The sequence below is a fragment of the Siniperca chuatsi genome, linkage group LG6 (genome assembly GCF_020085105.1).
Source record: "Siniperca chuatsi isolate FFG_IHB_CAS linkage group LG6, ASM2008510v1, whole genome shotgun sequence".
Lineage (NCBI taxonomy): Eukaryota > Metazoa > Chordata > Actinopteri > Centrarchiformes > Sinipercidae > Siniperca > Siniperca chuatsi.
In genome coordinates, this window is record NC_058047.1 from 30050687 (window position 1) to 30122775 (window position 72089).

The 72089-nt window shown below is 39.5% G+C and overlaps 2 protein-coding genes across 4 annotated transcripts; one reads left to right on the forward strand and one right to left on the reverse strand.

The window, feature by feature from the left end:
* Window positions 1-10139: 10139 nt before the first annotated feature.
* On the reverse strand, window positions 10140-36111 carry lrrc40 (leucine rich repeat containing 40). Of its 3 annotated transcripts, none has more exons than XM_044199020.1 (15): window positions 35862-36110; window positions 30954-31135; window positions 29398-29471; window positions 28021-28150; window positions 27790-27913; window positions 23941-24080; window positions 22353-22525; window positions 21871-21961; window positions 21349-21394; window positions 18663-18765; window positions 17093-17200; window positions 16822-16932; window positions 13315-13392; window positions 11625-11810; window positions 10140-10626 (listed from the first exon to the last, which is right to left on the reverse strand). In XM_044199020.1, the coding sequence occupies exons 1-15, from the start codon at window positions 36004-36006 to the stop codon at window positions 10521-10523; spliced, it is 1797 nt and encodes a 598-aa protein (XP_044054955.1). In that variant the 5' UTR covers window positions 36007-36110; the 3' UTR covers window positions 10140-10520. The 3 variants fall into 3 exon arrangements, 2 of the variants coding, with proteins under 2 accessions (XP_044054955.1, XP_044054956.1); XR_006378258.1 differs by lacking the exon at window positions 10140-10626 and adding an exon at window positions 12054-12139 and having other exon boundaries at window positions 11669-11810; window positions 35862-36111; XM_044199021.1 differs by lacking the exon at window positions 10140-10626 and having other exon boundaries at window positions 11668-12139; window positions 35862-36111.
* A 1993-nt stretch (window positions 36112-38104) lies between these two features.
* On the forward strand, window positions 38105-42960 carry smim24 (small integral membrane protein 24). Its single transcript, XM_044199022.1, has 3 exons — window positions 38105-38237; window positions 40966-41107; window positions 42703-42960. The coding sequence occupies exons 1-3, from the start codon at window positions 38174-38176 to the stop codon at window positions 42779-42781; spliced, it is 285 nt and encodes a 94-aa protein (XP_044054957.1). The 5' UTR covers window positions 38105-38173; the 3' UTR covers window positions 42782-42960.
* Window positions 42961-72089: the final 29129 nt, after the last annotated feature.

Consider the following 72089-nt stretch of genomic DNA (forward strand, 5'->3'; position numbering starts at 1 on the left):
TTGTAGTCTTTGCACTGGTGTGTCTGTAGTTGTCTACCAGGCTCCTCTCTGAATAAACTGTAGCAGTGACAGACGGTGTCAGGGAGGTGGGAGGGACTTAGTAAAAACTGACCAATAGAATGTTTGAGCTTCAATACACCACCTGTCTGTTAAAGGCAACTTGCAGCCTAGCTCCATGAAGGTGAGGAGGGAAACTCTGAGGTGTTTCCCTCCTCTTTCAGTCGGAAACACTTGTGCCTGCTACCAATCAGAAAGCCCAGTTTGATCAACTCTGAGGACTGGAGCTTGTATCTAACCACATCTACTGGAACTGGAGGAAACATTTTCGAGTATTGTCTGTTTGGTTTATAGCTAGGGATGCATGAAAATGAAACTTTCTTGATAACAAGTACCTAATAATTTCCATGGTAATTATAGCCAATAATGATAGAATGTCTTATTTCATTGTAATACTTTGTGCCTATTTTGTGTCACACAGTGTGGCAACTGCTCCATTCAGTCATCACAGAACATTTTTCAAATGCTGCCGAGTTACTTAACACCTATTCAAACAGGTTCATTTGAATAAATGTATATGTAAATAAAAGTGACACATATTCCACTTGTTAATCATCTGCATTTCAAATTAATAAAAAACATTCAAAATAGTTTATTCGGCATATACTGTATTGGGCAGAATATATTGAGACTGAGTCTACTTTATGAAAATGTAATATTCCCTGTTCTACACAGAAGATGAATAGAATGCAGCCACAGTGCCTAGACAGTTTAACAACAGAGCCAAGGAAGTGAGACTGAAAGAAAACACGAAGACAATAAACGTTTAGAAAAACACAGAAGCGTGTAAAACTTTTACATAGTATTTTGATGCAGAGAGCTGAATGTTGACCTTTCACACTCATTAGTAAAGTTCATCTGAAAACAATAAGATTTTGCATGTCATATTTGGTAATTAAGCCATTTATTTTGTCCTTGGGTTATTCACACAACAATACATTCATAAAACTAGACATGTGTGTGTCTAAGAATATGTTTGCTTTCATTATAATGTCTCACCCTAGCAGTATGAGGAGAACGAGGTAGAGGAAGAGGAGGAGGATGGAGAGGGTAGGTGTCTTCATACCATGCTAAACAAAATGGGATAAAGAAACAACAGAATGACAGTAAAGGTCACGATACCCATCCAGTGCACAACTGGAACTATTTTTGTGAGACTCACACTCCTTATTATGGGATGATAATGTTGCCAGAACAAAAAATTACATAAATTGTCGACTTGGCACCCAGAAGAGATGCAGAATACTATTCAAATTGTTGGTTGATTATTTGTAGAGTATGCTAAATTAACTCACTTTTGAGAGAGCAACTGGAATAACAGGAATCCAAATAATACCTTGACACCATAGCAGCTCTTATACACTTATTTCACTGTCACATGGTTCGCAGAATCTGGTAGGTGTTATCTGGAGCTGCAGTACAGAGGCCCAGTCCAGGCCTCACTCTGAGGAGGATAAGAAGTAGCCTGACCATGTTAAACAGTACAGGATATTAATCACAAAGCAGTTGCTCCAGTTAACCAGCTAATGTTGTGGTTGGTGGAAATTATTTTGACTGCAAGTATACATCAGAATGTACTGACATCAGTATACTAGAGTTAAGTTAATTTAAATGTAATTAAATTCAGTAGCCATTTGGGAGGTTAAACATTCTGAGTATTTTGGAAAGATAAACTAAAACATGCAAGTAAGACAAAGCATTGGTCAAACATTGACCCTGATCAGAAATCATCAAACGCAATGCAAGTTCATGTTGCTGCTTTTAAGAATTTAGACTGGGAGAACATTTTCGTTTTTTGGTGAATAATCCCTGTGAAGATTTCATGCATAATCAGCTTCTACTATTAGTTGTAGAATATTCCCACTGTTGTATGTTTCATCCTCAGTGTGTTAGTTTATATCATAGTTCATGTGAAGGATAAGGCTATTGTTAATATATTATTCTTATTGTCAACAAATCCCATGAAAATGTGTTAGTCTGTCTCTCAATACTTCCTGACTTCCCTCCCTGTCTGTCACACTCAATGGGAATTGATTCCTTTTGAAGAGATAAATCTTTAAAAACGGCTCACAGATGCTTAGTTTAATTTTTAAAAAATGGCTTAGTATTAGGCCACTGTAGTTTTTAACAGATGTTACTCAAACATAGTGGTTTTGTTGGGGGCTATTTTCAATGGCAGATTTATATACATTTGGTTCTCTGTTCCAAGCAGTATTGCAGTGTCCTTTACTTCTGTTTAGTAAGCTACAGTGCAGCCCACTAAAATAAACTTCATACACTGTGTTTATTACCCTTCATGGTAACCTATCGCCTTCATAATACTGTCAATGCACTGTTTCCCCTCCTGTACAAACAGTGTCACTGGCATGGCCTGTATATTATTCCTATGGAATAATATACCATAGTTCCTATGGTACTGTCCTACATATATACAATGTGATTTACATCCTTAATTAACTTGTGTATCAGTTTAGATCTTACACACATACCATAAACCCAGATTATACACCTGAGTACCAGACCTGAAAGATAAACCTGAAAGCTGTCTACATCTTTTATCAGTATAGTCAGAGGACTACATGGCCTCTGAGAGAGCTTCTCAGTGCTTCCCCAACAAGATAGATAGTAATGTGATGGGAGCAGTGTTATCCAGGTCAGGTAATACATGCCAACCTGAACCCTGGGTTTATACTGCATCACTGTGTCAGTCTAACAGGCAGTGATTATCTATGTGTATTCAGGTGACGAAGAGGGTGATGAAGAAGATGACCTTGATGGGCCAATGTGGAAGAGGGCAGCCAAGGATGATGATGATGATGATGATGATGATGATGATGATGATGATGATGATGATGATGATGATGATGATGATGATGAGGTAAGGAAGAGTTGCCATGAAACATGCTTTCAGTGCTAGAAAGAGCAGCGACCAAAGAAGAACATGTGTTACCAGTTAAAAGAGTTAAAAGTGACAGCAGATCCCTCACACTACATAAAGGCCTTTACCCTCCAGCTGAGCAGAGTCTCAACCAGAAAAAGTTGGGTCAATAAAGCACAGCCTTAAAACTTAGAATACTTTAAGAACACACCATAATAGTTACTTAATAAGGAAGTAGTTGAGACTCACTGGATGAATATCAGTAACATCAGAAGATACCCACTATGAGTTTCAGTGAGCACAGTGTGTAGCCTCTGTACATAAGAGGATTAGGGCCATGTGGTTCTGAGAATAATTTCAAAATTCTGTCATAAAGCCAGAATTTAGACTTAAATCTCAGAATTCTGACTTTTGGGGTCAGTTCAGCCAAATTACAAAAACATATTTTCTTTTAGTTGCATCTAGCTATGCAGATAGTTTTGGTTTATTTGTCCAGGTTTTGAGACATCTATCTCTGAGATTTCTACCTCCACGACAATACAGTGGAGGTGAATGGACTATAGCTTGAGGATAATCTACAGAATCCAAGGTCAGCACATTTCATAGGGATTTGTTTGGCAGAAAGTAGTTCCAGTGAAAACAGTGTGTTCTGTCGGTCATCCAGTGTAACAGGGGCCATGTCTGAAATCACTCCCTATTTACTACAGTTGTGATCAAAAGTTTTGAGAATGACACAAGTATTGGTTTTCACAAAGTTTACTGCTTCAGTGTTTTTAGATATTTTTGTTTCACTCAACAAGATAGTGACTGATGGCTATAGAGAGCTATAAGATACTTTACAGTTCAGTTATGAAGACATAAATATTCAGATGCATGGTAGCTTTGCAATGCAAATAACTAAATGATTTAGTACTTCTCCCCCAAGACTTTATTCCTGGCAGTGTGGAGAAGGCTTAGAAACAGCATTTGGACCAGCTCGTTGGGAAATAAAACAGAAACACTTTATTTTACAGGGCTAATCATTTCCCACTAACTATAGCAAAAATAGAGACAAAATTATGAGACAGTTATTTAATTAGATTTAAGTAAGTTGAGTTCATAAGAATTTGTCGATTTACAGAGGAAATAACTGCTCCATTTAAATAAAGATTGGCAGAAAATATAAACTGAACTGAACTGACAACCCAGTAAATGAAATATGAAAAGTACAAATGGCCACTTTGACCCATAACCTCAGTATTTCTAAAATGATGGCTACAGCCTACTACCTCTGGCTTTAAAAAAAAATTATATTATTTAAGTAATAAATCATTTTTTCTTTTTTCTTTTACATATTTCTATAGTATTATTTAGTGAAATACAGTTTCTCATCATACTGTTCCACATCTTTAAATTGAATATTCTTGAATTTGCACCAGCACCACACAGCACAGCCCACATCATAAAATCTAGATGAAAGGTGTGGTCACTAGACATTTTTGTATTTACCTGAGATGGCACCTCTCACCTTGTTCTTCCTTATTTCCAGGATGAAGGTGAAACCAAGAAACAGAAGATAAATAAGTAGAGTCTGCAATGCCTGCTCTGTCTGGAGGACAACACCATCAGTCAAATCACATCATAGCACAGAGACAGCACTGGTGAAAATTACAAATGACCTTTTAACTGCATCAGACAATGGATTTGTCTCTGTACTTGTCTTGTTAGATCTTAGTGCTGCGTTCGACACCATTGACCATCACATCCTATTACAGAGACTGGAACATGTAATTGGCATTAAAGGAGCCGCACTAAGCTGGTTTAAATCCTATCTATCAGATCGATCTCAGTTTGTACATGTTAACGGTGAGTCCTCCGTGCACGCCGAAGTTAGTCACGGAGTTCCACAAGGTTCTGTGCTTGGACCGATTCTATTCACCTTCACCTATTCACCTATATGCTTCCTCTAGGCAATATTATTAGGAAACATTCTATAAACTTTCATTATGCCTTAAGGACATAAAGAACTGGATGACCTGCAATTTTCTGATGTTAAACTCTGACAAAACTGAAGTTATTGTACACATTATCTAAAGATATAGTTACTCTAGATGGCATTGCCCTGGCCTCCAGCAGCACCGTAAGGAACCTCGGCGTTATCTTTGATCAGGATTTATCCTTTAACTCCCACATGAAACAAACTTCAAGGACTGCCTTTTTTCACCTACGTAACATTGCAAAAATCAGGCACATCCTGTCTCAAAATTATGCAGAAAAATTAGTGCATGCATTTGTTACTTCAAGGCTGGACTACTGCAATTCCTTATTATCAGGCTGCCCAAATAAGTCCCTTAAGACTTAAGACAGAATGCTGCTTCCTGCTTGACAACTGCTACTACAGTTGTTGTTTTTGGCTCTGTTACTAATACTGACATTATTTTTCCTATAGCTGTCATTCCTATTATTACTAATTTATTAATATTAACACTACAATTACTATTCTACTATTTAAAAAAAATAAAAAATTCTACATGGTCTTTGCCTTGTGCCTCCCCCCCCCCCCCGCCCTCAAAACCTAACACCGCCCACCATTGAGTCTGGTTCTGTCCAAGGTTTCCACCTCTTAAAGGAAGTTAAGTTTTACTGGCTTTACTTTCTTACAAGAGGTTGTATCAACCTGCGCTAAAAAGAAAGAAGAGAATCAGTTGTCAGTGATGTGTTCTCTGTTTGGACAGGAATGAAATCCCATCTCTAAAGCTCCTGGATGCTGTCCTCGTGGATTAAAGCTGGTATCCAGATTGATTCGGTTTTTTAGATAACTGGTTAATATGCCATGTGCTTGAGGATTGTAAATCACAAACTGGTACAGTTTCCTGGTTGACAGTTTCAATAAAGTTTGTTAAAAACAGTCAGTGCACTCGAGGTTATGTATTTCATACCATCTTTGTATCTTCTCACACTGCACTATCCAACACAAGTGTAGCAGCAGCGACTGAAGCTGATGATCCAGATGAATAAATCAAGCTAATAGGATTGTCCTTTAAAGTCTCTTCACTTCTCACTTCTCTTCTGTGTTTAGAATTTCAGTACAAATGAATCATTAAATGTTCATAATGAAGAGCAAAAGCTTCACTTCTGTATGACAGTAATTTCCTGAGGTGGTCTTCATTTAAGAACAAATTAAAATAGAAATCAGATGTATTGATATGTTATTAATCTCCAAATAAAAGTGCTGACCTGGGCAACAATTATGGCTAGTGTGTAGGAAATCAGGTTTCAGGATTAATTTGCCAACTGCTATGTGCCCTTTAAAAGTGTAAGCTATTTTTTAGTTTATTTGTAGAGATATTAACTAGGACTGGAGGAAAAACTGAATAAAATAATTCTCATTTACACTATAGACTAATTTATTTCTAATTTTGTTTTGACACTGCTTCGTAAGTGCTTTCACAACCTTGCTTAATTTCCCATTTCCATCCATCCATCTATGCCTGCTTATTCTGTGTAGGGTTGCGAGTACTACTTGAAGAACCAAATATTTGACCAAATGACCAAAATATTTACAATCGAAATATTTTTTAAGTGTTATGAGCTGAAAGTGTGCTACATCTTTAGAACAAATGTTACACATTTCTAATCCAACTCTATGGATGCCAAACAGCAATTTTAGTGAAAAGCTCCAAGTTAGAATTCTTCTTGCACTTTTTGCAGAAAGAGTGATGGATGAGATAATTTCCACCTGGTGTCACTGTAAGGTTGTCTTCAGCCCACATTTTGGTTGAAATTACGAAGATGTAGCACTCACAGTATGGGTGATTTAATGAACTCTGGACAGTTGATATAGTTATATATAGGTCAATAAAGAAAGACAAGAAATAAAGAGGAGCTGTTGGCACATGAACCATGTTGTGGAACAATGTCAAACCTCCAGTCTGATTCTAACATGGGATATGTGAGTAGTGAAAAGAGGCCAGCAAACCACAAGTCACTTCACCAAACAGGAGAGACAAAGACTACTAAGTAGGAAGGAAATGTTTTATTGTATGCACAAACTGACCTTTTTTAAAGAGTAAACACAAAACAACTAGCAAGAGTTGGCTGACCGTTAACTAATTTAAAAAAATAAAATAAATAATATACTTTATTTATATAGCACCTTTCATAACATAGAATATAGCTCAAAGTGCTTCACAAGGGAAACAAAACAACGTATTACAAACAGGAAACACAAGGATCATATTAGTAATAAAAACAAATTAATAATGATAAAAACAATCAAGATATAAAAAACATAAAACCAGTATGCAAAATCTAAAAATTTCAAGTAACAACACTGGTATAAAATTAAAATAAATAAAAAGTGGAATTAGTTAAAAGCAAGTTCATAAAAGTAAGTTTTGAGCTGGTTCTTAATACTATCAACAGAAGTTGCTTGTCGTATTTATGATGGGAGTTTGTTCCAAACCTTTGGCGCATAACAACAAAAAGCTGTTTCACCATATTTTTTGCAAGTAATTTTTGGTACATTTAGTAAACCAGCGCTAAATGACCTCAATATTACAGGTAGCCAGTGTAATGATACTAGTACTGGTGTAATATGTTCTCTTTTTCTGTTTTTTGTTAAAATTCTTGCTGCTGCATTTTGAACAAGTTGCAGCCTATCAATAGTTTTTTTTTTTTTTGGTAATCCAGTATAGAGTGCAGTAATCTAGACGAGAGAAAACAAAGGCAAAGGGTCCGTTTTTTGGCATCTTCCAAAGAGAGGTAGGGTCTAACTCTAGCAATATTTCTTAAATGATAAAAAGCAACCTTTGTAACATTGTTGATATGAGATTTAAAATTCAGCTCAGTCATGCATATAATTCGAAAACTGAATGGCTAAAGATGGACTTAAAAAACTTCTTTTAATGAGGCGTTCCCTATCGTTTGTTGCTATACCAGTGATATTCATATTAAAAAACAAACAGCAGTGATCTGATATATTAATAACAGTCTTATCAACAACAATATTTAAGCACAATGCAAATACCACCTAGAATTTTAAAATAGTAATAATGTAATGGTAGTATTAATAAATTAATAATAATAGGAATGACAGTCATAGGAATAATAATGACAATAATAGTAAGAGAGCCAATAACAACAACTGTAGTAGCAGTTGTTGTAGCACTGAGGTTTGACTTTACAATATAATAGCCTGGTATTCAAACGATAAAAAAAACTACCAAAACTCAAACTCTTGCAATTAAAAATGTCTGAGAAAATAGCAGCCAGTCCTCCCCCTCTCTTCCCCTCACCTATGGAGTGGATAAAACTGTAATTTGGAGGGGCAGCTTCAATCAAGAGAGAGGCTTCATCTGAACTGAGCCATGTTTCTGTCAGAAAAATAAAATAAAATCTAGCTTATGTTCAGTGATAACATTTACAACAAAAGTGCTCGGATGTTTAACAGAGCCATGTTTACCTTTTGATCATGTCCAAACTTTATGGCTGGGCTGTGATTTTTCAGTGGTACAGTAATTAAACTAGACCCTGTCTTCGATTGTGTTCTCTGCTTTGATTTTTCTATCAGTAATAACAGCTTCAATATTGTAAACATCACAGTGTGTATGGCTATGTACAGAGTTTTCAAGCAGTGATTTTCTTACTGGTCTTTATATAGGTGTACGCTGTTTTGTCGTTGCAAAGTCCTCCTCGCTGTGCTGTGATCTCTGACTAATAATTTGAATTTTAGGCATTGAGAGCACCTGGGCACAAGGGGAAGCTAGTGAGACTATGCCTGAAAGGGATGATGGCAGCGGTGTGGGGAAGAAGTCAGTGACCGGTGTCTAGTGTTGAGCCTTCTTGGATGTCTGGACATGTGGCAGGAGATAGTCAAACTGCAGGAGCGTTAAAAACTGTATAAAATATGTTGTGCATTAGAGTACATGCTCCTAGTCTGCTAGGATGGGTACCATCCCTCTGATAAAAAGATGGACAATTCCAGAAGAGGTTAAAATTGTCAATAAAAATCGTGCTGTGCACTGTGCAGGCAGACTGGAGCCATGTGTGGAGGCTAAGAATCCGGCTAAAACGGCCGACACCTCGGAGGGATGGGACCGGAGATAAAAACACGCTTGCCACAGTCATTCAGCGAGTGAAGGAGCCTGCTAAAATCCTGTTTCAAGATTTCAGTCGTCATTGCAGCCTACATAGATAATAACATTCCTAGCGCAGGGGTGTTTTGCCAAGATACTGGGGATCTCGTCCAGGATGTCAGACACCTTAGCCCCTGGGAAGCAGTGTGTCTCAGCTGATCTTCTCCTGACGTGCCTCACTATTGAATCACCGATAACAAGGGTGGTGAGAAAAGCATCTGGCGGTGGTGAGGGAGCAGATGATTTGGATGGTCAGAGAAGTGGGTCAAGGAAGAGCCCTGTGGAGCTGGAGTGAAGTTTGGCTTTGAGCGGCAGGGCCTGGTGCGAGATCGTCCAGGTCTCTTCAGTGGGGGGGCCGAGGGCAATGGAGATCCACTGGACTAACTCAATATCATGGGAGGTGGAGGAGGCCTTGGATTTCCAGCCAGTGGAGGAAATTCATGTAAGTCGAGGATGTCATAACAATTTTCCAGCTGGATGACATGGGTTTTGGGAGTATGAAAGGAGAGTCACCCTCTCTTTTTGCGGTTGTCGAACACAACCCATGGCTCAGGATGTGATGGAGTAGAGTTGACTTGGGCTTTGGATTTTGCCCCAAGGGCTGTGATCCAGGGGTCCTCAGGGATGGTGACAGGAGCAGGGACAGAGGCGGCGGTTGGAGCAGTAGCAGAAGCTGGAGAAGTAGCAGCATCCATCTCTTCAGCACTAGTGGCAGTGACTTGTGTAGGGCCAAAGAGGATAGTGTCCAAGTGCCTCTCAGCCTCCTGGAGTTTTGTAGAGCATGGAAACTCAGCGATCTTCTTGCCGAGACAGACGCAGCTCTGGCAGCCAGACGGTGAGGTAAGTGGAGCCATGGCTTCTTGAGCGTCTGCTCAGCTTGTTTCTCTAATAACTTCAAATCCAGACGTCTAAAATTAGCTGACAAAATTAATTTAGGTTTTATAGCTGCTTACAGCTGTTGTGTTGTTTTAATGAGCTTGTGTTCTGAGAAGCACTTTGTGACTGAGGTTGTGAAAAGTACTTCTTACAGCGCTTGGACTGGATCATGAACTGTTGCTACTACACGTTTATAAAATTCCCACCACTCCTTATGATTCTTAGCAACAACTTTATTAAGCAAAGTGCCATTGGTTCTTTTCAGTCACACGTTTGAATCTGATTGTCCAGAAATATTCATCACAATCAGACATTCGACACAAACCAGATCACTGGAGCAACATTAAAATTCAGATTTTCATATTTTTTTTTTTTAACAACTTCAGAGGGAAACTTTGGCTACAGGTTTGCTTCACCAAGCAGACAGTCTGGTGACATCCCAACTGTGGAGACTTGTGTAAAATAAAGATAAAGAATAATCAGGTTGTTGTTGATGCATTTAAATGTCAACATTGGGAAAGAAAGGAGAAAATGCAAGCCCAAAAAAGATCTGTTGATCATGGTGGTGAAGCTGCCTCAGCTGAGGTCAGGGGTCATGTAGGTATGCGGCTGCGGAGGTACTCCAACACTGCATCCGTTCCTTTGGCCACGATGGCTGCTCTGGGTGTGCGGAAAGGATTCCCCTCCAGATTGAGACACCTGAGGGACAACAAATGCTTCAATTTATCGGGTGTATGGGACTTTCACTCAGATTTAAAATTATTGATTTTTTAAATCCAATTTTCAAAATAGATAAAAGGAAGTTTTTTCTTGCCACTGTCGCCAAATGCTTGCTCATGGTGAGTTTTGTTGGGTCTCTGTAAATAATATCATAAAGAGTATGGTCTAGACCTGCTCTATAGGAAATGTGCAAAGAGATAACTTCTGTTATGAATTGGCGGCATATAAATAAAATTTAATTGAATTGTGTGTGCGCTGAAACACAGCCCTGGCTCTGTAAATGGGAAATAAAAAAATGGCTTGGACCGGGCCACACAACACTATTCCAGCCATGATTTGTGTGTCAGGTAACGTTATATGACTTGCCCACGGACATTCAGCTTACTTACTAGTTTGCTAAGATATGCTGTTGTTGTGATGTTTGCTATAGTAGCAGGAGAGTTGTGAGTATCACTGTCCGGAGCTGGTTTGCTGGCTGGGTCTCGTCCTCTCTGGCTGTTAGCTTTGCAGCAGCAACTGTAGGGGCAGTTTGCTAATCCACAACCTAGCTAATGTTAGTTATATTACTTGTGTTGTCGTCGCTCTATATCATGGTATTGGATTTCCCCAGAATTGCATTCGTACTGTACATTAATAAGACAGATTGTGCTTTGAGTAGGAACACGGTGCACTTAAAACGGAATGGAACGACTTCATTCTACTTTTTTGTGGGTTTCTGAAAGGAAATTTAAGAAAAAGCAAATGATGCAGATTGAGGAAAAGTGGATAAACACTGGGGTCAGTTACACCTCATGATCATAATATGACTCCTAGAATGCAGTGGACATCACACAGGAAAAATACTCAACAGTGTCATTTTTCTCTATCACATAAACTCTGGAGACAGCAGCTGGTGGTGTGCAGCAGTGAAGGAATTCAGACACAAACACATGTTGGGAGACAGGGCAGTGTCCAGACTTTTGTTTCTTTGCTCATACCTGAGGCTGGTACACAGGCCCAGTTCAGGGGGGATGTTCAGCAGGTCGTTGTTTGACAGATCCAGTGTTGACAGATGAACCAACTTTATCAGACGACAAGGGTCCACCCCGCCCACCTGGTTGTTACCAAGCAACACCGTCTCCAAGGAAACTATCTGATAGAGGACTTCAGGGAAGGACTTGAACCTGTGATCAGTACAAAGACCTTTAATGTACAAACTGTACCTCTGTAATAAAGTATTTCTGATTCTGAGCCACAGGTCACACCGGAGCTCCTCCCACCAACTCATTACCCTGAGCCACATGACCAACAGGTGATGTCAGAGGTGACGCTATACATACATTTTCACATTCATTACAATTATCCCTGTGACACAGTGAGTGCTCTAAACACATGTCTTTAAAATATTTAAAAGGATCTTTTTTTACCTTTGCATGGTAACATTCTGAGCACAGCTTGAATTATTCTGCTTAGCACTGTCGCCTCACAGCAAGGCAAGACAAGGCAAGTTTATCTGTATAGCACATTTCAACAACAAGGTAATTCAAAGTGCTTTACATAAAACATAAAAGCAATATAGGGCAATATAGAAAGACATTTAAAAATACAAAGAGTTAAATAGAAAATAAAAACAAGATAAAACAGAGTAAAATTATACAGTGAAGTGTAAGAAGTTAATAATTATTTGATTTAATAAAAGGCAGCGTCAAACAGAAAAGTCTTCAGCCTTGATTTAAAAGAACTAAGAGTTGCAGCAGACCTGCAGTTTTCTGGGAGTTTGTTCAGATATATGGTGTATAAAAACTAAATGCTGCTTCTTCATGTTTAGTGTTGACTCTGGGGACTGAAAGCAGACCTGTCCCAGACGACCTGAGAGGTCTGGATGGTTCATAATGTAGCAGAAGATCAGAAATGTACTTTGGCTCTCAGTGCTTTATAAACCAACAGTAGTATTTTGAAATCAATTCTTTGACAGCGGGTTCTGGTTTCGAAACCACTGGCTGGTTGGGGCGCTTCTGTGTGGAGTTTGCATGTTCTCCCCTGCCTGCGTGGGTTTTCTCTGGGCACTCCGGCTTCCTCACAGTCCAAAGACATGCGGGTTAAGTTAATTGAAGACTCTAAATTGCATAGGTGTGACTGTGAGCATGAATGGCTGTTCAATTTATTTAATTTATATAGTGCCAATGCATGACAGAAGTTATCTCATTGCACTTGTCCTATAGAGCAGGTCTAGACTGTACTCTCAGAAATACCTGCTGAAAGCAACAGGAGAGAGGAGAGAGCAATGCCATCTAGAGGTATAGATAATGGATGGATAGATGGATGTTCAAGTCTAGTATCTGTAAGTAACTGTAATGAACAGGTGTTCCTTTCTAGAATCAGTAATTTCACCAATGAGAAACTAAGTAAATATTGACACACACACACACACACACACACACACACACACACACACACACACACACACACACACACACACACACACACACACACACACACACACACACAGCCTGATGGGACATCATGAAATATTTGACAAAAATAAATGCTTTTAACTAAAGAAGACACTTTGATTATGTTGCAGGGGACCTGAGACAGCCATTGATGCCCTTTCTGAAACTCTCCGGTTTGTCAGAAAAAAATAAGCAGTAGCTAACGTGTTGAACTGGTCATGAAACAGCGAGTTACCTGTTGTAATTGAGGATAATGGAGCATAGTTTAGTTAAGTTCTTCATTTCAGATGGTAAATCAGTCAGCTGGTTATTCCTGAAAGAAAAAAAGGCAGGACATAAATACAATATTAACCCCTTTAACGGTTCTATATCAAAATTCTATTCTTATCCTGTTCCTAAGCTCTTTTCAGACATGGAATCTGTAACATTGCTGGTTTCATCTATCTGTTAAAGTGATGGCTTTTTGGCATTCAAACATAATTCTCCTTTATGTAAATGTTTTGTAATAGCTCTATAATAACAATATAAAGTGATGGATTTTTCAACTGTGCAGTTGAATTTTTATCTCCGTGGCTTAAAGGTCCAGTGTGTAACATTTATGACAAGCTGTTGGCAGAAATGGAATATAATATTTATAAGTATGTTATAATTAGTGTATAAACACCTGAAAACAAGAATCATGTTTTCATTACCGTAGAATAAGCCGTTTTTATGTACAGAGGGAGCGGGTTGTTGTTCATGGAGGTCGCCATGTTTGCACTGCCATGTTTCTACAGCAGCCCAGAACGGACAAACCAAACACTGGCTCTAGATAGGGCTGTTCGCGTTTTTCGCAAGTTTCGCGGCCACCATAGTTTCTCCTATGCGCTTAGAAGGGGAGGGTGAGGCGAATGGTATTCAAATGGTTGCAAATGGCAATTTCAGAATCTGAATCAGAAATCAGAAATACTTTATTGATCCTCAAGGGGAAACTCTTTTGTTACAGCTGCTCACTATCACGTCAATGCACACTTGAGAATAGAAGGAATAGAAGTACTAAGCAAATCAAAATATAATACACTATAATACAGGTAAGATAAATTAAGCACCAAAGTAGATTTAGAGGTTGATAAGTATGTACGGTATACAATACAATGTAATAATATAAGTAATAAGTAATGGTGCAATAATGAGTACTGTCAATTTAAGTGTAGCTTATTAGAGGATTATGAGTCCAGCTCCACCCCCACAATGTCACTGGCCTTACGGATCAGTTTGTTGAGCCTGTTAGCGTCCGTTACCCTCAACCTGCTGTCCCAGCATGCAACAGCATACAGGATGGCCACCACAGACTCATAAAACATCCTCAGCATTGTCCGGCAGATGTTGAAGGACCTCAGCCTCCTCAGAAAATAGAGCCGGCTCTGGCCCTTCTGTAAAGCGTTTGAGTGTTCTTAGCCCAGTCCAGTTTATTGTCCATATGTACTCCCAGGTACTTGTAATCCTGTAGAATATCCACACTGCCCCCCCTGGATGGAAACTGGTGTCACTGGTGCCTTTGCCCTTTGTAGTAACACCAGCTCCTTAAACTTTGTCGCATTGAGCTGCAGATGGTTCTGCTCACACCATGAGACAAAGTTACCCACCACAGCCCTGTACTCAGTCTCATCACCACCGCTGATACATCCCACCACAGCAGAGTCATCAGAAAAGTTCTGAAGGTGGCAGGACTGTGTGGCAGCTGAAGTCTGTGGTGTAGATGGTGAAGAGGAAAGGGGAGAGGACAGTCCCCTGGGGGGCCCCAGTGTTGCTGACCACGCTGTCTGACATACAGTGCTGCAGACACACGTGCTGTGGTCTGCCAGTCAGGTAGGCAACAATCCAGGACACGAGGGGGGCATCCACCTGCATCGCTGCCAGCTTCTCACCCAGCACGGCTGGCCAGAGGGTGTTGAAAGCACTGGAGAAGTCAAAAAACATGATCCTCACCGTGCTTGCCGGCTTGTCCAGGTGGGTGTAGATGCGGTTCTGCAGGAGATGATAGCGTCCTCAACTCCCAGCCGGGGCTGGTAGGTGAACTGAAGGTCCAGGAGGGGTCTGACCATGGGCCACAGCTGTTCCAGCACCAGTCTTTCCAGGGTCTTCATTATGTGGGAGGTTTGGATAACAATGACATTGCAGTCCACACCGAAGTTAATGTGATGCACTCAGTGAGCCCATCAATGTCCTCTCCATGAGGCTCACAGAGTGCATCCCAGTTAGTCACCTCAAAACATCCCTGAAGTGTCTCATAGGCCTCCCCTGACCATCTCCTCACTGTCCTTGTGGTCGCAGGCTGTCTTTTAACTAGAGGCACATAGCAGGGTTTGAGGTGAACCGAGTTGTGGTCTGACCTACCCGGGGGGGGGGAAGAGCGGTATGCATCCTTAACGTTAGCATACAGCAGGTCCAGTGTTCTCTCCTCTCTAGTAGGACAATTCACATACTGGGTGAAATTAGTCGGTGTTGTTGAAACACTGACATGGTTGAAGTCACCCAAGATTAATATGAGTGCACTCGGGTGTTCAGTCTGGAGTTGTGCTATGGCGGTGTAAATGGCGTTGCACGCCGATGCCGGGTTAGCAGAGTGGGGGATGTAAACAGCCACAACAAAGGCATGTGAGAATTCACATGGCAGATAATATGGCCGGAGTCCCACAGCTAACAGTTCAATGTCCGGGCTACAGATACTCTGCTTGATGGTAATGTGACCAGCGTTACACCATCTGTTGTTGACCAGAACAGCAAGCCTGCTGCCTTTACGCTTACCGCTCCCGGTGTGATCCCTGTCGGCCCGAACAGTCTGAAAGCCATCGATGGAAACGTTATGGTTTGGGATATACTGGATGTCTCTGAGTAGCACCTCAAACTACACTCATGGAACTCCGTCTGACTCCGGGCTAATGCCGTTAGCTCGTCCATTTTGTGATCAGCTGTTCCCTGGTGTAATCAATGCTGCCAAACAGCTGTTCTGCAGCGGTTTTATGTTTTATGGCAAAAAAAAAAAAATACCAAAACACTTTCTACTCTCATTTTTGTAGAGTGTAGTTTAAACTACACTTACACAAAAGTTTGAAGAAAAAGGAAAGCTAATAGTTGGAAAAGACGACGAGACGGAGCAACGGCAACAGGCAGCTTGCACGTTGGCGCATGTGCACATGAAAACCGCTAAATGCCACTAAATCCTACAAACTGCTCCTTTAATTAATGATCATCATAAGCACTAGGGACACTCACGTCACCCCCACTTCTCACTACTCTAATCAACTCAATAAAATCAATGTTTATAGAATTGCTGCCTGTTTTATACAATTTAACAGTGTCCAAGTGGAGTTAAAAATGACAAAACATTAGGTTGCTGTATGCAAAGTATTTTGCTGGATATTCAAACTGCAAACAGCAGTCATGATTTTTTATCATTATTATCATGGGGTTTTGGACTGTTGGACAAAACAAGACATTTGAAGATGTTATCTTGGATTCTGGGAAAGCGGGATAGACATTTTTTCTACCGTTTTCTGATATTTTATAGAAAATTCGATTAATCGAGAAATTAATGGGCAGATTAATTCATAAAATAATCATTAGTTGTAGCCCTACATGTGAATACTGTGTAAGCAGAACTTAGTACAATGCCAATATGCATTACTGAGTTCTATAGAGCAGTCTTAAAATGGAAATGCACTGTAAACCTATGTGTTGATCTGCGCCTGTGTGTGTGTACCTGAGGTCGATGTGTATCAGCTGCAGTAACTTGCAGATGTCAGGAGAACAGCAGGTCAGTCTGTTGAAACCCAGATTGATATCGGACATTGAGGATTGGAACTCCACCAGTCTGCACACACAACACACGTGTGGTTAGTTTGAGAATATTCTGTGTTGAAACAGCCTTCTGTTGTGATACAATATTTGATCTTTGGCACACAGTGATAATGTCATCACCAACCACACTAAGTGGGGTGTGTGAGATTGTGTGTATGGTTGTGTGTGGGTACCTGGGAGGTATGGAGGTCAGCTGGTTCTTACTGAAGTTAACAGTGGTAACACCTTGATCTACTGCAGCATCAAACAGCTCATCTGGAATACTTCCTGCCTGCTTCTCACTAAACACAAACACACACAAAGTTACACTAACAATAATTAGTCTCTTAAGCCTTAAGCAACATTTTGACATAAACACTGATTTAAATGACTGTGATGTGAAAGTGACTGAAACCAATTAACATTAATATCCAACTATGCAGCTCTATATAGCTTTCGAGTATCATTCCAATTTATTACAACTTGGGTCTTATTTCGTTTTGATCAGTCACTGTTCTCACCAAAGTAATTACTAAGATCTGGGAACACAGTGACTGACAATCACTAAAAAGAAGTTTGGGTCAAAAAACACAAGCAGTCAGATGATCAGAAACAAACTTACAGGTTGGAAACAAACTAACAGTTTATGTAGATTGTCTACACCACTTTATCTGGAGGTCAAACTGGAAGTGAGCACACCTGAAATGTCGCTAATAATTCCTCATCGCACAGGAAGACTGTGCACACGACTACAGAAGGTCAAAGTCGAAGCAAGAAGGTCTTCTGAATACTGGATTTTTGAGGCCGACATTGATGTCCGATAACAATAGACTGGCCAATACTTGTTCTTCCACCCCCCCATAAACACATAAACAAACATAGAACTTGGATAAGATAGCCCTCTTTATAAACCGTTATTGTAAACTAAGACATAAATAAATAAGTAAAGCAAAAAAGTAAGTAAGGTTATTTAATTTGGTTATTAAAGAATTGTGACCAAATATGTTGTTATTGGGACATTTTACTGGTGGACAAACTATGTAATGAAGACACTGTTTCTAAATGACCTCAAACATATTTTTGACATTTCAGTACTGACGTTTCTTGTTACTGATAACACATACGCTGATACCAAAATGTCTGTGATAAACTAATATCAGCTGTTAATATCGGACATATCGGGCTCTAGTCGCATCAGACAGTTTGAATAAGTATTTTATCATTCACCTTTGTTATCTCTTCCAAATATGTTTGTCTAATCTGGGAGTTTGTTTCCAATATGTTTGATCCGATTGTAACTCTCTGCACACCAGCTCATAAATCGCTTTTGTGAAACAGGCCCTTGGCGTGTAGTCTTTCTGCCTCCTGGTGGTTAAGTATTTCATGATGCAGCTGCAACTGAAATTCACTGTCCTCCTGACAAGATTAAAGGCAGTAACCTGGAACAATCAGCTGTTTCAACATTGTATGTGACAAGACCGAGATGGCAGCTGTATGAGAAGCATGTGTTAACATAACAATTACATAACAAGAACAAATACTACGATTATATTATGTCCAAGTAAATAACTGACAAGAGTGTTTCACCATGCTCTGATGAAGGTATTGAAACGCTTCAGCAGATTTTTCAGCCTGTTGGTTGCAAATAAATTTACCCAAAAGATTAACACATGAGATGATTCTTTTGCTGTTTTTGACATCTGGAGTGACACATTTTTTCTTGACTGTTTTTGGAAAATACAGACACAAGTGTGTATCACTAACCTGTACACCAATAACTTGAGAGTTTTAATGTTATGTACATTGACCCTGGCCTGGCTGGGTAATGTCATAGCTGTATGTCCTTCATCTGCTCTCTCAGGCTCCTCTGCAAACAACACACACACACACACAATGACAATTTTTCGATTTATAATCCCTAACTTCAATATTTGATTAATTCAAGAAATGAATGAATGAATGAAATGAATCATGAAGATTTCTGTTCAGGTGGATTTGGACACCCTGTGATATGTGATTTGTGGTGTTACATGCGAATGTCTTTCTTCTTGATCTTTCTCTGGCTGTCCATTGACTCCTACTCAACGACCTTTGACCAGTGGATGCTGTGAGCAGTTTTGGTCTGGTGTTCACGGACAGCTGATATTGTCTGTTTCTGCTGTTCATTCAGTCTCTTGTCTAGGCTCCTTGCAGTTTCACTTATGTAATGTTCAAAGGGTTTGTGTTAAGAGATCTGGATGTTGTATTCTAACTTTGTGTTCAGACCGCCGCCGGCGAGAGAGTCAGTGACCGGAAGTCATTCATTTTCTATGTGAGCCAGTGGTGAGCAGCGACCCGGCGCGTCTTGGATGGTGTGGGTTTCAAGGGAAGTTTAAGTCTGGGCAACTTAATGGTAATGAGCTATGACGCGGTTCGGCGGCAACCAATCAGAATTTAGAAGTCCCGCGCTTATATTCTGTTAAGCATTCGAACAAACTTTGCCACCTATTTCATCTATGTCAGAGCGTCCAAGAATCTTTCTACAGTGTTGTTGGCAGGCCAGCAAGAGCGAATTTTGAAGCTCTCGCCGGCGGCGGTCTGAACGCACGGTAAGATGGCGCCCCCATTTCAAAGAAAGCTGCTCACTAGGTGCATACTGCAAAAAAGGCTTTCAGGCTTCTGCTTTTTTGGGCCATGGAGCAGGCACACTAGTCACGAATCCTTCTCTGGGTCTTGTCGGGCCTGTGGACCTCATGTGACCTGCAATTCTGACTGAAGCCACTACGCCAAAATCCCTTCACATTGCAGCTGTCGTCTGTGGTGTCTTACACTACTCCATTCTTCCTCTCAGGGGGTCCTGTCTTTAGCAAATACCAGCAGCGATCTTAAGGTGATGAATGGTTTGTAAGTGCTGACTCTGTGTAACTTTGGTTCGATGTTCTAACAGTCCTGCTGTAAGAATTGAATTGAAGAAGTGATTTTCAAAATGATAAAAAATACTATATACAAAAATGAATGAATGGTAAATACTATAACACTATGTACAAAGCTAACTGTGAAAAGTGAAGTAACTGACTTGAAAAAGCATTGTCAGGTGATCATTAAGGTTGGAGGCAAAGGTAACGTTGAGTTGACAGTAAGTAAACAGACATCACGTGCAGTTTGTAAAATGGATATACGTTATACTACATTGTGCAAGTAGAGAATAATGGATTTACTAAGAGTGAAGAGGAGGCAACTTTAGAATAGGGAACTTGTGTGGGTTAATAAGTGTCAAACTACTAGCGAATTAGTTATGAGCAAGACCTCACTTTAGAATGGGGAACATAGAAAGACTTCATTTAGAGTTATTTGGACACTATTAACACTTGTAGTTTTGTGTTTTGTTACATAAGAATAGACCATATTTATTAAATGTTATTAAGGGAGAATGACTATTCTTGTGGTACTACCACCTTACACGGCCCATATTGATCAAAGCATATTAAGACCGTAATTCATGTACAACAACTTCCTTACTTACTATCAATAAGCAATAATTGGGAGGTTATTGAGGGAAAACTCTTGGTTAATAGCCTAATAGTTGTAGAATATGGTCATGCAGAATAAGGCATTAATAAGTTCTTTATAATGACTAATAGAGCCAACATGCTACTAATATGCATGCTAATAAGCAACTAGTTAATGGTGAATATGTGTACCCTAATAAAAGATAAAAAATAAAAGTGTTACCAATACTTTTTAATGATGCGTTCATTTCAGAAATGTTTCAGAAACACTGAGGAAAGCCTAGGGCTGAAACATGTCTGTTTCTTTCTGCTGCTGTGCATCATTAAAAATGATTATATACTATTTGCAAGTGCTGACGATTTAATTTGCCATTTTATGCTTCTGGCTGTCCCTGTTGATTTAACAGTGTGTATGTCCTGGTCAGAAGTGCCAACCGCTATGCACCTCCCTTGCACTCACTGATGAAGACTTTGAGATGCAGTTAAAAGTTCAGAAAGAAGCTAGTTGGTGGACCTTGATCTGGTATTATTTTGTCAATCATACTGATTACAAGTTCAAGAATTAACTTCCATGCTCAGATAATTAAGATAACTTAAGAAATGCCTGTTTCTGTTGTTGCTGCTGCCACCAGTGATGTTGGCACAAATGTAAGAAAAATAACCTGATGTTGCAGTTATTCTCTGCGAAACAGATAAACACTGATGGGAAATTCGGTGATGATAAGACATCATTCTCATTTTGTGGGTTTGTGAGCTTTGCTGAAACAATTAGAATCAGAATCAGAAAAACTTTACTGTCCATCGCAAGGCAATAGAAATTTGTCTTTGATGTGGCTCACACAGAGTCACTGAGTCAACGGTGGTGAACAGCACTTTACAGGTTTTTGATTGAACCGTTTCAGCCCTTGTAGGTTCAGTCGTCAAAAGTGACGTCATCTGAAGTCAGCACAAGTGAACTGTACCTTTAATTCTTCCTCTTAAATATTTCAGAAGCTCATTGGTTCCTTTCTGTGATAATGACAACAAAAGAGGGGTGTTAGAAGTTAGAATAGTAATATGAATGTTTGTTCTGTGAAGCAGTACGTGAATATTACCAGCTGATTTGAAGGTTTTACATGGAAACAGGTCACTGAAATTCCATAAATACAGAACCATCTCGTATTAACTGTGACAGTTGTAGTGAACAGTTATCAATTCTGGTTTGCAGCCACTAATATTGTGTTATATATTTGTCCTTAATTTGTCAAGATGTGTTTTCAATTTAACATTAACATCTGGATAAGATTTAGATACTTCTTAGTGAAGTAAAACACAACTGTGTTTAGCAGTGTATTATAGGTTGTTAATACTGTGATTTCAGATAGTATTTGTGCAGGCTCGAAGAGAAGGAAGGAAGATAATGCAGTGGTACATTCATCTTCCTTCCTTCTCTCATCTGTTTTACTGTGCATGCTCTGGGTTTGTGTCATTAGTGTGTCACCTACAGTGAGCAGGTCCCTCCTGATTCCTCGCAGAGGGTTTCCCTCCAACAGTAACACCTTCAGATTAGGCAGCAGGCTGAGAGATGCTGGAAGACTGACAGAGATAGCTCCAATTCACATGAAAATACCTGAAACTTAGGTGATGAAAGTGTATTGACAATGTGCACTGGTAAATATTTTCTGAAGTCTTTTGATCTGGAAGCCTGCATGCCTACATGTCCCATCACACTGAAATAATTTAGTGTGATCACATAACACCCAGAAATATTTAGATGAAGATAATTATAAAATACAAAATAGCGTAGGAGAACGTGTGTACATAAATGTGTTCCAATGGCTGATTCTGGAATCCACCTGGTGAAATCCCTGTGAGCAGTGAATGATCAAAGTGTGATTATATAAGTTACTGGCTGGATGTATTTGGCTCATGGGACAAACAGTTAACTGCTATAGGAGGTTATGGTGTCATGATGCCAGTGACCTACGTGGTAATGTCATTGTTGGTAAGGTCGAGGCGTGTGAGCGTGCTCAGTAAGGTGATCTGTTCAGGGAGGGTTTTGATTTTGTTGTCTCGGAGTTCTAGAAGAGACATGGTTGTCAGGCAGGCCAGCTGTTCTGTCTCCAACTGCTCAATCTGGTTGTTCCCAACATACAACTCCTACAGACACAAAAAAATTAATAACAAAACTATATTTCCTGAGGCCATAATATGAACAACATTTCCCTGATCTAAAATAGGGATGCAAATTCCTTAATTGGCCATTGGCAATGTTAATGATCAATAATCAACATACCTGCCAATATTTAGGTTTCAAAATAATGGAGTTTTGTCCGGCGTTGGGGGGGGGCACGCCTTGACGATGGCCCCTCTGCCCCTCTCAGAGAGCAGCTGCACACACGCCCTTTGGATCGGGTTGTGGGTTGCTAGGTTGTGGTTGAAATTGTATGTAGTGTGTGGAGTTGGGTTTCATAGACTATCTGGCAACTTGGGTGACATCAGAAAAATTTGGATCTGTGTATGACGATTATTCCGACATTTGAGGGCCATGCAAATATGGGAGTTTCCCGGGAGAAACAACAAAAGCCGGAGATGGCCTTGAAATACGGGAGCATCAGGGAAAAACGGGAGTGTTGGCAGGTATGAATCATGACAAGCTTTCAAAATACATATATATTTTCAAGTAAATTTGGTATTTTCAGAAGAAAATTATTTTAATCATATTTGCAAGGCAACTTTATTTATTAGACATTACCCATAATGCTCTTGTTCCTGCTCTGCCTGCCCTTATGCAACAAACGGCCAAACTAACATCTATACTTCTTTAACTGTAAGAATCAGTTTTCAGTTTGCTGCTGACTCTGACAGTACACTTCAGATGACAGCACTCCTAGGCTGCTGTAACTGTTTAATTAATAACATACAGTATATGACTCCAAGAGCAGACTGTATCAGAAACAACACACAGAAAACTCAGTAAGGCTGGCTTCAGACCAAATCAGGCGCTGTGGCGAAGACGCCAGCCCTTCTATTCATTTGAGTGGGGTTAGTCGGTTTAGGCTGCGGTGGTGGAAAAGTTGAAACAAAATCAACTTTTGGAGAAACGCAAGCAACGTCACACTGCGGTGGCCAATTAGGTGATCAGACCGGTCAAACTGCTCCACAGTTGCTTGGCTTATTTCAAGTACCCAGCTTCGACGTCTGTGTCTGGCTTGCAGTGTATGCTTAAAAATAGTGATACCAAGAAGCTTTCTTTCGTTTGTGTCCATTTGTTTGAGAGAGAGACAGCGGTGGTCGAGCAACCTAGAGAGTGAATGAGGAGAGGGAGCGCCGGTAGCGAGAAATGAGAGAAATAAAACATTATTTTCTGATTGTTTCACAGCGGTTACATTCTAAAAGAACAAATAAACACGCCCACACCCAAACACACCGCCGCACAACCCTGCGGCTAATCGCAGCAACGTCTGATTTGGTCTGAATTCAGCCTAAATCTGGTCATGAATGTAACGCTATCAGCATATTCACACCTCAAATGAGCTTTAGATCAGGGGAAACTCTCATGTTGCTAGGGTTACCTTGAGCACAGGTGCAGGGAGCTTTGGGAGGAGGCGGAGCTTGTTGTGTCTGAGGTAGAGCTGCTCCAGAGCAAGCATCTCTGATAGGCTGGCAGGAATTTCAGTCAGATGGTTATTGCTGCAGTCCAGCAGCTTAACATCTGTCAAATCAAGTCAGAACTCAGTCAAACAGATACTCTTATAGGGCTGGGCAGCAGGTCAAGGTTTTATGATAGATTGATTTTTTTCATAGAACAAAATACTGCACTTTTCAGCTTCTCGAATGCACAAGTGTTTCAGGGCCTTAGGCCGCAGTTTTTGCAATAAGAGGCGTTTTTTTCCAGTTGTTTTCTATAGGCAATAAGCATTTTGTGCTAGGCCTAAACAATTAATCGACATTTTATTTAAATATGGCCTACTGCAATTTTCACATTGCAGGAGGTGCAATATTTGTTAAAGGCGAAATGTGTGTCAAAATACCATTTTAAATAACATATTGTCGTGCTGCAGAGATGTCCTCGCCTACACATTATATTCTACAGACTTAAGAAAACATCTTTGATTGGTACAGATCCCCACAAAAATCACACCATAAACAGTTTAATATGTTTTTCAATGAAAATAAAAATAATGATGTAAAAATGATCATTCCCTCTAAAATTGCAAATCGTATTGCAATTGCAATATTAATCAAAATAATCACAATTACATATTTTTTCAAAATCCTTCAGCCCTATTTTGCGCACTGCTCATGCACCCTGGGCATCTCGCTTTTTAGACGCCTGGAGCGCCTTGCGCTCCTCGCGCTCCTCTTTTTCAGGAGCGCTCTGAACACCTCAAGTTGAAAAAACTTAGCACCCTACATCATTTGCGTTTTTCCCCTCATTGTTCAATCTACCCCTCCCGTACCTGTTTGTTCTGCTATAGCCAGAAGGGTGTACTGACAATTACACATGCTCTGCAGAGAAACACTGAGAGAGAGTCTCCTGATTAATATAGGCCTTCTTTTGCCATTGTTTTGTAAAAGCTTGTAAGTGTACCTGTTGGTACTGATGTCATTCTGTACTGAGTGTTGCCAACTCTTTTCCAATTAAAGTAGCTAGCACTAGCTCCAAAAGTCGCTAAAAGTCGCCAGATGACGTCATCACACATTAATTTGCATAAATCTTTGTGCAGTGGGGGAGAGATCACCTTAATTTAAGACATATAAAAACGTAGCTAGAGAAATCTTTGGCCAAATAATCACAAACTCACTATGGGGACATTGTGTATTTTAAGTAAAAAAGTAAAAAAAATAAATAAATAAACCATCTACAAGAGACAGAGGGAGAAGATCACACTATTTAAAAACGTAGATAGAGAAATCTTTGGCCAAATAATCACAAACTCACTACGGGAGTAAAAAGAGAGAAAGAGTGAGAGAAAAGCGCAAACAAACTATTTACATATTTACAAGCTTTAACATCCTAATCCAGAGATCCAGAGAGAAACAGAGAAGCTGCCTGCCCCACACGTCACACACTGACTGTCTGCACGAGAGGAGAGAAAGAGAAATACTGTTGGCAGAAGAGCCGCAGCATGCATTGGAATGAATTACAGTATAATATATTTGAATATATTTCTCACCTTCTCCCTGATGGTCTGTATAAGTTGCTAAATATAACGAGAAAGTCGCAAAATTGGCAACACTGTCTGTACCACGTTGGTTTCAACCATTTCAATGGGCTAAGTCATTAACAACACGCCTCCTCCACACGCGGCTCACCTGCTGTGGTGAAAATGGAATTGCAGGTGAAAAAATCCAAAACGCGAGTTGTGTTTTTTGGGCAACTTCACAAAACATACTGCTGACAAAGAAAGTCAATGGAGACAGAAAGAGGCGGAGCGCGACAAGCCAACAGAGGTGTAGGTGTGTGCGCTTGTGTGTGGGGAAAAGAGAACTGAAGGGAAGAGCAAGGTGAGCTGATTAAAGTAGGGAACACAAAAATAAGGTGGAAAATTAAGTAGAATTAAAATGGTGAAACACTGGTATGCTTGATAGACTACCGAACATCGTCGAAATGTTCTTCCCCCACACCTTTCCAAAGTCTGAACTTTATGCAGTGATTGGCCAGGTGTGCACAAGTGTGAAAGTAGGCAAGATTTGAACTTCTCTCTCACACTAAATTCTTCACACAACTATTTCTGTCACTTCCTCTGTTAAGACTACGAAGACACACAAAAGACAGCGTTCTTGGAGAGAGATTGGGGAGGCAGTGAGATGCAGCCAGGAGGAGGCTATGACAGTAGGCTTTTCACCCCGCGTTCCAGTGTGGCCATTTGCTGTGTTCCATTTGTCCATGCCGCTTGTTACGTAGCAAAACCCAGTTAAATGGAATTCAGGCAGCATGTATGACATTGAATCTCTGTCAGCTGACAATCAAACAGCAGCAGGTGATGGAGATAGTGTAATAAACAATAACAATAATTCAATCTTTCAGCTTTTAAGAGTTGTCAGAGACAGAATAGTACCTTTAACATGTATATTCAGACACTACAAGGTGTGCTACTTATGTGTTTACTAGACTGTATTGTTGTCGATGCTGTTGGTATTTTGTTATGTTGGGATCTGGTAGGGCAGGTTGGGTTATTAGCAAATAATGAATATATTTATTAATAATAATAAAATTATTATCATCAAAATTATTATTATGGATTAATAATAATGGGGCACCACCCTGGGATCAGGGACCAATAACTCAATGTCTCAAAAACTGGCCATCCACTTAAAAAGGTTAATATTTAAAAGTACTATTTTACATTAATAAAGTGGATTTGAAAACAGCAATGTCTCTTCCCAGAAATCATGACGCAGTTACTCAAGATAATCCACAGACCTTGTTGTGAGCAGTTTCATGTAGGAACTATTGGTAGAAAGAAAATAGTTACTACATGAAACTGCTCACAACAAGGTCTGTGGATTATCTTGAGTAACCGGGTCATGCTGTTGAGTTTTTCAAATGTATGTATTGTATGTATTTGGCGCTTTGAGCATCACAAGCCGAGTGCCATTTAGTTACATTATATTCAAAAAAGGCAGAAATAGCACTACAGGTAAGAGGAAAAACATGTATTTTTGATTTTGGGGTGAAATGTCCCTTTAAGAGCAAAAGCCCCTGCCTTTAGGATCCCACTTTTTTTTTTCTTTCCTAACCTTCTGTTTCAGAGTTTCAGACCAGAGCTGCGAGACAATGCTGCCAGAAATCATGTGACTCGCAAGCTCGCTAATGTATAGGCAGATCTCTGAAAAGTGAGTGTTTTAAACTCAGCTGTAAAAGAACAGTCTGAAATACGAGTGCAAATGTACATCCGCAAAAAGATTCAAAATAAAGATTCACCCTCAAACTCAAGTTTCAACGTTTCAAAACTTTTCTGCCCCAACATATGCACACCAGTTTTCAGATCACCATTTACAAAGTTTCAAACCTGGAAAACAAACTAATAGGAGAGAGCAGTGACAAATTTGAAACTCTGAAAACGTGTTAGAGAAACACTGACAAAAAAAGAGTGCTACAGTTGTGAAGAAAAACTCAAATACAAAATAATGTTTGCAGAGATTTGAATTTCTTTTTGGCCTATCAAAACATTATGCAAGCCTTCAAAACTTTTTTTATTGATTTCAGAAGCTTTTTCCCCCAGTTTCGAGATATGGCATGATGTTTATTCCATACAGATTATGCTAAAAAAATAAAATACTAGAAAGGCCTTTCTCTAATATAACCCTGTTTCAAATAAGGCCTGGTTCTTTCTGTTGAGGTAAATAAAGGCTACTATCTTCATGGTACATCAAGTGTGAAAAGAAGCCATGACATGCAGTATAGCTGGTCTTACTTGTGAGCTGGGCCAGGCTGTCAGGCAGACAGCTGAGCTTGTTGTGACATAGATTCAGTTTCTGTAGACAGGTGAGACGACCCAGGCTGGAGGGCAGGCCCTTCAGATGGTTGTTGGACAGGTCCTTCAACCAATCACAACCAACAGGACACCTCCGTCAGCCAATCACACAACACAGTAGAAAGAGCCTGGTGGGAGTGTAATACACTACATAAAGTATGTGTTAGTTACCAGCTCCGTCAGGTTCTCCAGTTGTCCCAGTACCTCTGGCAGGCTCTCCAACAGGTTCTGCTGGAGTGTAAGGCTACGGAGGTTCTTCAGAGTACAAACCTCCATTGGCAGTGATCTCAGCTGGTTATGACTGGCCACACAGGAGAACAAACACATGATAAGATTTGATTTCATTTTAAAATCATATATATATTTTTCATTCATTTTGCTCTCAGTGGTTAGTCCCACTCAGTGCTTAGTGCTGCTGACAGAGCTGAATTGGACAACAGTTATGTTTGGGCAATTGGCGGCAGCAGCTCAGTCCGTGGAGACTTGGCTTGGGAACCAGAGGATGGCTGGTTCAAGTCAAGCACAGACCAGTCAGTACGGAGTGTGGACTGGAAGCTGTTGAGGTACCAGTTCACCTCCTGGGCACTGCCAAGGTGACCTTTTGCAAGGCACCGAACCCCTAACTGCTCAGGGCACCTGACTATGTGGCAGCCTCCTTGCTCTGACATCTCTCCATACATTAATGCATGTGTATAGGTCCTGTTTGTGCATGTGTGTATTTCCTGATGCAAACGACAACTTGAATAGTGAGGCAGTCAACAAATTTGGCAAGGATGGGAACAACAACAAATCAAACGCTCCCTTCCAGGCACAACACCATTATCTGGTGCCAGTCACAGCTCATGGAAGTCACGTTGCTTGGTTAGACTGCTGTCCGTGTTTTAATAAAGCAGCATTACTTATTTTGTCTCTCCTTGGGAGATTTGTGCAAGAAATGACTGCCTGCTGAAAACCCACATTGCTCGACATTAGACAGTCTACATACATGTTGACGTTAGCTAGCGTTAGTGTAGTCGATGTGTTTTCTTGCTGAAAACAAATCTCATAGTAGATTATAAAAAACAGGTGAGCGCCACACAGCAACAATGGCTACAGGGAGAAAGAACAAGTGTATGATCATGTCACTGTTTTCAGATTTTTATATTAGTGTGAGTACTGTAGCTGTTTAGCTCAACGCAGCTGGCTACATGACTAGCTAGTACCTTAGCTAGTGTGTGCAGGAAGGGGGCAAACACTTTTTCACACAACTGTACATTCAGTCACTTTACGTATCAGTTCCTTGTTTTACCTCTTGCTTCCTGATTTCAGGTTAATTCCCTCACAAAGCTAATGTGTGCATTATCTCTTGAATGATTAAGAGTAACAGCTTAGTGTAAAACTGACCTAAATTTTAACATGTTAAATGGTGGAGAATTAAATTGCTGCTGCTATGTATTGACTGAAATGACAAAAACATCACTATTACATCATGTTATAATAGTCAATTCAAAAGCTTGGATATATCCTGTGTGTGTGTGTGTGTGTGTGTGTGTGTGTGTGTGTGTGTACCTGAGCCACAGTTGCTGGAGCTCCTGCAGTTCTCCCAAAGCACTAGGTAAACCGTTCAGCTGGTTGTCATGGAGCTGCCAGAGCAAAATTTACATTTTAGTTTGACAAATGATACTGATGTCTCATATTTCATCAATATCTGCAAGTAATAAAAGGCAGCCAAAATAGATGCTATGTATTTACTCAGTGACTTAGTACATAGCAGGTTCTACAGTTAGAAAGTTAATCAGTTAGGCTAGGACCACATTACAGGAGCTCTAGGTCAATTTATCCCAGATTAATGTTATTTTGGATCCACCAATTAAAATTTGTTTCTGTTTTTAGACCATTTCAGATTTTTGTTTTTCAGTTTAGTTTTCATTTAGTTCTGTTAGTTTTAGTTTGATTCTTGAAAGCCATTTTGTTATAATAAAAGCTGTGGTAACCTGACAGAGAAATGTACACTTTGCTGTACTTTTGAACCAGCTTTTACTCAGGTTTGGCAGAAGCAGACATAACAACAACTAGAATACATGAACCAGAAGAGGAAACCCCAAAATGGCGAGAGAAAACAATGAACTATGACCCCACCGGTGGCAGGGAAAACAAAATCAGTAAAATATTTCCAAGTGGTCTCTGCAGACAGTATAACATTTGTTTTGCATCCATTCTAACATCTATAACCAGTAGGCAATTTTGCCATCCTCGCCGGAGGGCCTTTATTTTGCACCTTGAACTGATTTTTAGGGGCATTTATTAAACTCCAACTCCAGCTGAAATAATGTATAATTATTATGTTATATTGTCAAATAAACACTCCATTTGCGGCACTAAGATTTGTTTTATTTGAAAAAATAACAAATGAAAACAGCAACAAAAAAAAAAAAAAAAAAAAAGTTTAAGAGCATTCAAGGGAACTTTAATTCCAAGCTTTGTTCATTTCTGACCCGGCCTCTCTCATGCTGCTGCCTCACTTTTTCTTTCCCCCCATCTATTGTAGAGAATATCGATAAATTGTTGAGAATTATTAAATTTTGACGGAGCATTTTTATTTTAACCAGTGCAGCTTTTCTAGCCTTTACAGCACTGGTTTAGCGGCCTGCGAGTCAGTCAGTGAGTGAGATACACACACACAAAAACACAAAGGGAGATCAATCTTCCCACAGGCAGTTCAAAACCAGTATGTCTCATATGTTCAGAGACCATGCCATTTATTAAAAGCAGCAATGTGAAGCACCACTACAAGACAAAGCACAGAGCATCTTTTGAGCAGGTTAACAAGGGGGACAGATTTTGGTCCTTTTGCTAACAAGGAGGATGGCATCCCCCCTCAAATTGCCTACTGTCTATAACACAAGCGTTGTTTTAGCTCCTTTAGAAATTTAAAGATAAACCACATATGGAATTTTGAATTTCTGCAATGAAGTCAAACTGGTATGGCACAAAACACATCTCAAATTATCAGATTCCACGTGCCTTTTCTGTTTGACATATTCATAACACATTTAGGATTTGTGTATTACTTGGTGAATGAGTTACTGAGTTAGGCTTCTTCTGACTGAGTTGGTGTTACTTACATCCAGTATAGTGAGTCCAGGCAGTAGTCTGATGTCATCAGACAGTTTTGTAAGCTGATTGGATGAGAGCAGCAGTTTGATGAGTTCAGTCTGTTCCCACCAGCGATCTGACTCACCAAAGGACACATTCTGCTGGGCCTCCTCTGGTGTGTCAATGTTTAGACGATACACATTCTGAGGGACTGAGACACGTGTTAATATGGTTATTACACACACACTCATTTAACTGGTTAAAGGGAAACAATGTGATTTTCAGCATTATCTTTATGCAACTGTCACAGGGCTGCTTTAGCTGCTTCATTAGCAGCTACAACACAGACTAGTGTTCTGTGCGTGAAACACTGCAGTGCTGGGTACTCCAGCAGTGATATCATTGTTCGGCAATGTATTTGTAACTGAAAGGGAGAAAATCTAAATTAATTAATTTGTTCATTTATCATTATAATCTCTGCTGCCACTTATCTATCAGGCCATTTTACAGGATCATGAGACCCATGGGTGCAAACCATAGACTGTGGAAAATGCATCCCCACTTCCTCCCACTGTACAAAAATGAAGCCAAAATATCCCAGATACGGGAGGTGCCATCTTTCGTCATTTGGAACCAGAGTCTACGCAATAGTGGGGTTGGAGCTGCAGTATGGAGATCCCGCTAAGCGGCAACCTCCGGGTCTGAAAAGTGAAGCCAGTGCAGAAGTGCTTTAAACCTGCATTCTTTCTGATGGCCAGCAGGGGGCAACTCCACTGGTTGCAAAAATAAGTCAGACTTTATAGAAGTCTGAGAGAAAATGACCCTACTTCTCACTTGATTTATTACCTTAGTAAACACTTTCCTAATGAGTTTATGGTCTCAATCGCTAGTTTCAACTCTTCTTCAATACAGCATGATGTTCTTTTTGTAAATGATGGTCCCATTTAGAGTAAAATAGACGATAAAGCAGGGTATGCTGTTGGTGTTGACCCTTTCATAGTGTGCTTTCAGTTCATGAAAGTTAATTGTAACATTTTGGTCGCCTAAAAATATGTTGTTCAGCGTTTGGTTGTTATAAAAGACACTAAGGAGTCAGCTGTAAATTTTTTCCGGTAAGTACATTCTGTTTTAAGCCAAAATTAGCATCCCAATTAATGTTAACAGTTAATGTGAATTACTGATGCACCTTGCATCCAAATACAGTCACTTCTGGTTCCAAAAAACCAAGATGGTGAAGGCCAAAATGCCAAACTTTAAAACGGTAGTCCACAAACCAATGGGTGACATCACGGTGGCTGTATCCACTTCTTTTATACAGTCTATGGGTCCCGCCCATACACCCAACCGATTCATTCGCGAGCCGGCCTCAGTTGTCAATTATGACGTGAAACCCCCTTTTTATAACATCAAATAACTAATGTTAAAAAAATTATCCGCGTGATAAGAACTACCTACAATGACAGAAACCATCTTTGGGAAAAATTTATTTGACGTGTACTTGGCCCATGTCCCATTAGCTAACATGAAGGGGGCGGGGTTTATGACATATACTTCAGCCAGCCACCAGGGGGCAATCGAGGTGTTTTGGCCTCACTTTTGGGGAGCTGTCATGCCATCCATGTTTATATACAGTCTATGGTGCAAACCAGAGCCAAGCAAAGAGAGAGTCTCCGTCTCTGTTCTCTCCAGTGGAGCCTCATAATAGTTCCCGGAAGTTAGCAGAAAATACTAGCAGCGCAGTAGAGTAGCAGCAGAAAAGACTGTTTGTGAGGCACTTTTAAAGGGATCAAAGAATCAGATTTTATATCATCAGTACATCTGAATCAAATTAACATGTGCATTAAAGCATGTTAGTGGATTATCCCCCACTAAATTTGTAGATTTAGGGAACATTAACAGATAACAGATTAAGATAGGATACTGGATAAAGTTAGCAACACATAACGTTAACCACAAACAGCCTATTAATTGGAAATTCTGTTCTCTTAATGCTTCATCCAATGTTGTGTGTCTGTGTGTGTGTGTGTGTGTAAAAGTAGTTCCTGGGATAAAAGTTCCTGGTACTTTTGGTGGAAAGGCAGCTTTATTGACTTACAGGTCTGTCAACTGATATGCCAAATGCTAGCTAGCTCGCACAGTGTGAGGAAGAAATGGATATTTTATATTGGTAAAAATTAGTTAAAGCTGAAGTAGTTGCACAAACCTCCTCTCATGCTGAGCCAGGAAAGCAAGGTGTATAAATGTCTGTTTGAGTTCCAAGTTACGTGAACATGATATGAGCAGAGCATAAGTTATTTTGTTTTGAATTCAGTAGGCGTATGGCTGTATTTTTCCATTTAATAATGAAAATAAGTGTAAGAATATTTCCTTTCTTGACATTTTGTGAGTTTATTGTGTTTATTTATTAGACTAAAAAAGCTAAGTCCTCCTCCCTGGCCTAAATGAGCAGCTGTGGTCGAGCAAGCCACAGAGTGAATGAAGAGAGGGAGCCTAGTTAGCAAGAAACAGTGAATCAGAGAAATAAAACATTAGTTTCTGATTGTTTAATATTTATTTTTAATATTCCAATAAACTAGTGTTAACAATAAATACATTTAACTGCTTTTCCAATAAATGTTTAATGATAGATGTATTCTGCTTCTACTCAATACTAACACTGGTTACTAACAACTATTAATATTTTTAACATCCCAATTCATAATTCATCTGGAAAGTAAACAACAGTTTTTGATAGGGCTGCACAATTAATCCAAATATTATCGAAATAGCAATATGGCCAAGTTCGCAGAAGCTGAAATTTTTGCTAAAAGGTCAAATGTGTGACAAAACAGCATTATAATGAATGACTGTAGTGCTGCAGAGATGCCCTGGCCTACAAATCTTGTTCTCCAGATGTAAGAAAACATGTTTGTTTGGGATAGACCCCAATAAATGTCACATCATCATGATTTTAATAGTTTATTTGATGAAAATGAAAATTGTGATGCAAAAATGATCATTCCCACAAATCGTGAAACATCACATCAACATCACAATCATAATATCTGTCAAAATAATCGCAATATGATTTTGTTTTTACAATATCTTGCAACCCTAGTTTTTGAGGTACAGTTACAATTTTTCAATGATTAAAACATTTACTTTGAATGTAAATAAGGTGCCAGAGTGCATATAAAAGCATCAAAATTGAGCTTGTTCAGCAAATTTTTTTATGGGGGACCAACCAACCATGTTAACTGGCGACTTTCAGCCGGATGCGTCATAGTTACGACAGCTTTGGGGGAAACTACAAGAGAATATGTAGCTGTCCTCGTGAATGCCTCTTTGTTTAGTTTGTCATCACAATGTCAAAAAAACATACCTGATTCATCTTTGGAGTCTTGTTTGAGGAAACATGTCATGTACTCAGTCATGTTTGGAACGTAGCTTGTTGGTTATGTTGAAAACTGGAAGACAGCAAGTTGCTCTTCCTGTGTTTGTATATCTCTAATAAGTCTTTTGAATACACATATTCGTCTTTCAGGCCTGTTTGAGTAAACATGTATCACGTTGAAGAAGTATTAAGCTCTTTTAAACTTAAAAGGGTGGGGGGGACTACTTTCTTTCTTTCAGGATTCGAACTTGTGCCATGAATTGAAAATAAATGAAAAGTCGGGAGACTACCGAAGTGTGCCATTACTAACGTTATTTTTTTGTGGGAGTACCATAAAAAAAAATGTATATAGCACACTGCCAGCAGTCTCTCAAAAACAGGAGGCAGTTTCCAAAACAAATAAGCCGCTGTAAAACCAGTTCATTCAAAATGTAATTGTAGTGCTACAAAATAATGAAGCAAATGCTTCTGTTGATGTAATCACGTGGAAAAAGTGAAGTTTGGAGATCCCGCACCAGCTGCACTATAAAAAATAATGTTTTTCAGACCAAAAATGCATTGAATTGAAGTCCGTCCACTGCTTACAACCCAGGCAAGAACACAGAGAACTGTTAAGTTAATTTTATTCTGGACAGACCAAAATCCAATTGGTCTCAGATAGTGTCACAATCTGTACAACATATGACACCCTCTGGGGGAAAAAAGCATACCACAAGGCAGAAGAGGCAGAGCAAGTAATTGCAGCTAACACATCCATGCACAAATACAGAGCAAGAACTGGCCAATTCTCCTGGAATATGAATCAGAACTGGAATATGATGGCAGGTCGCAGCCAATCACCTTCTCACAATAGCAGATTATTTGCTGCAGTCACAAATAAGCCACTGTTTAACACAGATTTCTTTGTAAGATAAATCACAATAACAATTTGCACCTACATTACCCTTCACTATATTGTGTGGACACACCAACTCCATGGCCCATGGTTTTTGAACGAGATGGTCAGCAATTTGACTTTCTTTTTGGGTGTTCATATACTTCTGGACATAATAGTGCATGTTTTCTATAACTGATAATCTATAATATTGTGTTTCAAAAGATTTAATATATAGTCTATACATAATGTGTTTGTCATATTTACACATCTCTTCCTTCATCATATCCCGTACCAACAAGCAACGTTCCAAACACGACGTGACACGTTTCCTCAAACAAGACTCCAAAGACGAATCGTGTTTTTTTGGACATTGTGATGATAAACTAAACAAAGGCATTCACGAAGACAGCTACATATTCTCTTCCTGGAAACTACGACAACCATGCATTCGGCTGAAAAGTCGCCAGTTAACATGGTCGCTCGTTAAACCGAAACACCGAACCCCACAGAGGTCCGGGCTGTACTGCTAGCTCCGAATGTCCTCTAATCCAAGAAACGCCCCTGTATATTTCCATAAACATAACTTAAAAATATATAGTTATACTTAACTAAATAAATTTATTTATTTCAAAGGCAAAATTATACTTTCAGTGTTACTGTAACTATGTAAACTGAGGTGAAAATTACCTTCTGTCAGACCTCGGCCGGACAGGTTGAGCTGGCCGCTTTTCCTGGCTGCCTTTAGCAGACCGTTAGGAATGGTCGCTTCTGTTTTTTCCGTCCTGAAGCCTGCCAGAGAGTCCACCTTATCATCTCTTTTGAATCGAGACATTGTAAATATGTTTAGTAAAATGAGTTCTTGTAGCACTGAGCTAGCTGATTGTTTACCTCCACAAGCAAAATTTCACGTTCCGCCCGCCAGCAGCAACAAAAGCAATTTATCCGTCCAGAATCCTTCAGAATAAAAGCTTAATCTCCTCAATCCAAACAGACTAAAGACTTGTCACATAACTGCAAAAATTACATGTCAAAATACTCCTCATGGGCACGGCTTGTATTTTATCTTCACACCACATAATTTGTCGTGGTTTAAGAAAACACATAAATCCTTGAAATCAGTCATCCACCTAAGTTACTGGTAACATATTAGAAAAATATATAATTGCCTGATTTTATTCTGAAGGTCATTTGAGCATATCGGGAGAGGTAAACCAGAGTTTGGTCAAAGATCCAGCTTTAGCAGCTTTTGTTTTTACATTATGTTACAATTACAAATTGTTGTAGGAACAACATTGCATCATTCCTATCAACACTGCAAAAATGGTAATGATTAGGCCCATTCCTTCCATTCTATGTTTAAAGTATATGAAGTCTATTGCATTACCCATGATGCCCATCAGGTCAGTTGGAATACTACCCTCCGCTTGTTTGCGGTGTATCAGCTAATTAAACACAAGGCTATAATAAGGGGTAAAAATGCAGTAGAAACCTTTGCACTCATCATTTCGGTGTTTATTGTACATTAGCATATTACCAAACTTAATTGCAAGGAATCACATTAACAAAAATTGCCACAGTAAATTTGGGACTTTCAGGTGCCCTCTTTAGTCAGTTGATAATGCAACCATGTTCAGTATGCACCACTTAATTGAGAGGGACACAATAGTTGAAAGTAATCGTTAATGAGTTACATATTAGTTTATTGCTGCCCAGCAGCTGACTCTGAGTTAATCTGAGTTAATCAGTTAAACAGTTCATTAAAGTGGTAAATATGTTGATTCACAGATATGTAAGAAATAATCAATACATAATGATTGACAGAGTAACTGGAAGTTTATTCTCATGTACCATCATTATCTACTATAGGCCTATAGACCTCCACCTGCTATCAGTTAGGCCCTACATGCATAAGGCAAGCCCACACTGACTTTATAGCACCACATGAATCCCATGGCTACATAAAAATGATCCCAATGACTTACATGCTGTGAAGTATACAGATTTTAAGTTTGGGGAAAAAACAGAGCTCTGGTATGGGATTGGTATTCTATATCCACAGGAACCCTGAGTCGAGGTATCAGAATTTATGTAAGAGGAGGAAAAGTTGGATCAGTGCATCCCAGGTATTATAAATGTTTCTCTTGTAATTTGTAGCAAATGTGTGTGTTTTTACTAGTGTATGCAAGGCTGAATTACCAACCAGGCAAAATGGGCAACTGCCTCTGGGACCCTCAGGGGTCTGAAGGCTCCAGATTCAAAGGGCAGAAATTAGTTTGTGCTAAAATGATCAACTGCAAATTTGTTTGGTCATACTGTATGCACCACAAAAGCACAATATACACTGAAATGATAGGTGCCTTACGGTAGGCCCACATAATTATATAATCTTGAAGACCAGTCTTATAGAATTGCTCTGAGATAAAAATCTAGTTTTAAGGCCTTTATTATTGCAGTTTATATAGGGCTTACATGGTGCACATTCTGAAATAAAGTGGCTTTCTTTATCACATATAATACATGCCAACTTATTGTAACTGAAACGGAAATAAGCTCAATACGCACTATTAACTCTTTGAGTAGTCGGAAAGACTAGAAAGGTGCTATACAAGTACAGTCCATTTACTATTAGGCTTATAGTGATGGTGTAAATTACCAATGCATTTTTTTTTCTCCAAACATGTCTCGTCTGGGATGTTTGACTGTGTTATTTATAGAAATTCAGTCACTCCTGCTTCTGACAGAAAATGAGGTAATCAGAGCTTGTGAACTCTTGTATTCTTCTTCATGGTTGTGCAGCATGTAGTATACAGGGACTGGCTGATGAGTAACACAGTAGAAAACACACACCCAGATTGCTGTGACTACCTCCTCTTAGATGGTGAACTTTGACCACATTTACAGTTGTGTGTGTGTGTCTTTTTTTTCCTCAGCAGTCCAGTTGAGCTGAAGGTCGAGTCCTGGTGTACTGTGTTGAGTCAACTTGGTCTGTTATATTCAGGATGAATCTGTCTTTTCTTATGTTGTGTGTGCTGCTGTCTGCCACCAGCTGCTCAGCTAACAAAGGTAAAACTTTTCTATTCTGTTCCATCTCTCAATAAATAAATAAATAAATATGGACTTACATGTGTATGTATGTTCCCTGTTCAAGTAAGAAATAATGATGGCAAAATCATTCTGTGAACCCACCCTGAAATAATGTGTGCTAATAACATTTTATGTTTCTCTTTGTTGTTAACCTGCCAAGGTGTATGTAGTGGCATTGTTGGAATAAAAAGTCTTAAAATGTTTTTCTCAAAACATTGTGACATTGTTTGCAAAATTATATCATTTGTGTCATAAAATCACAGTACCTCCTACCTTTTTTCTCTCAATGTTGTGAACTTATCATTATACCATAATAGACTTTTTTCTCTTGCAACTTTATTCAAAATCTCAGCTCATGCTAAAAGTGGCCCAAGGTTTAGTTCAAATTTTGATTCTTAACAGGGGCTCACTGTGCATCACAGTGTGACTAATGTTTGTCTTGTACATTCAAATATGACAATATACAGTGGTGTGAAAAAGTGTTTGCCCCGTTCCTAATTTCTTGTTTTTTTGCATGTTTGTCACACTTAAATGTTTTAGATCATCAAACAAATTGAAATATTAGTCAAAGATAACACAAGTAAACACAAAATGCAGTTTTTAAATGAAGGTTGTTATTATTAATGGAAAACAAAATCCAAACCTACATGGCCCTGTGTGAAAAAGTGATTGCCCCACCTGTAGTGGCTTCCTTAACAAACCTTGCAGCCGCGGTGAGGGTCAGAGGTGGGTCCTGGGTTTGAACATTTGTGACGCGCTTAATTGTCTGTACTTTACAAATGTTCTGAGATCCAACATGCGTTTTGTAGGTTTATTGCACATGAGCCATCAAAGCACGGCAGACAGAGGATGGACATGAAATCCAGATGCATAAAACAGGTAACGTAGATGGACAAAAACAGGAAAATCAGGCGGTCAACAAAAATTACGGCTACCCGTCCCTGACTCTCAACAACCTGGCCTCAGGTAAGTGCTCACCTTTACAGACATACGTGCACGTGCACCTGCTCCCGTGAGCTCCGCCCCCTCAGCACCAGACCAACCCACAAACATGCAGCAAACAGACAGTGCACCCATGTTCTGTCTCCTACACCACCTGTTAAAACATATCTTAACTGTGGTTTTTCACACCTTCATTTTCAAGTTCAATTTCTCTAGCCACACCCAGGCCTGATTACTGTCACTCCTGTTCTCAATCAAGAAATCACTTAAATAGGACCTGCCTGACAAAGTGAAGTAGACCAAAAAATCTTCAAAAGCTGGACATCATGCCAAGATCCAAATAAATTCAGGAACAAATGAGAAAGAAAGTAATTGAGATCTATCAGTCTGGAAAAGGTTATAAAGCCATTTCTAAAGCTTTGGGACTCCAGCGAACCACAGTGAGAGCCATTATCCACAAATGGCGAAAACATGGAACAGTGGTGAACCTTCCCAGGAGTGGCCAGCTGACCAAAATTACCCCAAGAGCGCAGCGACGACTCATCCAAGAGGTTACAAAAGACCCCACAACAAACATCCAAAGAACTGCAGGCCTCACTTACCTCAGTTAAGGTCAGTGTTCAAGACTCCACCATAAGAAAGAGACTGGACAAAAATGGCCTGCATGGCAGAGTTCCAAGACGAAAACCACTGCTGAGCAAAAAGAACATTAAGGCTCGTCTCATTTTTGCCAGAAAACATCTTGATGATCCCCAAGACTTTTGGGAAAATACTCAAAAGTCTGGACTATGAGACAAAAGTTGAACTTTTTGGAAGGTGTGTGTCCCATTACATCTGGCGTAAAAGTAACACCGCATTTCAGAAAAAGAACATCATACCAACAGTAAAATATGGTGGTGGTGGTAGTGTGATGGTCTGGGGCTGTTTTGCTGCTTCAGGACATGGAACACTTGCTGTGATAAATGGAACCATGAATTCTGCTGTCTACCAAAAAATCCTGAAGGAGAATGTCCGGCCATCTGTTTGTGACCTCAAGCTGAAACAAACTCGTGTTCTGCAGCAGGACAATGATCCAAAGCACACCAGCAAGTCCACCTCTGAATGGCTAAAGAAGAACAAAATGAAGACTTTGGAGTGGCCTAGTCAAAGTCCTGACCTGAATCCTATTGAGATGCTGTGGCATGACCTTAAAAAGGCAGTTCATGCTCGAAAACCCTCCAATGTGGCTGAATTACAACAATTCTGCAAAGATGAGTGGGACAAAATTCCTCCACAGCGCTGTAAAAGACTCATTACAAGTTATCGCAAACACTTGATTGCAGTTGTTGCTGCTAAGGGTGGCCCAACCAGTTATTAGGTTTAGGGGGCTATCACTTTTTTACACAGGGCCATGTAGGTTTGAATTTTGTTTTCCCTTAATAATAACAACCTTCATTTACAAACTGCATTTTGTGTTTACTTGTGTTATCTTTGACTAATATTTCAATTTGTTTGATGATCTGAAACATTTAAGTGTGACAAACATGCAAAAAAATAAGAAATTAGGAAGGGGCAAACACTTTTTCACACCACTGTATGTGCAGTTATTATTTGCTGTCAGATAAATATTACACTATCAGTTCCCACTTTATTATACAGTAAATGAGTTTTAAAAGTCATAGCACTCACCAAATTCCAATTCCGAATCTCTTCTGGACTTTAATGATCACAATGGTGTGTGCATGTGTGTGTGTGTGTGTGGGTGTGTGTGTGTGTGTGTGTTCAGGTGTGCAGACTGGCATTCGCTTAGCAACAGGATCTCAGTCAGTGAGTCTTCAGCCCTGGCTGTTGGGTCTGACAGCTGTAGTTGGTTTCCTCTTCATCGTCTTCACCATCCTGATCGTTCGCAGGCTACTCAGGAAGAACAGGTCAGCTACACGCACATGTAGTCTCACACACACAACAGCTCACAATGGTCTGTATAATGCAGTTAGTTCAGTTTCCACATTTCACACAGCAACTAGTTAAACATAAAAATTTTAAAAAAATGTGATTTAAATTGATCTTCTAACACACTGTTTCATTAATTGTGTAGGTAAAAGAAGTGTTTTGCTTTTCAATGACTGCAATAGACTTATGAATCAGCTATCCCCCTGGTTGTAAAAATGACAGAAAAGTTTGTTTTTCTCATTCCAGACAACAAAACCCTTCTTCTTAACTTTAACCTGCAGCAAAACTAATGACAAAGCAACAGTCTGGGAGATTCCTTTATTTACCTGGCTCTGCTCGTAAAGCATTGATGTCACATATTAATAATGACATAAAAATCTATAACTTTCAAGTTATGCCCCGCTCTTGTTCCAACTTTGTAGTTTGGGACATGTGATGCCACAGATCTGATACTGGATTCTTCAGAGATTCTGAATGACACAACAGCTAGAGTCCTGATATCAGTGCAGATACCGATGGCCTAATTTTACAAAGTTTACATGTGTATGTGAAAGTACTGACAGTTGTCAATTACACCTAATATTTTGTCATTTTAGGTGTAACAGCTGAGTCAACTCCTCTCTGACACAGCTGTTGACATCTGATCTAAATTATAGCTTTGCTCACTCTCAAGTGAATTACTTTACTACACCATGGCCAAAGAAACCACTCAATATGATTGGCTGGCAGGTGTCCATTAAAATTGTACATCTGGAGACCTCAAACATCATTCCTGTCAACAGTTTAACCACCGAGAGCATTCTGGTGACAAAAAGTTTAATTACCATTTAAGAGCAATTTATTTACTGTTCTAAGCAGTGGTGGAGTTTTCAGATCCTGTACTTATTAAATGGCAATACTGCACTGAATATCATTACTGAGTAATTAACATTCAAGCTGAATTTTAATGTTATAATTCAGCAATTTTAGTTACTGAAGTACTACACTACAACTGTACTAAGTATAGCTGCCAAATAAAAGTACTACTTAGTTGTAAGTGGAATACAAGAGTAAAGTAGCATCAAATGGAAGTACTCAAGTAAAGTACAAGTACCTTGTAAAATTGCATACGGTCTAGACTTGCTTTATAGGAAAAGTGCAATGAGATAACTTCTGTTATGAATTGGCGCTATATAAATAAAACTGTATTGAAATTGAATTGAATTCTGCTTATAGGTTGCATTACCAGTTAACTCAGTGGTGAAGCTAACATAACCAGTGAATTGAATAATAACTAAAAATGGCTGGCAAACAATTTACAGATACTATAAGTGAGAATTTTGATCCATACACAAAATGTCCGTCTTAATTAGACTGTGGGTTATGGAGCAATACCACTTTTTTGATATTTTTGTTTTATAAGGAGTCATGGTAAAATTCACTCCTAGGTGTCCACATTTAGCGAATAATGGACTCCGCTTCACATTGCGGTGTTCACCTCCACCTCATGCATTATGACTTCCTGATAACTGCAAGTAAAACAGGTGAAAAATAAATAACTAACCTGTCTGCTTGTTGTTGTCTTGTGTTGCAGGGAGGATGAAGAGGAATGGGGTTATGACAACAAGGCTATAGAGATGGATGGAGGTGATACTAAACAAACCAGTCTGTAGAAACCCAACTGAAGAGCACCACTGCCATCAAATTAAAGTCATCTGCTCACTTCTGACATGCCAGTACTTTTTCACTGAAAAAGTGGCTGCATTAAATTCACTTTTGTTATGAAAAGGCTGTCATATCCATTAACAATGTCTGTTGTGTGTGTTGTTGTATTAAATATGAAGTGGCCCGAGTTGTGTTGCTCATCTGTCTTTTCCTCTTTGTTTTTTTTCTTTTGGAGATATAAATAAGAAAAAACTAATGGTTATTTGCTTTTCATTCTAAAATACGGAAATACAATTTTAAAAAGCCTTTCTTTGGTCTCAATTGTTAGATATAGCAGATCTTTTCCTTTCGGCTGTTCCCTTTCAGGGGTCGCCACAGCGAATCATGTGCCTCCATCTAACCCTGTCCTCTGCGTCCTCTTCACTCACACCAATTAACTTCATGTTCTCTCTCACTACATCCATAAATCTCCTCTTTGGTCTTCCTCTAGACCTCCTGCCTGGCAGCTCCAACCTTAGCATCCTTCTACCAATATATTCACAGTCTCTCCTCTGAACACGTCCAAACCACCTCAATCTGTCCTCTCTGACTTTATCTCCGAAACATCTAACATGAGCTGTCCCTGTGATGTACTCATTCATGATCCTGTCCGTCCTCGTCACTCCCAAAGAGAACCTCAACATCTTAAGCTCTGCTACCTCTAGCTCTGCCTCTTGTTTTTTCTTCAGTGCCGCTGTCTCTAAGCTGTACAACATTGCTGGTCTCACCACCGTCTCGAACACCTTTCCTTTCATTCTTGCTGATACTCTTTTATCTCACAACACACCTGACACTTTTCTCCACCCGTTCCAACCTGCTTGCACTCGCCTCTTCACCTCTTTTCCACAGTCTCCATTGCTCTGAACCGTTGACCCTAAGTACTTAAAGTCCTGCACCTTCTTCACCTCTGCTCCCTGTAACCTCACCGTTCCACCTGGGTCCCTCTCATTGACGCACATGTATTCTGTCTTACTGCGGCTAAGCTTCATTCCTCTGTTTTCCAGAGCAGACCTCCATCTCTCTAGATTTTCCTCCACCTGCTCCCTGCTCTCACTACAAATCACAATGGCATCCACAAACATCATAGTCCATGGCGTTTCCTGTCTAACCTCATCTGTCAGCCTGTCCATTATCAGAGCAAACAAGAAGGGGCTCAGAGCCGATCCTTGATGCAGACCCACCTCCACCTTGAACTCCTCTGTCACACCTACAGCACACCTCACCACGGTCTTACAGCTCTCATATATGTCCTGCACCACACTATCATATATTTCTCTGCCACTCCAGACTTCCTCATACAATACCACAGCTCCTCTCTCGGCACCCTGTCATACGCTTTCTCTAAATCTACGAAGACACAATGCAACTCCCTATGACCTTCTCTGTACTTCTCCATCAGCATCCTCAAAGCAAATACTGCATCTGTTGTACTCTTTCTAGGCATGAAACCATATTGCTGCTCACAAATGCTCACCTCTGCCCTTAGCCTAGCTTCCACTACTCTTTCCCACAACTTCATTGTATGGCTCATCAGCTTTATTCCTCTGTAGTTGCCACAGCTCTGCACATCTCCCTTGTTCTTAAAAATTGGCACCAGTACACTTCACTCCATTCCTCGGGCATCCTCTCACTCACCAAGAACTTGTTAAACAAACTAATCAGAAACTCTACTGCCACCTATTCTAGACACTTCCATACCTCCATATGTATGTCATCAGGACCAACTGCCTTTCCACTCTTCATCCTCTTCAACGTCCTCCTTACTTCACTCTTGCTAAACTTTGCTACTTCCTGCTCCACACCAGTCACCTCTTCTACTCTTCGTTCCCTTTCATTTTCCTCATTCATCACCTGTCAATACATTTCCATCTTTATCTTTAATCACCCTAACCTGCTGCACATCCTTCCCATCTCTATCTCTTTGTCTGGTCAACCTGTACAAATCCACCTCATACATCCACAGCATACAAGTCCTCATATGCTCATTGTTTGGCCTTTGCCACCTCTACCTTCACCTTACGCTGCATCTCCCTGTACTCCTGTCTACTCTCTTCAGTCCTCTCAGTGTCCCACTTCTTCTTAGCTAACCTCTTTCTCTTTATACACTCCTGAACTTCCTCGTTCCACCACCAAGTCTTCTTGTCCACTTTCCTCTTTCCAGATGACACACCGAGTACCCTCCTACCTGTCTCCCTGATCATATTAGCTGTAGTCGTCCAGTCATCTGGGAGCACTTCCTGACCACCCAGAGTCTGTCTCAGCTCCACCCTGAAAACTACACGACATTCTTCCTTTTTCAACTTCCACCACTTCGTTCTCTGCTCTGCCTTTGTCCTCTTCATCTTCCTCACCACCAGAGACATTTTACACACTACCATCCTGTGTTGTCTGGCTACACTCTCCCCTACCACTACTTTACAGTCACTGGTCTCTTTCAGATTACAACGTCTACACAAGATGTAGTCCACCTGAGTGCTTCTACCTCCGCTCTTATGTGTCACCCTATGTTCCTGCCTCTTCTGGAAGAAAGTGTTCACTACAGCCATTTCCATCCTCTTTGCAAAGTCTACCACCATCTGTCCTTCTGCGTTCCTTTCCTGAAGACCAAACCTGCCCATCACATTCTCATCACCTCTATTCCCTTCACCTACATGCCCATTGAAATCTGCACCAATCATCACTCTCTCACCTCTGGGGATGCTCTGCATCACTTCATCTAACTCACTCCAGAATTTCTCCTTCTCTTCAAACTCACATCCTACCTGTGGGGCATAACCACTCACAACATTGAACATCACCCCTTCAATTTCCAGCTTCAGACTCATCAACCTGTCTGATACTCTTTTCACCTCTAGAACATTCCTCACAAACTCCTCTTTCAGGATAACTCCTACTCCGTTTCTCTTCTTTTCTGACCCATGGTAGAACAACTTGAACCCTGCTCCTAAGCTTCTAGCCTTGCTACCTTTCCACCTGGTCTCCTGGACACACAATATGTCCACCTTCCTTCTCTTCATCATGTCAATCAACTCTCTAGCCTTCCGTCATAGTCCCAACATTCAAAGTCCCTACTGTCAGTCCTGCATTCTTAGCTTTCCTCTTCTCTCTCTGCCTACGAACACACCTTCCTCCTCTCCTTCTTCGTCTTTGACCAACAGTAGTCCAATTTCCACCAGTACCCTGCAGGTCAACAGCACCGGTGGCGGTCGATGTTAACCTGGGCCCCGACCGATCCGGTATGGAAGTCATTTTCACGATTCGCATTTTTAATTTGGCTTGTGTTTTACGTTGGATGCCCTTCCTGACACAACCCTCTGCATTTATCCTGACTTGGGACTGGCACAAGAAGACACTGGCTTGTGCCCCCTTGTGGTTGCTTTTAGATACAGCAGATATAAAATGGATTTTTGCAACCATCTCAAGGTTTATGTCAGCAGGCAGACACAGAACACGGAGGTAAGTGCAGTGACGAGGGAGTTTATTGCAACAAAATGCTGAACACAGGTAGAGCAAAAACAGTAGACAATGTGGGCAGGAGCTAGGAATGTCTAGAGTAGAGTCTTATCTGTTGGAGTAGTCCGTTCTGTACACTGGATGAGACGGGGAGCAGGACACACACACACACACACACACACACACACACACACACACACACACACACACACACACACACACACACACACACACACACACACACACACACACACACACACACACACACACACACACACACACACACACACACAGTCCAAAGTACGCAGGGACTCTTCAGTAGTGAAGTCAGTCAGGTCGAACCACATGGTAAGTTTGAGACCAGACAGTGAGTGAACCGGGGGAGTGTGACTTTATAGTGCAGAGTGGTGATTGGTGGCAGGTGTGTGTAATCAGTATTCAGGTGAGTGAGATCTGCTGATTGCGGTGGGTGGAGCTGGTGGTGTCTGTGTTGGCTCCGTGACAGTTTACACCTAAACCATAATTTTATTTATTTATTTATATAGTTCATAGTTCATAACAGAAGTTATCTCATTACACTTTTCATATAGAGCAAGTCTCGAATGTACTCTTTATACAGTAATAATTTCTATCCATTGCCTAAACCCCAGTCTTCTGGATGGGTGAGCCAATCACTGTGCTTTTGGAATATGTAACCTATTGACATCTGCACTCTGTCAGACCCACCAGTGGATTCATGCATATGAACTAATGTTGTTATGCCATTATTCAAACCCACAGAAGTTAATTCTGGTAGAGATCGCAAAGTTTTCATGGATTCCAAATCTGACAGGCTGAATTTTGTAGAAATGTATCTATGTTGCACAAGACATGTGGAGTATTTCCATTTTATGTAATGCTGCAGCCATAAAATATATGGAGTGTTAGGTTTGAATATCACTCAGTGTAAGCATAATAAGTGTTGGTCCTGCTTTCATCCTGTCCTCCACATTAATGAACTGTTGTAGTTTTCTGTCACCACCAGAGGGGCCCATAACACAGATAAATAACAATAAAGTACTCATTACTGTAGAAATTATATAATGACTTACATCACTGCTCCTCCAGTTACAGAATTGTAGTATTTACTTGTCAGAGATACCATGATATTACAATGCTACAAAGAACTGTTGTGACAAGTGACACATATTTACATGAGTGTGAAGGTTCATTCTTGACCTTGGGAACAGTTAATTCAAGGTCCATTTACTAGCTTTCAACTGCATTTCAGCAGTATTTACAGTACTATTAAGGATTCTCTTGAATCTTATTGGTTTTGTTTATGTTTTATTATTTTATTAGTTCAATAATGTGTTGCTGTTGTGTTCCACTACCAAAACCTGTTTTGGCTGTACAGTAATAACCCATTCCCATATAAGCTTGCATTTTTCAGTGAGCTTAGAATTCTTTTTTCCCCCACAAAGATTCAGTTGAACAAATATCGAATGTGTAAAATGTAAACAACATATTACAAAATAGAAATTTCATATACGAACAGGTGACTTATTATATATTCACTGATCTACTGTATATAATTTTTGTACATAACATTTGTTTTTGAGTAGCATGAAGAAAATTACAATCAAAATCTTGTTATACATCCCTGTGTTGTAAAATTATCAATAAATCTATCTTGTATTGTGTGACAAATTAAAGGAAAACGCTGAATAAATAAGTGAACAAACATAATGAATACATACTCATCTATGGATATGAATAGTGTTGTTTGTATAATAGGACACCACGACTCACTGAATGGCTTGATGAGAATGAAAATGTGTGAATCATATGTTGTGGCCCATCACAGTCACCAGATTTCTTTTTTTCTGCATCTACTAAGGCTGGAATGCCTACTGTCCAAAGCAGTCCTGCCCTGGAACCCCAGACACCCAAAGGCCCCAAAAGCCTGTGGCACTGTATGGCAGTCGGTTTGAATTTGATCAATTCTAATTGTGTTTTGTAATATGCACTACTAAAACACAATATCAACTGACATAGTAACGGACTTGAGGTGGCTCTTACTATTGCCTGATCTTGAAGCCCTGTCTTGGAGAGGGACCCTGTGTAAATCAAGTTTCAGCAGTTTCAAACTGTGCTTTAAGTAAGGAAGTATCCCTAGGAATAGCGCTGTACTGAGTGCTGATTTTATTTTATTTTTTTATTTGTTTTTTAGTGCATTACAAGTGACCAACATGAAGACACATATAACACAGCACATTACAAGTGGGGGAACTAGACTCAAACAAACTGAGACAAAAGAGAAAGACAGCAGCAACGAGAAGAAAGAGTGAAAAGACATTTGAAAAAGGGGCATAATGTTTGGCTTAGATTATCTTATTATTGTATGCATGTGTGTAGGTAGGTGTGTGTGTATGTGTGTTTGTGTGGGTGGGGGCTCTGTGTAAAATACATAGAGTGAAGGGAAAGCAGAGGGGGAGACAATATTAACCAAAGGAAGGGGGAAAAAACACAGGAACAACACTCTGGTTGGGCTCTAAGGACAAAAGGGTGCCGGGATGGATCTGGTTAGGTCAGGACAACTGGGTCAGGGCAGAATTTATTTTTTCTTCTTTCTTTTTATTTTTGTTTGTTTGCTTGTTTTATCCTTTTTTTCTTCTTCTTTTTTTTTTTTTTAGCTCTTTTCCCTTTTTGCAGGTCAGATCCCCCAGTCCCCACCCCTACTGTTCAACTGGGTCTGAGGAGCAGCTTTCTATTTGGAGAAGGGCTTAGTGGGGATCAGGTCCTCTGACTCTAAGCTGTCCCAAACTAGTCCAGTCAGAGGTGGTCCCATCTTTCAGATATAGTTGGGAGAAAGGGATGCATAAAACATAATAGAATAAAACGTAGCAGAATAAAACAAACATAACAAAAGATTGATAAATAAATGAGCATGCAAACTAGTTAATAAAAATAAATTAATAAACAATAATGATAAATAGAAAGAAGAGAGAACAAGCAGGTGAATAGAGTGGGTTGTTCAGTGAGGAGGTTCAGTGTAGTTGTTAATTGTATGTAAGTGTATGGCCATCATGAGAGGAAAAAGAAAGGGAGGGAGAGAAAAAAGTAATAAAATAAATAAAATAAAACGAAATCATTTAATATATATATATTTATTATATATATATATATGAAAGTCTTTATGATGCTAAATAGTAAAGCTTGTGAGTTTTCATCAAATGCCATTGCCATGATGGCTCATTATTCGCCATGAAACAGGAAGTTGTTGTAACTTGAGTGTACAATGTCCAATCTGCCATCATGTTAATCCTGAAATTTTCATGGTGTGGTCTTCACGTCATACTAGAACCTAACATATAATTAGTGGGTGTTCTCTAGCAAGTGACATATAACTCTTTCCTGTGTTGTCCAAAACACTTGAAAATAGTGTAGTGGCCACAGTCTGTAGTGCAGGTCATCAGACACCCACTTGCCCCAAATAAAGAATATATGTGATGTGCTGTATGTAAAATAGTGACACTTAGTTATGTATTTACTAACTCGCAATATTTGCTTATTCCAGAAGACTTCCTTCCTAAAATACTGCACTACTGGAACCATAAATATCCTGTGATTCCTGCAGTGCATCACAGGATAAACTCTAAAAAGAAAAAAGATTGATGTAGATGAAGTAAGATTTTATCTCTGGGGTTTCATTCAGGAAACTTTGCAAGTTCTTTTTGCAGGAAAGAGTCTATGCACTTGGTCACCCCAGCATTCATAACAGCAGTCTGCCTGTCATCACTGATGAACCTAAGTGATAAGTGCTTTAACATTTTTTGCTTTCACTCCTGCAAGGTACATGAATGCTGCAGTTCAGCCTGTGCATGGCGAAGAGACAGAGAAAATATCCATTTCAAGATGAAATCAGTCATTTTCCTTGCTGCTCAGTTTTTTTTTTGTTTTCCAGATTGAATTAAATTAAATTAAATGAACGGATGATATGGACCAATCTGTCATATATATAAAGGTTTATCCTGTGCATTAATTGTAACTTTCACAGTCTAAAAGCCTACAGTTGTCTAAGATCATTTTAATGCTAATTACAAATTGATCTACAGTAACTTATTTTAAACAATAATTAGGTCTGAAGGCTATGAATGAAAATGTACTGCATTCAAGTTTTTATTTATGTTAGAGAATGTTGTGGTTAAGCTGAAGATCATGGTCATAGTTAAACGCAACCATGTTAGAGACCAGACTGGTCTCGTATCTCGTAAAGTACAACTGCAAGAGGGCCATTGGCAGGAAAATCTAATCATATGTCATTGTAAGTGTTTGAACAAAGTCCAACGTTATCGTTTTCCTGGTCAGGACAGTCTCACTGCAGCTGTTGTGTTGTGATGTGTTTTGGGTTTGATGTAGGCTATTACTGCGTTCCTAGTGGCATTGATGCTGGTATCAGTCACTGTCTGGTGCCATAATACAACAAAACTTGTGATGGTTTTTGTGTTATAGTTGTTTCAGGCCAATATTTCTGCTCAACTGAAATGACCACTCATGTGCAGTCTTTTAGCATATCCTTAGTGGCAAACATAGTCACTGTATTGATGACTGCACCTAATGAAACCGTGTGAATGCTGATAGCTGAAATAAATCACAAAGCATTGCTGACAATGCAGAAATCTGAAATGAATTTGCCTGAAAAATCTGACAGCTCAAATGTATTGTACTAGACTGCTCAAACACCTGGAAGCTGAAATGTAAAAGTTAAATTGAAAAGTTTGTCCTTAGAGAGCATAACAGTTTTACATCTTAATTGTTTCTTGTGACCTGTTTAAAGTTTAAATGACGGCTGTAGCTGAAAGTATGCAGAACTAGTAGCAGTTCAAAGTGGAATAAGTTTGAAGAGGATTTGAAGATTACTCCATTGACTTACATTGTAAGAACTGGTTGAAAAAAGCTTAATATTTTAAAAAGTAGAAAAGGTAGAAAAAAGTTGAATACAAGCATACATGTCAGTAAAGAGCTGAACATTTTGATAGTTGAATGGTTTCTGTAGCTGAAAGTATGCAGAATGAGTAGGGAACCAAACAACGTATGGAAGAAGAATTAAAATAAGAATAATAATTATAAAAATTGCATTTCCTGCTGAAAAGGTGTGGGAATGCTGAAAGCTGAAATGATTTTGCAAAACACTGCTGAAAGTAGTAAAGATTGTAGTAGTAGTTGTTGTTGTAGTAAAGATTGTAGTAGTAGTTGTTGTTGTAGTAAAGATTGTAGTAGTAGTAAAGACTGATGTAGTAGTTGTGTTAGTAGTAGTAGTAAAGATTGTAGTAGTAGTGGTAAAAACTGCAGTAGTAGTTGTTGTAAAGACTGCAGTAGTAGTGGTAGTAGTAAAGACTGTTTAAGTAGTAGTGGTAGTACTAGTCTGTCAGTAAAAATCCCCACAAAGATGGAAAAAGTTTGTGTATGTGTGTGTGTGTTTGTGTGTGTGTGTGTGTGCGTGTTATTGCATTAGTGTGTGTGTGTGTGTGTATGTGTGTGTGTGTGTGTCAGTATGTGTCTTTGAATTAGATTCAACAATAAACTGTAGTAGTAGTAGTAGTAATAGTAAAGGCTGAAGTAGTAGTAGTAGTAGTAGTAGGACAAAGTAGTAGTAGTAGTAGTAGTGGTAGTAGTGGTAGTAGTAGTAAACCTATAGTAGCAGTCTGTCAGTAAAAATCCCCACAAAGATGGAAAAAACTGTTTGTGTGTCTGTGTATGTTTCGATGTGTTAGTGCATTACTATGTGTGTGTGTGTTTGTGTGTGTGTCAATATGTTTATTTGAATTTGACTCATCAATAAAGTTGCGTGAAAAAAGCAGCCAGCCATGCATATTAGACTGAGATTTAGATATTGAATTGAGCCAATCATAGTTAGCTTTGTCCATTTCTGCCTAGCGACTGCTGAGCCACTGGTTGCTATGGTGATTGAGCCCTGAAAGTGCTCAGTCATGGAGACAAATAAAGGAAACCCTGTCAAAGTACCACTCGACACGTCATTAAAAAACTGTAGGTTGTATCATTGAAATGACCACACCGAAAGCATCCTAAGGCTTTGCTGAACATGCACATTCAGTATGTCTTAGAAAACATATAATATTCAGTACATAACTGATGTAACATAGCTTATCATTAGATAAGTGAGATATTTTAATACCTACATTGTGTTACTAGCCACGGTAGCAGACCATGAAACAGCTATCTGCCTGCAACGTATAATTACCATCTGGGTAAACATGACGTTAGCTAGCTAGCTAGCATGTCTTTTCGTTGTGATTGTCAAAGTCAATCTACTACGTTTGTCTTTACAGGTACATTTGTGAGAAGTGACCTTCAGAGCTGTGAGAATCAAAAACTTGTTGTATCATTACCATGTTGAAACTTTTGTACACACATACACACACGCAGGTCATGAGGCTTAACAGTTCAAAGTGTTGTCCTACAGACTTGCTGACTGAAGTTGATTAGCTGTTGCAAACAGGCTTACATTTATACAAAGAAACAGGAATATCAGAAAGAACATCATGTACTGAGGACAGTATGTATTGTAATGGCCATGAGAGGAGAAGTAGCAGTTGTGGGGAATGAAGCAGAGACTTTAGCAATCCTACAGAGGAAGTGTAGGATTCCTCCCCTAGGGTGATGAATCCACATGAATGGTGGAATCGTGTGCCAAGAGGCTGGGACCAGCCTGTGCACCAGTGAAGGGAGAGTTAAGTCTAAACCACAGCACCTCCCGACCTCTGTAGAATCAGATAGTTGCACATTCTCATTTAAAACTGTGTAATGTTAAGAAGAGCACTCTTTCCTAGGATTTTGACTACAGTTTAACAGCTTGCTGACTGTGGTTTTCTGAATAGAAAAGATCCTTGTACGAGATATGTTTTGATCCTCCAATGCTTAATAAATGCCAAATTAACGATTAGCTTCTCTCCAGACTTTTCTTTTGCAAACAACGAACGCGCTGACAGAGCCCAGTGAAGAAGAGCTACAGAGGTAACGTGTTAGCATGTGCATGTAGCACCCCAGAGGAAAGGAAAATTCAAAATAAGATCTCTTCTTTGTCCAGCCTATTTCTCCTAGACATAACTGAGCTCAGTTTAACTTCAATATGAGATTTGTTCTCATGCTTCTTAAATACAGATACAAATACTTCCGAGAAATAGCCTTCCTCTTGTCTCAGCCTGATCCTAATTTAAGATCTTCAAATGCTCCTTTTTTTTCTCACTGCACTGATCACTATTTTTCTGAAATAATCAGCTCCTGAGGTAACAGTAAGATCCAAAAGAAAACTTGATTGGTTTATAAATGAGCCTGCAAAATATCAGAAATTTGTCTCATTGATCAAATTCAAGTCTCAGCTCTGTATATTTGATCTGTTCTCAGAGTTGTCTCATTTCTATCAAAAAAGAGTCAAAACAAGCTCTACGTATAAGCTTCAGTTTCTCTGGTTTGCCACAAACCCGCCCACCGGATGTAAAAAAACCAAGCAGGAAGTTACTAGAAGCATGAGGAGCGAGACATTTGAATTTAACAGTTTAACGGACAAGCAGAAATATTTTTTTTGGTGATTTAGCCGTGCTCTAACTGTTTCCTGAGTTGGACACCCATATCTCCTCACTGTAAACATTGAGTGCTGCTGTTTTTGCGGGGGTATTATGTTGTTCCTGAGTCGGTCAAACCAAAATCAATGCTGTTAATACATCCGGGACCGTACCTCCCTCCTTCAAAATGACATAGCATGCTTCAACAACTCCAAATTATGCAGTAAAGGCTCTTTAATTTCCATTTCGAGTGTATGCCACCACTTGCTGGATGTTTTTTTAAACTCTCTTCTCATTGCAATCCTCACTGGAGCCACTCTGCTGAGGGTGGGGGCTGTATGGATAAGAGACTCCCTGTCTCTTCTGGCCAGAGCTTGGGCCACAACCCGAGATTTTATTAGTGGAAAGCTGTAAATGGCAGAGTAACCTGGCCTTGGTGGCATTCCTCCTGCCCTTGCCAGTGTTGTGGTGTAGTTGATCTCGGCCAGGAGGTGGGCTAGGTCTGCTGTTCGGCCTGATGTCACCAGGGGATAGGTGAGGTAGGGATTGGGAGGTTGAGGGGCAGGTGGATTCTGGGGATTGGGGATAAGACCAGAGAAATTCCTGTGGAATCACATCCCAATTTGGGTTCAGGAGGCAGACACCATCTCCACATTTAAGAGTAGGCTTAAGACTTTCTTCTTTGATAAAGCTTATAGTTAGAGTTGGCTTGGGTGAGCCCTGAACCATCCCTTAGTTATGCTGCTATAGGCCTAGACTGCCAGGAGACTTCCCATGATGCACCTCTTTCCTTCTCTCCCTCTCTATCTGAATGCATTTTTATCCCATTATTGCATGTTACTAACTCGACATCTTCTCTCTCCGGTAGTTCTGTGCTTTCTCGTTTCTATTATGTTTTATTATAATATTAACACTACGATTACAGTTCTATTTAAAAAAAGTCTAGGTGGTATTTGCATTGTGCCTCCCTCTCCAGACCTCCTCAGGCATAAACATCTCCTCTTCTCCTATCTGCTTTGGTAGCAGAGCAGTCTTACATTATATACATTATATTTTTCATGTCACTGTAAATCACTTTTTGCTGCCTCAATAATCGAATTTCCCTGCAGGTATCACCATTTCATCTAATTTCATATTAAAGGTTCAGTGTGGGCTCTATTTGCAGAATATGGCAATAATATTCATAAGTATGTTTTCATTAGTGTATAATCACCTGAAAATAAGAATAGTTGGGTTTTCATTACCTCAGAATAAGTCCTTTATATCTCCAGAGGGAGCGGTTCCCCTTCCACTGAGTCCGCCATGTTGAACTGCCATGTTTCTACAGTAGCCCAGAACGGACATACCAAACACTAGCTCTTGATTGGGCCTTTTGCATTTTTTGCGAGTTTCGCAGCCACCGTCGTTTCACCTACACGCTTGGGGTGTACGGGTGAGGCAAGCGGCATTAAAGTGGGTTGTAATCTGCAATTTCAGCACTAGATGCCACTAAATCCTACACACTGCACCTTTAAGTACTTCATTCATGGTTCTGTTGATCTTTGTTGAAATTTAGAACTCCGCCTCTTCAACATGAACACGCTTAGATGGATTGAGTGGATTGAGTTAACGGAACCAGTTGATAGCCAGTTTCGTGATACCAGTTATTAGGATCACCAATTTTAGGCTCAGTGAAGTCAGGTAACCCAAAAAGAGCCAGAGTAAGTTGAACTTGCTTTGTGAAAAAGGCCTCAGTGAATTAGTCATCTAACCTGCAAGCTGACGTTAGCAGTACACTTCTCCCCAGTGAATATTTGTTTTCCTCAAAGGTGAAAAGTGATTTACAGAGCAGATATGTATGCTCTAGCAGAAAAAAACATGCTATTTTATTTCAGTTGGACTCATGGAGTGTCAAGGAGTTCATCCTCTGGGGAGTATAAAAATGCTGAGTGAAATTTATGACAAGCTACCCATTATATTTTGATTCTTTTAGACATTTTAACCTGTAGGACAGGTGAAGGGGTCACCAAACTCAGTAGTTATTATCCTCATAAATATCCACAGCAGATTTTATGGCAATCTGGCCAGCAATTATTGAGATAACTTTGTTGTGGCATTTAAATTTGTTGTCCCCTGTTGTTCTCTCTCTTGCATTGTGTATGTATATATGTGTGTGTGTGTGTGTGTGTGTGTGTGTGTGTGTGTGTGTGTGTGCTGGCGGGGCCTCACTACCTCCCCGCTCCCATCACCGGTTCTGGACCCTGGATTCAGTTCACACTCTGGTGGCACCATCAGCTGGTCCCTTTCCCCAAACTTCTCCATTCAGTAACGACAATAAACCCCTTTGCCTAAATCTAACTCCTGAGTCTCCTGAGTTTGCACTTCACATCTTCGTAGATCGTAACAATCGTACTCTGGTTATGTCAACTCGGACAGCAAGGAACCTGTGACCATGGACAAACTGTTGTTCTCATCAAACAAGGCAGCAATAGCCCGCTCTTGTAGATTCCTCCTGCATGACATCAGTCCCTTGCTCACTAGGGAGGTGACCCAGGTGCTCATCCAGGTGCTTGTCATCTCCCACCTGGACTACTTCAAATCCTTCCTTGCCAGAGTCCTTGTGTCTGCCATCAAATTTCAGAATGCTGCTGCCTGCCTGATGTTCAACCTCCCTAAGTTTTCCAACACCATTCCTCTTCTCTGTTCACTACACTGGTGCACTAGTTCAATATTCCCTGCTACAGCTAGCATCTAGTTCTTGGAGAAGAACCTGGCTGCAGACAAGATGGCGGACGTCAACTACGATGGTCATCTGTACAGGAAATTACGTTGCAACAACAGACAGAAGTAGTTCTTCTTCACGTTTTTTGTTAGACAATGTACAGTGGTGTGAAAAAGTGTTTGCCCCCTTCCTGATTTCTTATTTTTTTGCATGTTTGTGACACTTAAATGTTTCAGATCATAAAACTTAAATATTTAAATATTAAATATTAGTCAAAGATAACAAAGTAAACACAAAATGTAGTTTTTAAATGAAGGTTGTTATTAGTAAAGGAAAACAAAATCCAAACCTACATGGCCCTGTGTGAAAAAGTGATTGCCCCCTAAACCTAATAACTGGTTGGGCCATCCTTAGCAGCAACAACTGCAATCAAGCGTTTGCGATAACTTGCATGTTCTGAAACATTTAAGTGTGACAAACGTAAAAAAATAAGAAATCAGGAAGGGGGCTTTTTCACACCACTGTATGTGGTGGGAGACGAAAAAGGCAGCCCTGGAGTCTGCTGCAACTTTAACAAGAAGAAAAAATAGACAGCACCAGTGATGGTTAATGCATGCTGGAGTGTCTACTTTCTTCACGGCCTCAAGATGAGTGATATTTGGATAGTGACGGGGAAATTAGCCCTGGAGCTGTGAAGTCTGGAGAAGGAAGCAGGTTGTTTCCAACGCAGATACAGCGGATTGTCAGCTGTAGTTTCCCCAGTAAACATGCCAACCTCTTTGGCTATCGCAGTCCCTCCTTACCGGCCTGCTGCTGCTCCATTCAGGGAGCCGGTCTTCGCTGTCGGAGTATCTCTGGGCTAGGCAGAGCGGACAGTCCAGGTGTCCGCAGGGTGGGCTGCTGCCTGGCTGCCCCTCCACACTCTGGGCCCAGTACCTGCCAGCGGTTCGGCCCTGCAGTTGCCATGTTCCCTGGTGAGTCTACTCTCTCCAGTCCACTCTCAAACCAAACCTCGCCCTGCCAAGCCGAAACCAAGTAGTCCTGGCTACATCTATCATTTTTTTCAAGCTAGATGTGTGTGGAAGCCAGCCTGCCTGCGGACACCCAGCCTTTGAAGTTACACCTTCGGTCAATCGAGTGTTGGAGTTTTCCCATCGGCCATTGCTCTTTCACAATGAATAGGCATGAACAGTGCTGAATTACATCCTCAGGAGGCTTTTAAGCTTTGTTTATGCTCGCGTGAGACACCATGGTGCGGGCCTCTGCAGATGGTGTATGAGCTTTGAGCGTGCACAGAAGCATTTATGCTCAACCCGCTATCCGTTGCAGTATTCTCTGAAATATCAGGGGGCGTACAAACAAAACATTCTGTGAAGAAGGAAGAAGAATCTTACAATGCCATGCAAGAATAGTAATTAACTGTAAACTCATATCTATTCATGGATATACTTTATTGGCCTAGACTGCCGGGAGACTTCACATGATGTGCCTCTGTCCCCATCTGTATGCATTTTTATCTATTACTGCATGTTACTAACTCAACATCTTCTCTCTCCCGCAGTTTTGTGCTTTCTCGTTTCTCTCCTCTCCTGTTGCTTTCAGCAGGTATTTCTGCCTCCGGAGCTGCGGGGTCTGGGCCGCCTGCTGCCCCTGTGTTCCTGCTCGACAACTGCTACTACAGTTGTTGTTATTGGCTCTGTTACTGATGCTGACATTATTCTTCCTATAGCTGTCTTTCCTTTTATTACTCATTTATTAATATTAACACTATAATTACTATACTACTATATAAAAAAATTAATATAAAACATTTCTACCTGGTCTTTGCATTGTGCCTCCCTAACCCTATCCCCTTCCCCCAGACCGTACTCTTTAATATTATAAGGAGTACGGTCTAGACCTGCTCTATAGGAAAAAGGCAATGAAATAACTTCTGTTATGAATTGGCGCTATATAAATAAAATTGAATTGAACTGTTATACAATCCCTTTAAAGAAAGACGTATTTGGAAGTATTTGGAATAACACATGTATTCTAATGAAACAAAGGTTGAATATTATTTTGAATAATATTTTTTGTAAATAAAAAATTTTTAACTCAAAAGACCACCATTTCCAGCTATTGATGTCACATTCTGTTGGGGGGTTCAAGACTTTTTTGTTGGATAAATAGGGACCTAACAACAATACTTGCCACGTGCCCCTTAACCGTTTTTTACAATTGCTATGACAATTTTTTCAATACATTTAACAAGTTTCCGAAACTTTTAACACAGTTAGCACAACATCCGTCTTTGTAGGCTATACAATTAACATATTTCTTGTTGCTTTGATACAAAATGCATACAGTTAACACCAATTTAAAATGCTTAAACGTCTTTTACACACAAGCTCAACCAAGGCCAAAACAATGTAATTTTACAGTCAAATTTACAAATGCTTTCACACTGTATGTCAGAACAGATAACATCATGTTCTAAACATAACTTATATAGGCTAAAGTCAAAGTGAACAGCTGTTCATATTGTGAATTGAAACACAAATATATTCCCTGTATTTTATTCCATTGCTAATGACAAACAGCTTATTGCAATTATGCAAATATATAAATCACAGCTGAACACTGCCAGGGGTGGATAAGGCATGCCAAAAGATTCTTCCCACGGTGCATTGCCAGAGAAGATATAAGGTGTGATGTGGATGAGAACATGTGGCCAAATGCAGAAGACCGGGCAGATAAGAAGATTACTTTGTTTTTTTTATTATAATTCCGGTTCTTTTTCTGTTTGTATATCTTGCAGTAATGTCCTTTTGCAAATAAAGTCTTCACTGCAGAAATTCTGTGTCTGTATTTTTTTTTTCATAAACTGTACATTTTATAAAGCTACTCTCATTCATTTTTTGTATTGAATTTCTGCAGCAAAAGAAACAAAATGCATGCATTTACTAAACCCAACAAAACAACAATGTAGAGAGGCTTCAAAAGAAACTACAATGCAAAACACAATCTATGATCAATGCAATATACTGTCTATTGTATAAGGGCAGACCTGACACATAAAATAATGCAGTTTCTGTAATTTTAGCAGATGATAGTGTTTCTTTTGTCATTGTGTTATGATTGACTAAATGTTCCTGTTGGAAGAGAACATGTGTTAGTGTTTTGAATAATTATTTGATTTCAAAACATGTTTGCAGTGTTTTGTTAGACATAGTGTATTGTGTTAGTTTATTATTGTATTTTGAAAATTAGTTTTGGGGTTTAGTTTACAATGTGTGATTTTGAGCATGAAATTAACCATTTTGCCAATTGTGTGTTTTAGGTGTGTTGGTGCGTTAAGAGTTTAGGAAAATTGTTAAATGTATCAAAAAAACTGTCATAGCGATTGTAAAAAACTGTAATCCAGCCATGACTACTGCTGATATAGCCATGATAGTTTACAGAAAATCTTATAGAAAGTCCAAAGCACCTTTTAAGTCTCTGTTCAGTGATATTGAACCAAATATACTGGTAATCTTATTATTACCAGACATACAGTTGTTCAACGTACATCATAAGAGTACAGCTTTCTGATATTAAATTTTGCTGACTAAATTTTTCTGTTCCAGGTTAACTCTTAAAACATACATGCAGGCAGTTTTTATGGAACACATTATGTATGATGACTGAGAGGGTTGCAGCCCTGGATAAAGGTTGTGCATTGACAGAAAAAGCATAGCAGATTTTGAAGCCACAACGAAGAGAGAGGGCTGTTCTGCTCAGTCATTCAGTAAGTGTGAGGTCTGTTCAGGAGTTTGGGTAATGGTGTGTGTATGTGTGTGTGTGTGTGTGTGTGTTTTTAAATATATATATATATATATATATATATATATATATATATATATATATATATATATATATATATATATATATATATATATATATATGTGTGTGTGTGTGTGTGTGTGTGTGTGTGTTCTGTCCTTTAATTTTCTCTCTTTATGTCCTGTTGTTCTTCTGAACCAACGCTGTAATTGGTTTAGGGCTGCTTTGTTTAAGCCCGATTGGCTGGATGTTTACACCTCAGAGGGAGGTTAATTGGCTAATTAACTGAGGGGGTGATTGATTGGACTACTAATTATAAGATTGTGTTTTAGTTTATGTACATGTGTGTGGTTGGAGGTGGGCTGTTTCACATGACTAAACCCCTAAACTTAAGTTTCAATGCTCTTCTCTCCTGCAGCAGCAAATATAATGTAAAAATCCACTGAAAAGAACAATGAAGAGCAATGCTACCATAAATAATGATGCCAGTTAAAGGCGAGCCTAAAACAGCAGTGTGACATTTGGTGGAGTAGTCCTGACCTTCTCCACAGTGGGCTGTGGTTGGTCTGATCCAGAGACCTCAAGCCCTCAACTGTAAGGCTCTAGCTCTGTGGGCTGACATAGACACTAACCTGACCACACTGTCAACACACCCTGAAAAATCACCGGTCCTCTATACAATGGTTCTCTGCTGAGGGTAAAGGCACTGTAAATGGGTTGATTTACAAAGAACTGCTAAGGAAGGCGACCCTTATCAGTGTTTATTAGATCTTATGTCTCTATTGACAGGACAACATAGTTTGCCAGTGCCTTCCAAAACTGATACAATTCACTGTTACAAAAGAGATTTATAGGAACATTTTCTGATCTGCCACTGCTATGGTTTAGGTTTGGTTAGATTTAGACAAAGAAAGTAGTTGGTTAAGTACTTTGTGTCGGGGTCCTGGTGACCGGTTAGCTGTACATTACCCCACTTATTACACAGAGAAATTAATCATCTGACACCAAATATTAATTTAATTGATTTAAAAATGATTTTAAAAGTTCTTTTTTGCGGATTGATATGATTGGACTCCAGAGTCTATGATCAGAACTGCATCCATAGCAACGGTCTGTTATTCATAGCAGCGGCCTGCTCTTCAGAAATAATAGACGGTAGAATGCCGTAATTGACCAATCAGAATCGAGTATTCAACAAAGCTGTGTAATAAGGTTAGGGAAAAATTGTGGTTTGGGTTAAGATAACTATTGTAAAGGTTAGGGAGCCTGGGTTGTCATGGTTAAAAGAAAAATTACTTGGTTAAGGTTAAGTAAGGGTTAGGATTAGGGTTAGTAGTCATGGTTAAAAGAAAGCAATGTTGACTGTTGGTAGGAAACAGGAAACAAACACAGGTCTCCTTTGTCACAGTCACACACTTTGTTGAATCATCCATCCAACCTGACCTCTATATCAACATTACACTACAGTTAGAGTCATAATTCACACAGTTGCTAGAGGTCTTTGTCAGTTAAGCATAAACGTAATTTGTATTAAGGCATTTTTCTTGGGAAGACAGTCTTGAATGGCTGGTGGTACTCATTAGCGCAGGTAGGGGGGTGCTGTAGGGGCTGCAGACCCCTCTGCGAGCTAAAGTGAAACATGGTGGAAATATTTTACCTTTTCAAATAATCTTTGAAATAATTTTAACAGTTTTCTTAAACCATACAGTATATATGGTTTTCTACCTCAGTATCCTGATGTAACTGCGTGTCTTCACCTCAGCTAAAAGTTTAGAGGAACTGCTAAACATAACTGGCCATAGCAAATTAATGGTGCAGAAAATAACATAAAATAGCACATTTCACTTTAAATAGTCCATAACTAACTAAAAATAGGCTATATGGAAAAGGGTCCAGTAGTGTGAGGTGCATTTATTTGGAATATAAACTGGTTTTTACGCTGCCTGTAAACTTTTTTCCTGTAAACCCAGTGTTTTCTTATTTTGTTGACACGAAATAAAATAAAAACAAACTGTCTGCAGAAAGAAAGTACTGGCAGGTGTTCATTCTGAGGATAGACAGGATGGACATCCATCTGAAACATGATGCATCATTAAGAACATGTTGAATAAAACATCACAGTAAGTTGTAATAAGCCCGTACATGTTAAGCCTGTATATATAATATTTTTTCTTTTCAGTTTTGCAGTTTTGACCAAGTCAGCGGCAGTTTAAATATCCTCAGTTATATGGATAATGTTGTTTATTCCCCTGTAATATTATTTCCACCCAAAATTGTTATCATGTTATTGATAGTGGTGCAGGCTCACTGCGAACGACACTTGATTCTATCGCCCCTCTAAAAAAGAAGATAATAAAACAAAGAAGGTTAGCTCCATGGTATAACCCCCAAACCCACAAACTAAATAAAAAAACATTGCAAAAACTTGAAAGGAAATGGTGTTCCAACAATCTGGAAGAATCTCATTTAGCCTGGCAAGATAGTCTTAAAACATATAGAAAATCCCTTTGTAATGCCAGAGCAGCCTACTACTCATCATTAATTGAGGAAATTAAAAACAACCCCAGGTTTCTTTTCAGCACTGTAGCCAGGCTGACAGAGAGTCACTGCTCTATTGAGTCATGTATTCCTATAGCCCTCAGTAATAACGACTTCATGAGCTTCTTTAATGATACAATTTTAACTATTAGAGAAAAAATTAATCATGTCCTGCCCTCAACCAGCACAGATTTATCTTCAAACACAGGAACCTTAGAAACAGTTCTAAAACCTGATATATATTTAGATTGCTTTTCTCCTATTGACCTTCTTCAACTAACTTCAACGATATCTTCATCTAAGCCATCAACCTGTCTCTTAGACCCCATTTCAACTAGGCTGCATAAAGAAGTTTTAACCCTTAGTAAACTACCTGCACTTTTTTACTGGATTTGATCAATCTGTCTTTATTAACAGGCTATGTCCCAGTCTTTCAAAATTGTTGTAATTAAGCATATTCTTAAAAAACCCACTCTTGATCCAGGGGTTTTAGCCAACTATAAACCTAACCTTACATCCAACCTTCCCTTTCTCTCTATGATCATTGAGAAAACAGTCACCAACCAGTTGTGTGACTTTCTAAATAACAATAGTTTAATTAAGGATTTTCAGTCAAGATTTAGAGTGCATCATAGCACAGAGACAGCACTGGTGAAAATTACAAATGACTTTTTAGTTGTATCAGACAATGGACTTGTCTCTGTACTTGTCTTGTTTGATCTTAGTGCTGCATTTGACACTATTGACCATGACATCCTATTACAGACACTAGAACATTTAATTGGCATTAAAGGAACCACACTAAGCTGGTTTAAATCCTCTCTATCAGATCGATCTCAGTTTGTACATGTTAACAGTGAGTCCTCCATGCACACCAAAGTTAGTCACGAGTTCCACAAGGTTGTGTGCTTGGACCAATTCTGTTCACCTTATATATGCTTCCTTTAGGTAATGCTATTAGGAAACACTCCATAAACTTTCATTGTTATGTGGATGATACCCAGTTATATCTATCGATCAAGCCAGATGAAACTAATCAGTTAACTAAACTTCAAGCATGCCTTAAGAACATAAAAACCTGGATTACCTGCAATTTTCTGATATTAAACTCTGACAAAACTGAAGTTATTGTACTTGGCCCCAAACACCTCCAAGACACATTATCTAAAGATATAGTTAATCTAGATGGCATTGCCCTGGACTCTAGCACCACTGTAAGGAACCTCAGAGTTATCTTTGATCAGGATTTATCCTTTAACCCCCACATGAAACAAACTTCAAGGACTGCCTTCTTTCACCTACGTAACATTGCAAAAATCTGGCACATCCTTTCTCAAAATTATGCCGAAAAACTAGCCCATGCATGTGTTACGTCTAGGCTGGATTATTGCAATTCCTTATTATCAGGCTGCCTGAATAAGTCCCTTAAGAATCTCCAGTTGATCCAGAATGCTGCGGCACATGTACTGACAAGAACTAGGAAAAGAAATGATATATCTCCAATATTAGCTTCGCTGCACTGGCTCCCTGTAAAATCCAGACTAGAATTTAAAATCCTTCTCCTCACCTACAAAGCTCTTAATGGTCAGGCACCATCATATCTTAAAGAACCCATAATACCTCACTACCCCATTAGAACACTGTGCTCCCAGAATGCAGAATGGGAGCCAGAGCCTTCAGTTATCAAGCTCCTCTCCTGTGGAATCAGGTCCCAGTTTGAGTTCAGGAGGCAGACACCATCTCCACATTTAAGAGTAGGCTTAAGACTTTCCTCTTTGATAAAGTTTATAGTTAGGGCTGGCTTGGGTGAGTCCTGAACCATCCCTATGTTATGCTGCTATAGGCCTAGACTGCCAGGAGACTTCCCATGATGCACCTCTTTCCTCTCTCCTCTCCCTCTCCATCTGTATGCATGTTTATCCCATTAATGCATGTTACTAACTCAAACTCTTTCTCCCGTAGTTTTGTGTTTTCTCGTCTCTCTCCTCTCGCCTTCTGTCGCTTTCAGCAGGTATTTCTGCCTCCGGAGCTACAGAGTCTGTGTTGCTGCTTGACAACTGCTAAAAAATTCTAGGTGGAATTTGCATTGTGCAATGTGTACAGCACATGATTGTACTGTGCTGTAGAGACCAAAACAGAGGATGTTTTACAATTCTACTATGGTAGACTAAAAATTGCACTGCTAATGAACTACAGCTTTCAACCACATCTCACTGACTTCGTCAGAGAATAAGTTTGCTCAATTGTTATGGAGTTGTCACGTGATGACAACTAAACCATCTCTATGACAACTGAAGAAACTCCATTGGCTGATGAAGTCTGTACAATGCGGTATAAAGCTCCAGAAACAGCTAGTAGGTGGACCTTAGTTAAAGGAATAGTTAAACATTTTGGGAAATATGGTTATTTGCTTTCTCGCTGTGAGTAAGATGAGGAGATTGATATAGTAATTGCAAAGCACTTAACAATTTTTGTCTCTCATTCACCCAGTCACACACAGTCTTGCTCAAGGACACTTCGACATATGGACAGGAGGAACCGGGATTGAACCACCAACCCTGCAATTAATGGATGATCTGCTCTACCTCCTGAGCAACAGCTGCCCCACACCCTCTCTTGTACATGTATTAATCTCATGTACAGTACAGAGCTGGAGCAGTGACTTCCCGGAGTCTTGTCAAAAACGTGAGGTTGCCAGGCAACCAGCAGAGATTCAGCACAGAATGGGCAGATGGAAACTTGTTTGTTAAATAATTCCAGCACATAACTTCAGCTAAAACCACAAACATTTTTACATTTCTGTTTGTGTATGGCTCAAACAAACTTGATACATCATGATAATTAGTGAGTCTTTATGCTAAGCTAGGCTAACCATGCCCTGACTCCAGCTTTGTACTTCACACACAGACATGAGATTGATATCCATCTTTTCAGCTCACTCTAGAAAAGAAAGTCAGTAACCATAATTCCCAAAATGTTGAATTTAAGATTATTTTGTCAAACTGGTCTTCCCAAGGTCAAGAATGATCTTTTATGCTCACTTGGATTTTCACAATTGAATCTGGAATAATCTCAAAGTGACCCTCCTTAAGTCAAGAAGGTAAATCTGAATGAAGTTTTAGGACTTTAAAACTCCTCTAGTGTGTTCTTGACAGTGTATTACTGGACAGTCCAATATTACAAAAAACTCACATGCCCACATTTAGAACATCTCATGCTTTCTTGAGGGGTTCTCAACAGCACCATGAAGGGTTCCTCTATGGTCCAAAGTCACAGAAACATTTGAGGTCCCATGTAGAACCCTTTTGTTCAGAGGGTGTGAGGAAGATGGAAAGAGAGCGAGTGAGAGACAAACAGAGAAAGGTCAATGCCATTATTTTAAAATGGGCACTGAGTCACAGTGGACAGACACACAGACCGTTTCATGATAAAAACAGTTTTGACCTTATTTGTGTTTTAACCATACATGATAAAACTCATTTGAAACAAGATGTTGTATATGCGTGTGTTTAGACAGCTGGTAAGGAGCATTTGATGTATGTGTGTGTGTGTGTGTGTGTCTACTAGTTCCTAATCTGCTTCTTCAGAGTCACAGCCCACTCAGTGGAATTAAGAAAAGGGGTGGCTGGCTGGTTGGTTTGGTTGGTGGCTGGTGCTTTTTTCCACTTTAAATAATACAGAGGGACTGGAACTTTTTTGGACTTTTTAACTGGGAGTCCCTATGTAAAGACACTGTTGAACTTGGACAGGTACTAAGAGGCGCTGGAGAAACAACACTGGAATCTATTCAGGACTCACAGAGAACTAAGACAGTAGTACAGAGCTATATGCAGGGATGATCAGAGGAGGCTTAGTTAACAAAAGCAGCATCGTGTGGAGTTTTGCTTGAATTGAAATAGATCCATCCAGGTGACTATTATTTTAGCTGCTGTGTAAATCTTTTACAGCAAGAATTCTTCTGTGGTGTGCAGAGGATTTACTTGAGGCTGTGGGAGACAGGAGGACGATAGTTTAAAGTGGCAGGTAAGAGGCTCAGTGTATGAAGAAAGAACTGCTAGAAGTGTACAACTAAAACTGGAATAAATGCTGGACTGGGACTCACTGGGACCGTGAAAGTCTACCTGGTAGTGTTTTTGATTCAGTGAGAGTCCAGCAGGACTGAGAGGAGAAATGGTGCTGGATCTGACAGGATGGCTCTAATTCGAAGGTGTGTTTTTCAAATTGTGTAGGCTCTGTGGTCAAAACGTCTTCTGAATTTCCTAGAATTGCTGTGTCGAACCAGGAGGATATCATATTCAGGGAGAACAGACTGTCTACAGATTTCAGATGCATCTTTAAATGTTCACTAAAATAACAGAATCTATGTTAATCTCTTATTTTACTAGAATTAAAAAATGAGAGACCTTAGTTTTCTTGAGGCTTAATAGAGTTCTTAGTCATTAATTTGCTGATTGTTCCCTTTGGAAGCAAAATGCACCTCTACAGAACGTCCTCTTTGTGTAAGTAATCAGAGACAAATTACAACTTGTATCTACAGGGACTGGAACTGAACTCACACAAGAGAGAAACAGATTCTGTACAACAAACTGGAAAAGGCTGGCAAATACTGAGAAAGCCGCGAAACCACAACACCGTATTGCTACAAAAGCCCTCTAGTCTCTCGGTTTTTATCACAAATCCATGTTTTTCTCCAAAGCCATGGTTGTTTGACATTTCGACGACTCCCTCTGTTGTCATGGCGATGTCAGCTACGACAGGAGGCTGCAGTGAGGCAGACAGCTCGGTGAAGTGGCAACTGTGTTATGATGTCAGTGCCAAGACATGGTGGATGGTGAGTTTCACTTCTGACTCTTGACTTTTTTAGGGCTCAAAAAAGGAATCTGGTTCAGGTATCTTGACTGCATAGTTACTGTATAATTAATCAGTACTCTCTAGTTATCTGCTAAAACTGATTCTAATGGAATATTTTGATCAGATTTATGACTATGTTTTAATAATATTGATATAAAATCAACCCACCTAACGGGAACACTGGACTGCAGAGATTTTTTCTTCATTACACAATGTTTGGATATTAACACTGAATTATATGTCTCAAGAAAGTTTTCTAGTACTAATAGTCACATTGAGAATCATCAACCCAGGTTGCAGCTTTGTGCTACTTTCAGTGACCCTAAGCTCACTGAGTCTGTTGTCTGGTTGAGTCCAACAGGCTCTCACTGCCAGAGATGTGTAGGTGTGTGTTCAGATTGCAGATTGCTTTATTTGCACCTTTTTGACAACTGGATTGTTTATAGAGTCCATGTTAATTTTTCTTCAATGTACCAACTATATAGACATTCCCACAACTTTAAATGTTTTCAACTCACATGGGCATTAATTTGTGCTGCCTAGAGGGAATTTGCATCTGTTTGCTCATGTCTTTTCATCAACTTTGTATTCAATCACACCACTTGCAACATTTGCTAAATGTTAACCTTTAAAAAAAATTACAGTTTATTCCAACTTTGTTTTTATTTTCGTAGCTCTGGCCATCATTTCGATCAGTAATGATAACATTGAATTCACTTTATTTATTACCAAACTTATTTGGAAGAAAAATGCCAAACTCAGACCCACTTCCTGCTTCAACTTTGACCAACTGTATGAGTTGGTTTAGTGCTAGAGGTCGTCCACCAATTGGATAGTCGGGGGTTAGATCCCGGCTTCCAGCCCACATGTCGAACTGTCCTTGGGCAAGACACTGAACCCCAAATTGAGTTACTTTCTTTGAACTGCTGAGCAGTTTACCTGCCATCAGTGTGAATATGATATGTAGTGAATGTGCTTTGAGTAGTCAGAAAAAGACTAGACCTATATTATACTACACCTATATTTTAGGTGACCTCCAAATAAAGTGGTTTAGACAATCTGAATTAACTGTTGGCTTGTTTATACCTTGTTATGCGCACGTTTCTTGCCCCGTTTAACCTTTTAACCCATTTTTAGCATTTTGAGATCACTTATATACAATTACTTTGGTGAGTACAATGTTACCACAACCAATAAAACCAATGACCCAAGCTACAAAAACAAAACCCTTGTCGTAATCAAGTGTAGTTTTCTTTTAAGTAAGCACATGTTTGCTAAGAGGCTACTGGATGCTAAGCCTCCGATAAATTGGTCATGAAAATATTATGCTGCAGCATTTTGTAAATTACTTGGCTTGCTGATTTTGTATTTGTATGGAATAGCCAATATGGGTTATTTTGGTGAGAAAGAGAGCGAGCAAATGAGAAAGGCAGCTGAGAGACTAATCATATTGTTCAAGGTCTGTGTGAAAAATGAAAGCAAAGAGCCTGGGAAACGGAACCAACAAGCATGCTACGCAGTCATTATAAGATAATAACAAATCTAAATTACATATAAACTTTTTAATTTCAAGCCCTGTGTAATATATTCCTATTCCTATATCCAGTTCTGGTAAAGTTCAGTAACTTTACAGGGAGCTTACTTTACATTAACATCACTATAATATTTCATATTTCTATTTTTCTACAATAACTCATATTTCTCTGCCATTAGTGACTTTGTCTAATTTTATGTTTGTTTAATCTATCATAGTAACATATGTAGGGCTATTCAACAATGAGGTTATGATTTTTCTCAGTATATTACAGGTCTGTCATCCAATCAGGGCTATGATGGAGAAGAGATTTGTTTTTCAGTCGTCTGTCACAGTGCACTGTTACAGCTCAACAGTGTGCAATAAATGATAGCCTTCTAGGAAATAACAGTAAATTAAAATCCAATGTCCTGTCAGTTCTGTATTTTTAACCCTGTGTGAGAGCTCTGTTCAGGTGACTTTATGTTCTGTCTATGACATGTGGCACAATGTATTTTTGTTCATTGTGGCTGTGTGCTGCTTTCATTTTGTTTTGTTTTGTGAGCCTATGCATAGTTATTATGTGAGGATTTGGTCAGATCAGTGATTATTAACGACCGGGCTGCTATGTGGTACTGTTTTGGCTATGCTGCACAACTACAGTATTGTTATTGCAGAAATAACAGAAACCTTAGAACTTTTTTCTTTGTTCATTTATTAATTTTTAAAAGTCTGTGAGCAATTTGTTCAGTTTTGTCACAAACAGGTTATTTTTTATTTTATTTTACAAAAGGCCCAGTGCCTCCCTATAACTCCAGTCACATCCCATTTAGGTTCAAACAACTCACTGGGTGGCAAGCAATGTGTAGGAGGGCAGCAGGCAGTAATGATCTTTATAATGAGATGGAGGGGGGGGGGGGTCACAGAGAGCCAGATACATCTGGAGAAGATGAGGAACTGAAAGACTGGAAAAACAGCAGGATAAGCCTCTCATTACCAGCATAAAGATAAAAAGCAACACTGACCCAAATTCAATGGAGAGAGACAGACAGACAAATAAAAAATAGGGTTTCTTTATTTGTTGCAACTGAAACATAAACATTAAAGTATAATAAAACATTAAAGTATAATGATCAGCTTAAGTTTTAAACCTGTTACAAGCTTGAAGAATTGGCTGCCTTTGAAGCCATCCTGATAACAACCAAGGAACGTACTAAATGGAAAGCCCTCAGGAGCAATTTGGGGTTCAGTATCTTCCAAGGACATTGACCCATTGTGGTCATTTAGACATTGTCATCATCATCTTCTTTAAAAAAAAAAATTCTTAGGAATTTTCTATAAATGAGCTTCAGTTTCCTGAACCAAAGACAGATGAGTAGGATTTGAATTTTGCATGACATTTTCCATTAAACCAGTGACCCCCAAGCCCCCCAAAACCCCTTCATCAATTGATTTCATACTGATGTCAGCTTTTAAGAGCCAGTATTGGGGAAAGTTATTTTTTACAGTAAATTTACTTGGGAAAAATGTTACATGCAAAAATAGAGTTTGAACTATCAGCAAACAACCTTCATAAATTAGTTTGGAGGGGTCATTCTGGTGTCTGATGTTTATCTGCCTGCTAAAAAAGGGAAAACAAAACAAAACAACAAAAACAGCAAGTTCAAAGAACTAAACTCCACTTTATCAGTGTTTTTTATTTTGAAGATGTTGTCCTGCATTATACAACTTTCCCTTATGAGAACAAATGGAACTGTAGAGGTACTGGGTGATATAGTGCAGATGTAGGTCCAGTGGAATAACATGGTTTTGAGTTTTTAAAAAGGCTTACTGTTGTGGAAGACATCAGGACGGCAGGCTGTTTGCTGGGAGTAAAGTGGCTAAAGGCCAATTCATCAGATTTAGTTGTAGGCATGTGAAGCCTGTGACTGAGTATTACTGATGTGCCAGGCCACTCTGGGCTTTGAAGTCCACCAGTAAAATCTTAACATCTGTTCTGAAACTGACAGTTAAGTGTACAGCATCAAGAGAGCATCAGCAATACCAACAGTGTATTTTAGTCAGTACCTGAAGTCAGCTTCCAATGAGTTGAAGTAGTGTTGAGGTAGTGTTTGCATAGTGGTGGAGGAAGTATTAAGATACTTTATTTAAATAAAAGTAGCAATATCACACTGTAAAAATACTCCATTACAAGTAAAAAGCCCTGCACTGAAATGTTACTTAAGTAAAAGTTTTATATACTATTGGATTGTTTAATTTATAATAACACATCATATTTTAGGCCTATAAGCTCATCATATGTTTTGTATGTAAAACTGTAATTATTAAAGCTGTCAAATAAATGTAGTGGAGTAAAAAGTACAGTATTTCCCTCGGAAGGGTAGTGGAGTATAAGTAGCATTAAATGGAAATACTCAAGTAAAGTGCAAGTTAGAAGAATAAATGTTCTTAATTACATTCCATCACTGACAGCCAGACATATTGTGATGGTGAGCCTCGTACATAATTAGGCAACAAGTTTAACTTCCATCTATAAGCCTGAGGTAACCCTAGAAGAGGTAAACACTTAGTTCTGTCTTAAAATTCAACCAAGTCCAATGTCTCTGTTATCTCTGTTTGGAATTACAGTGGTTACAAACAGTTGAGATGCCTTGCCAACTTGAATGCCCTCTCATTTATGGTGAACAGGTGTGTTACAGTGCAGCATGTCATGGGCAGTGTGATAACTGCTCTCAGTAGCTGAATGAAGTTTGGGGAAATGTCTGTAGGGCAAGAGTCAAGAACCTCAATGAGGGTCAGGTCAGACAACACCTGACCATTCCTGGCTGTGAGGATGGGTGGTCTAAGAAATG

Coding starts and splice junctions, on each gene's coding strand:
- lrrc40 (XM_044199020.1), bottom strand. CDS start 36,006: ATGTCTCGATTCAAAAGAGATGATAAGGTGGACTCTCTGGCAGGCTTC. Junction 21,962..22,352: donor ACCAACAATGACATTACCAC/GTAGGTCACTGG, acceptor TATCTCTGTCAG/TCTTCCAGCATCTCTCAGCC. Junction 18,766..21,348: donor TTTAAGAGGAAGAATTAAAG/GTACAGTTCACT, acceptor TGTTGTTTGCAG/AGGAGCCTGAGAGAGCAGAT.
- smim24 (XM_044199022.1), top strand. CDS start 38,174: ATGAATCTGTCTTTTCTTATGTTGTGTGTGCTGCTGTCTGCCACCAGC. Junction 38,238..40,965: donor CAGCTGCTCAGCTAACAAAG/GTAAAACTTTTC, acceptor GTGTGTGTTCAG/GTGTGCAGACTGGCATTCGC. Junction 41,108..42,702: donor AGGCTACTCAGGAAGAACAG/GTCAGCTACACG, acceptor CTTGTGTTGCAG/GGAGGATGAAGAGGAATGGG.